The sequence below is a fragment of the Staurois parvus genome, unplaced genomic scaffold, assembly GCF_062004578.1.
Source record: "Staurois parvus isolate SC_StPar_1 unplaced genomic scaffold, SC_StPar_1.0 ptg001252l, whole genome shotgun sequence".
Taxonomy (NCBI): Eukaryota; Metazoa; Chordata; class Amphibia; order Anura; family Ranidae; genus Staurois; species Staurois parvus.
Window position 1 is genome coordinate 827,833 of NW_028319048.1, and position 72,089 is coordinate 899,921.

Below are 72,089 nucleotides of genomic sequence, written 5' to 3' on the forward strand. Positions count from 1 at the left end.
TACACACTGTCATACACTCCGCACTCCTCTCCCTGTACATATACACACCGCCATACACTCTGCACTCCTCTCCCTGTACATATACACACCGTCATACACTCCGCACTCCTCTCCTGTACATATACACACTGTCATACACTCCGCACTCCTCTCCCTGTACATATACACACTGTCATACACTCCGCACTCCTCTCCCTGTACATATACACACCGTCATACACTCTGCATTCCTCTCCTGTACATATGCACACCGTCATACACTCCGCACTCCTCTCCCTGTACATATACACACCGCCATACACTCTGCACTCCTCTCCCTGTACATATACACACTGTCATACACTCTGCACTCCTCTCCCTGTACATATACACACTGTCATACACTCCGCACTCCTCTCCCTGTACATATACACACTGTCATACACTCCGCACTCCTCTCCCTGTACATATACACACTGTCATACACTCCGCACTCCTCTCCCTGTACATATACACACTGTCATACACTCTGCACTCCTCTCCCTGTACATATACACACTGTCATACACTCCGCACTCCTCTCCCTGTACATATACATACTGTCATACACTCCGCACTCCTCTCCCTGTACATATACACACCGCCATACACTCCGCACTCCTCTCCCTGTACATATACACACCGCCATACACTCCCCCATCCTCTCCTGTACATATACACACTGTCATACACTCCACACTCCTCTCCTGTACATATACACACCACGATACACTCCACACTCCTCTCCCTGTACATATACATACTGTCATACACTCCACATTCCTCTCCCTGTACATATACACACCGTCATACACTCTGCATTCCTCTCCTGTACATATACACACCGCCATACACTCTGCACTCCTCTCCCTGTACATATACACACCGCCATACACTCCGCACTCCTCTCCCTGTACATATACACACTGTCATACACTCCACACTCCTCTCCCTGTACATATACACACTGTAATACACTCCGCACTCCTCTCCCTGTACATATACACACTGTAATACACTCCGCACTCCTCTCCCTGTACATATACATACTGTCATACACTCCGCACTCCTCTCCCTGTACATATACACACCGCCATACACTCCGCACTCCTCTCCCTGTACATATACACACCGCCATACACTCCCCCATCCTCTCCTGTACATATACACACTGTCATACACTCCACACTCCTCTCCTGTACATATACACACCACGATACACTCCACACTCCTCTCCCTGTACATATACACACTGTCATACACTCCGCACTCCTCTCCCTGTACATATACACACCACGATACACTCCACACTCCTCTCCCTGTACATATACACACTGTCATACACTCCGCACTCCTCTCCCTGTACATATACACACCGCCATACACTCCGCACTCCTCTCCTGTACATATACACACCGCCATACACTCCGCACTCCTCTCCCTGTACATATACACACCACCATACACTCCACACTCCTCTCCCTGTACATACTACCCACCGCCATACACTCCGCACTCCTCTCCTGTACATATACCCACCACCATACACTCCGCACTCCTCTCCTGTACATATACACACTGTCATACACTCCGCACTCCTCTCCTGTACATATACATACTGTCATACACTCCGCACTCCTCTCCTGTACATATACACACCGCCATACACTCCACACTCCTCTCCTGTACATATACACACTGCCATACACTCCACACTCCTCTCCCTGTACATATACACACCACCATACACTCCGCACTCCTCTCCCTGTACATATACACACCGCCATACACTCCGCACTCCTCTCCCTGTACATATACACACCGCCATACACTCCGCACTCCTCTCCCTATACATATACACACCGCCATACACTCCACACTCCTCTCCCTGTACATATACACACCGCCATACACTCCACACTCCTCTCCCTGTACATATACACACCGTCATACACTCCGCACTCCTCTCCCTGTACATATACACACCGTCATACACTCCACACTCCTCTCCCTGTACATATACACACTGTCATACACTCCGCACTCCTCTCCCTGTACATATACACACCGCCATACACTCCGCACTCCTCTCCTGTACATATACACACCGTCATACACTCCGCACTCCTCTCCTGTACATATACACACCGCCATACACTCCGCACTTCTCTCCCTGTACATATACACACCGTCATACACTCCGCACTCCTCTCCTGTACATATACACACCACCATACACTCCGCACTCCTCTCCTGTACATATACACACTGTCATACACTCCGCACTCCTCTCCTGTACATATACACACCGTCATACACTCCGCACTCCTCTCCTGTACATATACACACCGCCATACACTCCGCACTCCTCTCCTGTACATATACACACCGTCATACACTCCACACTCCTCTCCTGTACATATACACACTGTCATACACTCTGCACTCCTCTCCTGTACATATACACACCGCCATACACTCCGCACTCCTCTCCTGTACATATACACACCGCCATACACTCTGCACTCCTCTCCTGTACATATACACACCACTATACACTCCGCACTCCTCTCCTGTACATATACATACTGTCATACACTCCGCACTCCTCTCCCTGTACATATACACACCGCCATACACTCCGCACTCCTCTCCCTGTACATATACACACTGTCATACACTCCGCACTCCTCTCCCTGTACATATACACACTGTCATACACTCCGCACTCCTCTCCCTGTACATATACACACCACCATACACTCCGCACTCCTCTCCTGTACATATACACACCGCCATACACTCTGCACTCCTCTCCTGTACGTATACACACCGCCATACACTCCGCACTCCTCTCCCTGTACATATACACACCGCCATACACTCTGCACTCCTCTCCTGTACATATACACACCACCATACACTCCACACTCCTCTCCCTGTACATATACACACAGTCATACACTCTGCACTCCTCTCCTGTACATATACACACCACCATACACTCCGCACTCCTCTCCCTGTACATATACACACCGTCATACACTCCGCACTCCTCTCCCTGTACATATACACACCGCCATACACTCCACACTCCTCTCCTGTACATATACACACTGTCATACACTCCGCACTCCTCTCCCTGTACATATACACACTGTCATACACTCCGCACTCCTCTCCCTGTACATATACACACCGCCATACACTCCACACTCCTCTCCTGTACATATACACACTGTCATACACTCCACACTCCTCTCCCTGTACATATACACACCGCCATACACTCCACACTCCTCTCCCTGTACATATACACACCGTCATACACTCCGCACTCCTCTCCTGTACATATACACACCGTCATACACTCCACACTCCTCTCCTGTACATATACACACTGTCATACACTCCGCACTCCTCTCCCTGTACATATACACACCACCATACACTCCGCACTCCTCTCCCTGTACATATACACACTGTCATACACTCCGCACTCCTCTCCTGTACATATACACACCACCATACACTCCACACTCCCCTCCTGTACATATACACACCGCCATACACTCCACACTCCCCTCCTGTACATATACACACCGCCATACACTCCGCACTTCTCTCCCTGTACATATACACACCGTCATACACTCCGCACTCCTCTCCTGTACATATACACACCACCATACACTCCGCACTCCTCTCCTGTACATATACACACCGCCATACACTCCGCAATCCTCTCCTGTACATATACACACCGTCATACACTCCGCACTCCTCTCCTGTACATATACACACCGCCATACACTCCGCACTCCTCTCCTGTACATATACACACCGTCATACACTCCACACTCCTCTCCTGTACATATACACACTGTCATACACTCTGCACTCCTCTCCTGTACATATACACACCGCCATACACTCCGCACTCCTCTCCTGTACATATACACACCGCCATACACTCTGCACTCCTCTCCTGTACATATACACACCACTATACACTCCGCACTCCTCTCCTGTACATATACACACCGCCATACACTCCGCACTCCTCTCCCTGTACATATACACACCACCATACACTCCGCACTCCTCTCCTGTACATATACACACCGCCATACACTCCGCACTCCTCTCCTGTACATATACACACCACCATACACTCCGCACTCCTCTCCTGTACATATACACACTGTCATACACTCCGCACTCCTCTCCCTGTACATATACACACCACCATACACTCCGCACTCCTCTCCCTGTACATATACACGCCTCCATACACTCCGCACTCCTCTCCCTGTACATATACACACCGTCATACACTCCGCACTCCTCTCCTGTACATATACACACCACCATACACTCCGCACTCCTCTCCCTGTACATATACCCACCGCCATACACTCTGCACTCCTCTCCCTGTACATATACACACCGTCATACACTCCGCACTCCTCTCCCTGTACATATACACACCGCCATACACTCCGCACTCCTCTCCCTGTACATATACACACCGCCATACACTCCACACTCCTCTCCTGTACATATACACACTGTCATACACTCCGCACTCCTCTCCTTTACATATACACACTGTCATACACTCCGCAGTCCTCTCCCTGTACATATACACACCACCATACACTCCGCACTCCTCTCCTGTACATATACACACCACCATACACTCCGCACTCCTCTCCCTGTACATATACACACCACCATACACTCCGCACTCCTCTCCTGTACATATACACACTGTCATACACTCCGCACTCCTCTCCCTGTACATATACATACTGTCATACACTCCACACTCCTCTCCCTGTACATATACACACCGCCATACACTCCACACTCCTCTCCCTGTACATATACACACCGCCATACACTCCACACTCCTCTCCTGTACATATACACACCGCCATACACTCCGCACTCCTCTCCCTGTACATATACACACCGCCATACACTCCGCACTCCTCTCCCTGTACATATACACACCGCCATACACTCCGCACTCCTCTCCCTGTACATAGACACACCGCCATACACTCCACACTCCTCTCCTGTACATATACACACTGTCATACACTCCGCACTCCTCTCCTGTACATATACACACCGTCATACACTCCGCACTCCTCTCCCTGTACATATACACACCGCCATACACTCCACACTCCTCTCCTGTACATATACACACCACCATACACTCCGCACTCCTCTCCTGTACATATACACACTGTCATACACTCCGCACTCCTCTCCTGTACATATACACACCGCCATACACTCCGCACTCCTCTCCTGTACATATACACACCGCCATACACTCCGCACTCCTCTCCCTGTACATATACACTCCGCCATACACTCCGCACTCCTCTCCTGTACATATACACACCGCCATACACTCCTCTCCTGTACATATACACACCACCATACACTCCGCACTCCTCTCCCTGTACATATACACTCTGCCATACACTCCGCACTCCTCTCCTGTACATATACACACCACCATACACTCTGCACTCCTCTCCTGTACATATACACACCGCCATACACTCTGCACTCCTCTCCTGTACATATACACACCGCCATACACTCCGCACTGTACATTCCCTATTTAACATTACCTCATTCTGCACTATGTAAGTCATCTCAGGCACTATTTAACCACACCCCTTTTAAGCCATGCCCAATTTTTAGCGCAATTTAAAACACACCCCTCCGCTCTCATGCCTTCCTCTCTCAGTCCTCCTCTCTCGGTCCTCCTCTCTCTCTTTCTCTCTCAAACTCCTCCTCTTTTTCACCCTCTCACTCCCCTCTCTCTTTCACTTCCCCCACATGGCAGCCATCTTTAAACCTGGAAGTGCCCAGTGGCTTCTACGGAAAGAAGATGGGAACATCCATGCAGACTTTGCTGCAGTAAATATTTAAATTCTATGCAGCTGAGCTGCAATATGTAGGTAGGGTGTTGTGTGGGTGTGGCTTGAGTGTAGGCAGGGGCACAGGGGGCCCCATTATCTCTTACTGCCCAGGGGGCCCCAAGAGTTGTCAGTACGCCCCTAGTCAGGGGGCAACTGACTGTGTACCAGGCTCTGGCCCAAGTGGATCTCCAGAGCCAAGGCCTAGAGCAGAACGTAAAGACTTCATAGACTGAAACTGAAAATGTTTTGTGTGATGTAAAATGTAATGATATGTGCAATGCAGACGCTCCTTCTGTTACAGTGGTGACCTGCAGCATCCTTGACAAAAGACTTGTTTTTGCTTGGTCAACTTGGAATGCACATTGCCTCATCAGAGTGTATCAGAATTCTACTGATCCTTGATCTAGAAAAGGTATTTGCCATTTGCAGTCACTCTGGGGATTTAATGTCCAATGCATGAGGCCAAAATCAATTCCTCTAGTGTCCTAATCTGAAGAATAGTCAAACTGTGGAGGAACTACCAAGGTTACAAAGGTCGCACTTGTGATCTGTCTCTGGCGGTCTGCCAGTGTGGGGGGACCCCAAGACAGCAAGACTGGTGGTCTGGGTTGTCACGGATCCAACCCACATGCACACGCCCACAGCGACTAGCTAACTGAGGCGTGCACATCCGGCCGTGACTTGGGGTTAAAAGGGAATGATGGGAACTTAGTCTGAATATATAAGACCGGCCGTGATATACTTTCACAGCTGCCATCTTGAGGAGTACATGCATGCTGGCCGGCTCCACATCTGTCTCCCTCCTGAACCACGCTCCCTACCATTGAGAGGCAGACAATACAGGCACCAGTGACAGTCGTTCCACATGGTGTTTCTACACCACAATACCCAACATGCTTTTATTACTCTTCTACCATGTGAGTGTTCCTACTTTTTATTATATATTAACCACTTGCCTGCCGGGCACTTATACCCCCTTCCTTACCAGGCCAATTTTCAGCTTTCAGCGCTGTCGCACTTTAACAATTGCGCGGTCATGCAAGATTGTACCTATATTACATTTTTATCATTTTTTTCTCACAAATAGAGATTTCTTTGGGTGGTATTTAATCGCCACTGGGCGCTTTACATTTTGCGATATAAACAAAAAAAGTGCAAAAAATTTGAAAAAAAAAATTGTTTCTATTATAAAATTTTTCAAACAGGTAATTTTTCTCCTTCACTGATGAGGCAGCACTGATGGGCACTGATAGTCAGCACTGATAGGCAGCACTAATGAGGTGGCACTGATACACGGCACTGATAGGCAGCACTAATGAGGTGTCACATATAGGCGGCACTGATATACTGCACTGATAGGCGACACTGATGATGGGTACTGATAGACAGCACTGATAGGTGGCACTGATAGGTGGCACTGATGATGGGTACTGATAGACAGCACTGATAGGTGGCACTGACTGGCATCACTGCTGGGCACTGACTGGCACAACTGCTGGGCACTCACTAGTGGCACTGACTGGCAGCACTGCTGGGCTGCACTGATGGGCACTGGTGGGTGGCACTGATGGGTACAGGTGGGTGGCATTGGTGGGTGGGCACAGGTAGGTGGCACTTCTGGGCACAGGTGTGTGACACTGCTGGGTGGCACAGGTGGGTGGCACTGCTGGGCACAGGTGGGCAGAACTGGTGAGTGCCACTGCTGGGCACCGATCATCAGGGCACTCATCATCAGGGATAATCGGTGCCAATCCCCGCTCTAACAACTGCCGGTTCTCAGCAGTACTTTCCTCACGATCTGACAGCGTAAGGAAAGTGCAGCCGAGAACCGGCACTTGCATTTCCCTGTGATCAGCGTGTCATTGGACAAGCCTGATCATGTGGTAAAAGGCCGCTGTGATTGGCCTTTTACCACATCACGTGATCAGCTGTGTCCATAGGACACAGCGATCACGGAGATCGCCGGGAGCGTGCCCCCTGGGGCGCGCAGGAGAACGCATTCTGGGAGGACGTCATATGATGTCCACCCAGAACTGGCCGGCCGCAGTGCAGCCGTCATTCGGCTATCTGCGGTCGGCAAGTAGTTAAAGCGGTCTGCTCCACTTAGTGGCGCTTCTTCTTCTCCTTACTACACAGAGTCTGCTACAGTACTGCATGGAGCTTGCCCTTAGTGCCACACAGACCCCCCCTTATCCAAGTCACCCGGACCATTTCTAAATACTACTAGACTTTTCGGACTTTGCTCCAGGATTTGAGTTGATTATCATCACTTCTAGAGGAGTGTTTCAGCCTACTGGCACTCATCAGTGTTGGGCCGATGACTTCAGGCTATGTTCTCTGGGAAATGTATGCAAATATACCTCTTCACAAGGTGGTGAAATCTCTTTGCCTGGTGACTTGAGTACTACTTTGAAGCGACTTTGAAGCAACTCTGAAGCAACTTTTAGGGATTGCCTGGGTAATCCTCCTGTAATGTCGGATCCAATTCACATCAATATAGAAGAGGATCCGACTTGGAGGCGACTTCCCTTAAAGTCTAAGGGCACATATCAGATAGAAGTCACCTTGAAGTAGTACCTTTTCTAAAGTTGGAACGACTTCAGTAGTGCTACTTAAGACAGCTCTCATTGACTAACATGGGATTTCACGTATCATGCGACTTGGAGTCTCACAAGTTGGATTCCAAGTCGCAGCAGTGTGAACCGAGCCTTAACCACTTGCCTACCTGCCACAGTGTATATACTGCGGCAGGGCGGCACCGCTGTGCTAGAGCACATAAAAAACCAGCGTCTAGCAAAACAGGTAGGGGGTGCGCACGAGGCGCGTGCTCACCCTACATGCACCGCCGATCGCGGCAGCGGGTGTCCATCACCGGATCCCGGCGGGTCATTATCCGATTAGCGGCACTCACTGACAGAGAGCACAGCTGCACTGTTTACACTGCACCTCTGCTCCCTGTCAGCACCTAACACACTGTCACAGAGAGCAGAGGTTAGCTTTCTGGGACAGTGTGTTCCCCTGAAGTACACCCCCCCCCCCCGCCCTCTAGTAAAACACTCCCCTCACACAGTTAACCCTTTCGTTGAATAAAAAAGTTTACCCCTTCCTCCCCAGTGCCATTACTACAGTGTCAGTGTTTTTTTCACTGATCACTGTATTGGTGTCACTGGGGATGTCAGTGACACCAAATCAGTACCCCCCAGTGTCAAAATGTCTGCCGTAGTCCCGCCATAAGTCGCTAATCACTGTCATAAATCGCTGATCACCACCATAAGTCGCTGATTGCCACAATTATTATTATAAAAAAAAAAAAATCCCAGTATCTTTCCCGCCATTTGTAAACGCTATAACTTTCACGTAAACCAATTAATTTACACATATTGGGATTTTGTTTAGCAAAGACACGGAGCAGAATACATTTTGGCCGAAATTTATGACAAAATTTGATTTTTAAATTTTTTTACTGGACATGTTTTATAGCAAAAAGTCCAAAATATTGTTTTTTTTCTCAAAAATGTCAGCCTTTTTTTTTTATAGCACAAAAAATAAAAAACGCACAGGCAATCAAATACCCCCGAAAAGAGCTCAATTTGTGGGAAAAAAAGGACGTAAATTTAATTTGGGTGCAGTGTTGCATGACCGCACAATTGTCAGTTAAAGTAACGCAGCGACGTAACACAAACCACTTCTGTAACCGCTTCCTGACCGCCCTATAGCAGAAATACTACTACAGGGCGGCACAGGTGCGCAAAATCACATTTATATATACATGATTTGTGCTCCTGTGGCTTTCACGCCCCTCCCAGATGGCGTCAGATTGCCAGTCAGTACACCAGTCATCACATTTAACCCCTTTATTGCCAGGAACATGCTCATACACAATAAACCTCCATTGCTAGTATAGTGTCTGAACGGGTCAATATCTTTGATCACATTAGTATAGCGTCCTCAAAAACACAGCGTTAGCGGGATCAGCCCCGGCACCTGCCAACACCTGTGTTTAGCCCCTACGCTTAGCCCCCCTTCTCCCCCAGCAAGTGCAGTGTCAGTAGGTCACTGTCACTTGATACATTGCACACAAAACCGCAGTGTTGGCAGAATCAGGCCAGATCTCTGTTAGCACTTGTCGGTAAATTTTGATGACTCTCATATGCAGCAGAGTGCCAGTACTAGTGCCACGCTACCTTTTGGTGAACTGGCGAGTACCAGCGGCCTAGTACATCCTGGTCTTTCACATACCTCTTAGATTATAGGCTCCCAGGATCAGGGCCCTCCTATCCCTCTTGTATTGAACTGTATTGTTGCTGTATTGTCTCCCGTTATATTGTACAGCGCTGAGCAAACTGTTGGCACCATAAATCCTGTATAATAATAGTAATAATACCAGCACTGCAGTATGACTTGGTGAAGTGGTGAGTCCCATAAGTGCAGTACAAGCTGGTGAGGTGGCGAGCACAAGTATTGTCCCGCAACCACCAAGAATTCGCACACAGACCCGTAGAGCCCCTAATATCCTTCTGGATGTGCTTACAAATCCCGATTGGCAACCCACAAATTCTGCAGCACCCATACTTCCCCCATCCACTGCCCAACCTGGAATTCAGGTGGAAATAAAAAATTTAACTCCTCCCCTTGATTTTTGGAGCTGTTTTTCACAGATGATCTGTATGCATTGATTGTGGATCAAAGCAATTTATATGCACAACAATTTATCGCCGCCAACCAAAATTCAAACCTTGCCAGACCATTCACATGGAAACCCACTACGGTTTCCGAATTTACTTTTTTTGGGCCTAACCCTCAACATGGGCATTCATTCATCGTATGCCGTGTTCTCTGCTGCCATGGCCAGGCATAGATATGAGAGTATAATGTGTTTTATGCATTTCAACGACAATACACTCTGTCATCCTCGGGGTGACCCTGAATTTGACCGGCTCCACAAAATTCAGCCCCTTGCAAATCACCTTAACCAAACATATGCAGATGTCTATACTCCCCAGCAAAACATCTGCGTTGATGAGTCCCGAATTAATTTTTATGGCCGCCTTGCATTCAAACAATTTCTCCCCGGCAAGCGTGCCAGATATGAGGTCAAGATGTAGAAGACCTGTGAGAGGACAACAGGCTACACTTATAAGTTTTGGATTTACGAGGGAAAAGATAGTAACGTGGAGCTCCCCGGATGCCCAGATTACATGGGGAGCAGTGGCAAGATAGTTTGGGACTTGGTGTCATCATTTCTCCATATGGGGTACCACTTATACATGAACATTTTTTATTCAAGTGTGCCACTATTTAGACATTTGTACAATCTTGTAACTGGCGCACGTGGCACCGCGTGACCTAATGTGTGCCCACCATTAGAAGTGGGTGGATGCAGGGTGGTATATTCTAATGGTGGGCATACCACACACTTTTGTTTTGGCAGAGATTTCTTCTCTTTTTTTCATTCGTTCTACAGGCTGCATACAAAAAACCCCAAAAGAATATAGCATATATAACCAACAAGGACCAGAGATGCACTGGTATATCACTGGACTTTGAATAGTTATACCAGGATGATGCCTACAGCTGCAGGCATCATCCTGGTATCATTTTTTTCAGCTGGCGATCAGCTTTCATGTAAAAGCAATCCTAGTGGCTAATTAGCTGCAGGATTGCTTTTACAAGCAGCGGGAGACAATGCCCCCCCCCCTCCTCCGCTGCCTTCCACTGCCTTCTCGGGCAGTCCCGTGCTATCGGGGGAACCTGGGAATGCAGCCGGTGTTTCTGCCAGCTGACCATAGAGTTGATTGGAGACCAGAGTGGTGCCAATCATCTCTATAGTCTAAGAATTTGGAAGCTACAAGCATTTCATCACTTCGGTTTCGCAGGATATAAACAGCGCCATTTGTAAATTGGGAAAGCATCTGATCACACCGATCTTGGTTTGATTAGATAATGTAAGGGCAGAGGAGATATCCAGAGTCTGATAGACCCCAGATTTCTCAAAAAAGAATATATGACAATGTCCATTGAAGTTATAGGAGATATTTGCATTCCCTGTGATAGCATTAAAAGTGCTGAAAAAAAAAATTAAAAGGACAGTGTAAAAATAATTAAAAGATCAAAATAACTTAAAAAAAAAGTACCACCGCCCCACACGTATGCGCGCACCTGTGTTCATGAGTGTTGACCCTGTGCCAGTATAGTAACAGCGGTTGCACCATACATGTGAGGTATTGCCGTGAACGTCAGATCAAGGGTAGTAATTCTAACACTAGACCTCCTCTGTACATCTAAAATGGTAGCTTGTAAAGGCTTTTAAACATTGCCTATGGATATTAAAAATGTATGCAGTTTGTCATCATTGCACGGGGCATGCACAGTTTTAAAGTATGCCATGTTTGGTATCTATTTACTCTGCATACCATCATCTTTTATATTTTACCAAATAATTGGCCAATATATTTTTGTGCATTAAAAGTAAAAACAGTGAATTTTTTTTAAAAAAATTGCGTTTGAAAAATCGCTGAGCGAGTACTATATGCCCTAAAAAATTGTAGCACCCACCATTTTATTCACTAGGGAGTTTGCTTTAAAAATATATAATGTTTGGGGTTTAAATTAATTTCCTAGCAAAAAATACTGTCTTTTTTCATGTGAACAAAAAGTGTCAGAAAAGGCTTAATCTTCAGGTGGTTAGAAGAGTGAGTGATGTGTGGCATAAATTTCTAATGCTGGGCTTAAAACGCCCCCACCCCCCAAAACGACCCCTTTTTACAATGTAGATACCCCAAACTATTTGCTGAGAGGAATGTTGAATCAATAGAAGAATTAATTTTTTTAACACAAGTTTTTGGAAAATGGCAAACAAAATGACAAATTTCTTTACACAAAATTGTCACTTAAATGATTTACTGCTCACACATGCCATGGGTATATGTGGAGTTACTCCCCAAAATACATTCTGCTACTTCTCCCGAGTATGGGGGTATCACATGTGAGAGATGTTTTGGCAGTCTAGCCAAGTACAGGACCCCAAAATCCAATAAGCACCTTCAGGCTTTTAAAGGGCTTTATTTCCTTTTGTTGCCACAAGTTTTTGGAAAATGAAGAAAAAACAATAACATGTTTTCTATTCTTTTTTTATATTTCAAAACCTTGTGAGAAAAAATGAGATCTACAAAATACTCACCATGCCTGTTTTTAAATTCCTTGGGGTGTCTACTTACCAGAAAGGGGTCATTTAGGGGGGGGGGTGCTATCCTGGCATGTTTGGGCCTTCGAAACTGTGATAGGTAATGAGGAAGTGAAATGAGGAAGTTACGCACCTTCAGGCTTTCAAAGTGGTCATTGGATTTCAGGCTCCTGTATGTGGCTAGGCTTCCAAAAAGTCTCACACATGTGGTACCCCCATACTTGGGAAAAGTAGCAGAATGTATTTTGGGGTGTAATTCCACATATACCCATGGCTTGTGCGAGAAATAAATAATTTAAATCACAACTTTGTGTAAAAAAAAAAATTTTTTTGTCATATTCCAGAAACTTGTGGAAAAATAATAAATCTTCCATGGACTCAATATGCCTCTCAGCAGATAGCTTAGGGTGTCTACTTTCCAAAAAGCGGTCATTTGGGGGTGTTTGTACTGTCCTGGTATTTTAGTACCTCAAGAAATGTGATGGGCAGTCAGAAAGTAAAAGCTGCGTAAATTCCATTATCTATACCATAGTTTGTAAAACTTTCACACAAAGCAATCAATATACACTCTTTGGGATGCCATGGAGCAGAATACATTTTGGTCTAAATTCATAACCAACTTTGAGTTTACTATATATTTTTTATAGCTGAAAGTAAAAAAATATTGTTTTTCTTAAAATTTTTTTTGGTCTTTTTTTGTTTATAGTGTGAAAAACAAAAAGCGCACAGGTGATCAAATACCACTGAAAGAAAGCTCTATTTGTGTGAAAAAAAGGACGTAAATTTTGTTTGGGTGCAGCATTGCATGACCGCGCAATTATCAGTTGAATTAGTGCAGCACCAAGTAGCAAAAAGAGGCGTGGTCATTAAGGGGGGTAAATCCTCAGGAGGGCGAGGGGTTAAAGAGGCACTTTTATCCTCTACATCCAGATATAGACTAACATGACCAGTCTAGCAACCAATTGATAGGCCTGAACATTGTCACATGACCAAGGAAGTGGCATCACCACTCTCCACAGACACTGTTTTTTTCTAGTGCCAGCTAAGGAGGAGGAAGAAACCGCAAGGAGAGGGATGGTGAGGTGAGTATAACCAAGTTGGGGTGCCTTTACAGAGACGCTGCTACTTTGGACTGCATGGTGACAGTAGGGTTACCACTTGACATCCGGAAGATTTACCCCCTTCCTGACCGGCATTTTTTTGCTATAGAGCTCTGCATTACTTTAACAGACAACTGTGCAATGCTGCATGTAAATTACATTGATGTCATTTGTTTCCCCACAAATAAAGGATTCTTTTGGTGTATTTGATCACCTCTGGGTTTTATATTGTTTGCACAATAAACAAAAAAAAGACCGAAAATACTCCAAAGAAAAAAAAAAAATATTTTTTTACTTTCTGCTATGAAACAAACAAAAAAAGTTTAAATCAAATTGCTTTGTAAATTTTGGGCAATATGTATTCTGCTACATTTTATTGGTAAAACAAAAATCCCAATAACCATATATTGATTGGTTTGAGCAAACCAATCTGCAAACCAGAGTCTGCAAACTATGGGATATATTCAGGAATTTGTATTTATATATTTATTTATTACTAGTAATGGCGGCGACCAGCTACTTATTGCAATACAATTGGACACTAACTGACACTAACTAGCACTTTGTGGGAACCAGTAACACTAGCTAGCTAAAAATATGCACTGACACTGTACTAATGACACTGGCTGGGAAGGGGTTACACATCTAGGGTGATCAAGGGGTTAACTGTATGCCTAGCTATGTGTAATGTGTCCTGCGTGTGGTGCTTTCACTAGGTAATGTGCTGGATTCTATTCCCTGCTTTGCATGGAAAGAGAATCCAGCACATTGCCGCCCACAGGACACAGCTCTGCCTTGTTTACCTATCAGTGGTCTCCAAACTGCGGCCTGGGGGCCATATGCGGCCCTTGGGACACTATGCCTCCCACTGATACCAGCAATGAGGCACTATTCCTCCCACTGATACCAATGATGGGGTACTATTCCTCCACTGACACCAATGATGGGGCACTATTCCTCCCACTGATACCAATGATGGGCACTATTCCTCTCACTGATACCAATGATGGGGCACTATTCCTCCCACCGACACCAATGATGGGACACTATTCCTCCCACTGACACCAATGATGGGGCACTATTCCTCCCACTGACACTAATGATGGGGCACTATTCCTCCCACTGATACCAATGATGGGGCACTATTCCTCCCACTGATACCAATGATGGGTCACTATTCCTCCCACTGACACCAATGATGGGGCACTATTCCTCCCACTGACACCAATGATGGGGCACTATTCCTCCCACTGATACCAATGATGGGGCACTATTCCTGCCACTGATACCAATGATGGGGCACTATTCCTCCCACTGATACCAATGATGGGTCACTATTCCTCCCACTGACACCAATGATGGGGCACTATTCCTCCCACTGATACCAATGATGGGGCACTATTCCTCCCACTGACACCAATGATGGGGCACTATTCCTCCCACTGACACCAATGATGGGGCACTATTCCTCCCACTGATACCAATGATGGGGCACTATTCCTCCCACTGATACCAATGATGGGACACTATTCCTCCCACTGACACCATTGATGGGGCACTATTCCTCCCACTGATACCAATGATGGGGCACTCTTCCTCTTAATGATACCAATGATGGGGCACTCTTCTTCTTAATGATACCAATGATGGGGCACAATTTCTCCCCCTTATACCAAATGTGGCAATATTTACCACCACTGATGCCAGGAACATTTCCACTCCCTTTTGCCACAGTCCAGCCCCCCTAAAGTCTGAAGGACAATAAATTGGTCCTTTGTTTACAAAGTTCGGAGACCCCTGTCTTAGATGACCCGCTGATCGGCTTCTGCTCTGACCAATCACCGCAGAAGTGGTATGCCAGTAATGCGCATGCGCACCGATAACCAGGAAGTGCAGAAACACATTTATATTTGTGATTCTACACAGCGTGGCTGCCCTGTAGCAGTATATCTGCTATGGGGGGTCGTGAAATGACTTCAATCATCCAATTCCAAACAAAATACTTTTTTTTTCCATTTTCCTTGCCTGTGATTGGGTGCTCTTTGCAAAGGGAATATTTACTACATTCACTCAACTTAGGGAAAATAATTGCAAAGTGAACTGCATATTTGTCTTTAAGGGCTCATGTACACGGGGCATTCGGAAAACTCTCCTGAATGATGGAAACTGACTGCTAAAATGTAGGCATTTATGCGCGTTTGTGTTTAGAAGCATTTTTAAAAGATAAGCTAAGGAGACCTTCCCAAATGCCCAGAATGCACTGAAAAATACAAAAAAATTTACTATTTCAGACATTTTGAGAGAAATAGAGAGAGTAGAAGCAGAGAGAGCAGTATGTGTTGAGATGTCCTGTCTTTTCTGGTTATATTCACTATGGATCCCATCATGAGCATAATGCGGCGCGTTCTATCATTGTTTCCTTCACGCCAAAGCTGGAACTGACTGCGCTGGTGTACCGGGTCCATTTGAGTACCGGGAAAACATTTTGCATGCATTTCTGATGATGAAAAAAAGGCTCTGTACAGCATCTGGATATGGAACAGTTAAAAACGCTTCTAAACGCAAACACTTTTAAACGCGGTTAACCACAATTACAAGCGTTTACACACATTTACAAGCGTTTGGTGTTTGAAACGCCGGTAAAATCTACTCCTGAACGCAATTTTGGTGCATTCAAAAACTGACTGTAAACTCAACTGCCTGTAAAGGACGATGTGCACACGGACACATAGGGAAACATTAGGGAGAGTTCAGGGGCTGCTGGAAAAAATGCAGAAAAGCTCCTGAACATCAGTTTATCAGCTGCAGTGTACATGAGCCCTTAGGATAGAAGAGTCATTCTTGAATCTTGCTGTGCTTTGTGTATTTCTTCCAGACCTGTGTGCTTCCGGTAGTACTGACTGAAGAAGCACCAAACACATGTATGGACGGTGTAGACGTGTGATTTATTGATTCCACAAATGGCATCAAATACATTTCAGGGGCCAAATAACCCCCTTAGGTCCCTCAGCATTTGGCAATTGTGACCGTAGCTAATGGACTCAAAGCTGAGAGCCCGGATCAATCAGAACCAGGGGGGTAAATAGTAAATGTGGGTCTGTGCTGGGAAGCCATATAGCATGTCTGCTTTACATAGGCACCCTGTACTAACTGCCCTCCTGGTTGTAATTTGCTATTCGCTACGGTGACAACTGCTAAGCCCTGATGAAGGGGGGAGGGGTTATTTGACCCCTGAAATGTGTTGGATGTTTGTTGTCTTTTGGCCATTTATAGAATCCATAAATCACATTTCTGGACATTCAGCACATGTGTTTGAGGTTTCTTCTGGCTATAGACTTCTTAAGCTGGGTGCCTCCATCTCTGGGAGGAACCCCCGTTCGGTGGAGTACTGCCGAACCCACACAGTCCAGCTTTTAAGATCTCTATGTAATGTTCGAAACGCGTTGGGGCTTTTTCTGGGAGCATTACATTACTGTAACCCTCTAAGGCAGTGGTTCTCAACCTTCCTAATGCCATGACCCTTTAATACAGTTCCTCATGTTGTGGTGACCCCCAGCCATAAAATTATTTACCCAGTAATTATAATTCATGAGTGTCGTTTTACCTCCAATACTGCTGCTTTCAACACAGTAGTTGCTTTTAACAGAGTAGCTGCTTTCAACACAGCAGCTGCTTTCTACACAGTAGCTGCTCTTTTGTGTTTTCGGATGGTTTTAGGGGACCCCTGTGAAAGGGTCGTTCGACCCCCAAAGGGGTCGCGACCCACAGGTTGAGAACCACTGCTCTAAGGGATTATATATATTGTGGGAGAAGTCTTTCGAGCTATAAGTATAATTTTAAATTGCAATGGATTTTTAATAATATTTTTCTACAATAAAGTGTATATATATAAAAACTTCTCATGAACATATATGCAATACTATATCAGCTGCATTAAAGTCCCAAAGGGGGTGTATTCTTTTGTATTTTGCTTTTAAGATCTCTAACCTGCCAGCTAAAGATCTGGATCCAGCACCCCACTCCCACCTCTTCTTGTAATAAAGACCGGCCACTGCTGATTTCTCTCCTTCTCCAGGGTGACTGGCCTGGTCTTGTGTCCACCCCCTCCTGTAGTTTTTCCTATTTACTTCACAGTCTATGTATAGCACAGCGTGGATGCCACTGCTACTTTTACAAGGTAATATCAGGGATTGCAAATACATTTGGCGCTCAGAAGGTGGATTTATATCCTTTATTGAGGAATAGATTTCAATTAGAGTGGGGAAAATAAATATTTGATCCCTGAAGATTTTGTAAGTTTGCCCACTTAAAAAGAAATGAAGGGTCTATAGTTTTTATCACAGGCGTATTTATATTATAGAGGCAGAATATCAACCACAGATCCAGAAAACACACGATACAAATGTTATAAACGGAGCTGCAGTTCAGTGAGCAAAATAAGTATTTGATCCCCAAGCAAAACATGACTTAGTAGTTGGTGGAGGAAACCTTGTTGGTGAGCACAGAGGTGAGACGTTTCTTGTAGTTGGTTCCCAGGTTTGCACACATCTCAGGTGGGATTTTGGTCCATTCTTCATCACAGATCTTCTCTAAATCATTAAAGTGTTACTAAACCCACAACAGTCCAATCAGTCTGTAGATGCAGGAAAGCATGCTGGTTATACTCACTGTGGAATCTAAGGGGTTCATCCTCTGCATTGTGTAAAAAGGCTGTTTGATCCTGTCTTCTCTGACCCTCCTCTTATTGAAATGACCACCTGATACAGACTGAACCCGTGATCACATGCATGTGTTCAGTTTGGTGTGTATTGCTAGAGAGGTTTTTTCTTGGGTGAGTGCATGTGATCAGCACAGGGCCAATCAGCACTGTCCAGACAGAGGTCAGGGGTTTTCCATCCTCCTAGAACAGAAAGAAAACTCCTCCTACTAGCTTTAACTAGTGCTCTGCTGGACACTGATAGAAGTCACAAGACTGCTATATACTGCTGATGAGAAAAGGTATTTAGCAGTTTATATTTACTAAAATAATTGCATTTCGATATTGTGTGCACTGTGGGAGACCGTATATAGTGAGTGCGGGGAGAGAGGATACAGTGAATGCAGGATCCGGGGAGAGAGGATATAGTGAATGCGGGGTCCGGGGAGAGCGGATATAGTGAATGCGGGGTCCGGGGAGACCAGATATAGTGAATGCAGGGTCCGGGGAGAGCGGATATACTGAATGTGGGGTCCGGGGAGAGAGGATACAGTGAATGCAGGGTCCGGGGAGAGAGGATACAGTGAATGCAGGATCCGGGGAAAGCGGATATAGTGAATGCGGGGTCCGGGGAGAGCAAATATAGTGAATGCGGGGTCCTGGGAGATCGGATATAGTGAATGCAGGGTCCGGGGAGAGCGGATATAGTGAATTCGGGGTCCGGGGAGAGCGGATATAGTGAATGCTGGGTCCGGGGAGAGCGGATATAGTGAATGCAGGGTCTGGGGAGAGCGGATATAGTGAATGCGGGGTCCGGGGAGAGCGGATATAGTGAATGCAGGATCCAGGGAGAGCAGATATAGTGAGTGCAGGGTCCGGGGAGACCAGATATAGTGAATGCAGGGTCCGGGGAGAGCAGATATAGTGAGTGCAGGGTCAGTGGAGAGCGGATATAGTGAATGTGGGGTCCGGGGAGAGCGGATATAGTAAATGCAGGGTCTGGGGAGAGAGGATATAGTGAATGCAGGGTCCGGAGAGAGCGGATATAGTGAATGCGGGGTCCGGGGAGAGCGGATATAGTGAATGCAGGGTCCGGGGAGAGCGGATATACTAAATGCGGGGTCCGGGGAGACCAGATATAGTGAATACAGGGTCCGGGGAGAGCAGATATAGTGAATGCGGGGTCTGGGGAGACCAGATATAGTGAATGCAGGGTCCGGGGAGAGCAGATATAGTGAGTGCGGGGTCTGGGGAGAGCGGATATAGTGAATACAGGGTCCGGGGAGAGCAGATATAGTGAATGCGGGGTGTGGGGAGACCAGATATAGTGAATGCAGGGTCCGGGGAGAGCAGAAATAGTGAGTGCGGGGTCTGGGGAGAGCGGATATAGTGAATGCGGGGTCTGGGGAGAGCGGATATAGTGAATGCGGGGTCCTGGGAGACTGAATATAGTGAATGCAGGGTCCAGGGAGAGCGGATATAGTGAATGCAGGGTCCGGGGAGACCAGATATAGTGAATTCGGCGTCCGGGGAGAGCAGATATAGTGAATGTAGGGTCCTGGGAGAGCGGATATAGTAAATGCAGGGTCCGGGGAGGCCAGATATAGTGAATGCAAGGCCCTGGGAGACCAGATATAGTGAATGCAGGGTGCGGGGAGAGTGGATATAGTGAATGCAGGGTCCAGGGAGGCCAGATATAGTGAATGCAGGGTCCTGGGAGACCAGATATAGTGAATGCGGGGTCCTGGGAGAGCGGATATAGTGAATGCAGGGTCCGAGTAGAGCGGATATAGTGAATGCGGGGTCCTGGGAGAGCGGATATAGTGAATGCAGGGTCCGAGTAGAGCGGATATAGGGAATGCGGGGTCCGGGGAGAGCGGATATAGTGAATGCGGGGTCTGAGGAGAGCGGATATAGTGAATGCAGGGTCCGGGGAGAGCAGATATAGTGAATGCGGGGTCCGGGGGGAGCGGATATAGTGAATGCAGGGTCCGGGGAGGCCAGATATAGTGAATGCAGGGTCCGGGGAGAGTGGATATAGTGAATGCAGGGTCCGGGTAGAGCGGATATAGTGAATGCGGGGTCCGGGGAGAGCGGATATAGTGAATGCAGGGTCCGGGTAGAGCGGATGTAGTGAATGTGGGGTCCGGGGAGGCCAGATATAGTGAATGCAGGGTCCTGGGAGAGCGGATATATTGAATGCCGGGGCCGGGGAGAGCGGATATAGTGAATGCAGGGTCCAGGGTTTAGTAACACTTTACGTTTTCTTAGCTGTTGCTTGGCAACTCAAAGTTTCAGCTCCTTCCATAAATGTTCTATAGGATTAAGGGCTGGAGACTGACTAGGCCACTCCATGACCTGAATGTGCTTCTTTTTGATCCACTCCTTTGTTGCCTTGGTGGTATGGTTTGAGACATTGTCATGCTGGAAGGCCCATCCATGACCCAACTTCAGTGTTCTGGCTGAGGGAAGAAGGTTCTCATCCAAGATTTTACGATACATGGCCCTGTCCATTGGCCCTCATTGCAGCAAAATCAACCTCTACCTTTAGCAGAGAAACAGCCCCAAAGCAGAATGTTTCCACCTCCGCGCTTGACTGTAGGGATGGTGTTCTTAGGGTCATAGTCAACATTTTTCTTCCTCCAAACACGGAGAGTTGAGTTAATGCCAAAGAGATCAATTTTGGTCTCATCTGACCACAACACTTTCTCCCAATCCTTCTCTGAATCATTTAGATGTTCATTGGCAAACTTGGCACATGTACAGGCCTGTCCTTTCTTGAGGAGGGGGACCTTGCAGGCGCTGCAGGATTTCAATCCATGGTTGCGTATTGTGTTACCAATGGTTTGTATGGTGACTGTGGTCCCAACTGCCTTGAGATCATTCACAAGCTCCTTCCGTGTAGTTCTGGGATGATCCCTAAATCATTTAGATGTTTATTGGCAAATTTATATGGGCCTGTACATGTGCCTTCTTGAGGAGGGGGGCCTTGCAGGCACTGCAGGATTCAATCCATGGTGGCGTATAGTGTTACCAATAAATTGTTTGGTGACTGTGGTCCCAACCGCCTTGAGATCATTCACAAGCTCCTCCCATGATGTTCTGAGATGATCCCTCACTGTTCTCATGATCATCCTTACCCCGCAAGGTGAAATCTGGCATGGAGCTCCAGACCGAGGGTGATTGATGGTTCTTTTGAGTTACTGCCATTTGCGAATAATCGTTCTAACAGTTGTCTCCTTCTCACCAAGCTTCTTACTGATAGTCCATTCCAGACTTGTGCAGGTCTACAATCTTGTATCTGATGTCCTTTGACAGCTCTTTGGTCTTGCCCATGGTGTTTTTGAGGTTTGAATGATAGAAAGATTCTGTGGACAGGTGTCTTTTACACACATAATGAGTTGGCATTAGAAACACCTTCTTGCATTGACTAATCTGTGTACCACATGAGCAAATAGCCAGCCTGTGAGAGCCAGAACTATTGTTAGCTGGTAGGGGATCAAATGCTTATTTTACATTTCTTTGTAAGTGGGCAAACTTACAAAATCTGCAGGGGATCAAATCATTATTTCCCCGACTGTATATTTTTTTGTGCTTTAAAGTAGTAGAGAAACTGACATCTGGACAGGCTATAACTAAACAAATGCAAATCACGTACATAATATGTATTGCAGATCTATCCTATTTCATTGTGTGTTATCTCCTATATTACTATATCTTGTGATACCTGCTGATCATTTCTGTATCTGTGATTTTGTTTCAGTGAAGAAGATCCAGGTAAGAATCTCTGCAATGCCAAAACTGGTAACGATTTATAATGAAAAACTATCACTGTAAGGTTTATAATATTGTTTTACCTTCTACTAATAATCATATTTAAAGTGTTACTAAACCCCCAACAGTACAATCAGTCTGTAGATGCAGTAAAGCGTGCTTGTTATACTCACTGTGGGACCTAAGGGGTGAATCCTCTGCATTGTGTAAAAAGGCTGTTTGATACTGTCTTCTCTGATCCTCCCCTCCTTCTACTGTCCCCAGTCCATCAATCCATTTGCTGATAGAGCCTTGGGGGCAAGGTGCACATACTCAGTTTGGTGTGTATTGCAAGATAGTTTTTTTTTTTCTAGGGAGAATGCATGCAATCAGCACAGAGCCAATCGGCACTGTCCAGACAGTGGGTCAGGGGTCCTTCAGCCTCATAGGAAAATCAAGGGAAAAGGAAGACTCACCCTACAAGCAGGGCCATCTTAATAGCATCAAGGGCCCCCAGGCAAAGCAATGCAATGGGGCCCCTACCAGCCTACCCCAATTTACGCACCAACTCTCAAGAATTAAAGTATAAACAGTTGATAGAATAAACATATATTTATTAGTACTTTCAATAAAATTGATTTTAAACAATAAGAAATCATGCCATAAATCAAAGACTAATCAACACAAAGAGCACAGTATGGGGGGAAGGGGGAGGCAGAAGGGCACAGTATGGGGGGAAGGGGGAGGCAGAAGGGCACAGTATGGGGGGAAGGGGGAGGCAGAAGGGCACAGTATGGGAGGGGGAGGCAGAAGGGCACAGTATGGGAGGGGGAGGCAGAAGGGCACAGTATGGGAGGGGGAGGCAGAAGGGCACAGTGTGAGAGGGGGAGGCAGAAGGGCACAGTATGGGAGGGGGAGGCAGAAAGGCACAGTATGGGAGGGGGAGGCAGAAGGGTACAGTATGAGAGGGGGAGGCAGAAGGGCACAGTATGGGAGGGGGAGGCAGAAGGGCACAGTATGGGAGGGGGAGGCAGAAGGGCACAGTATGGGAGGGGGAGGAAGAAGGGTACAGTATGAGAGGGGGAGGCAGAAGGGCACAGTATGGGAGGGGGAGGCAGAAGGGCACAGTATGGGAGGGGGAGGCAGAAGGGCACAGTATGGGAGGGGGAGGCAGAAGGGTACAGTATGAGAGGGGGAGGCAGAAGGGCACAGTATGGGAGGGGGAGGCAGAAGGGCACAGTATGGGAGGGGGAGGCAGAAGGTCACAGTGTGAGAGGGGGAGGCAGAAGGGCACAGTATGAGGGAGGGAGGCAGAAGGTCACAGTGTGAGAGGGGGAGGCAGAAGGGCACAGTATGGGAGGGGGAGGCAGAAGGGCACAGTATGGGAGGGGGAGGCAGAAGGTCACAGTGTGAGAGGGGGAGGCAGAAGGGCACAGTATGAGGGAGGGAGGCAGAAGGGCACAATACTGGGATCAGGAGGGCACATTACAAGTTCTGGAGTTCCATCCTGGGACGGCTTAGTAAAAACTGTAACTATCTCAGCTAAAGCAAGTATGTTGTAATGCAAGATTATCATGGGGTCCCCATACCCCTGGGGCCCCTGGACAGTGCCCAGGAGTGCTTATTCATTAAGACAGCCCTGGTACAGGGAGCCCACTATCTCTTTGAACCCATGTCTTCGCTATGCAACACAGAAGTGAACTAAGAAGCAGCACTTTGAATCCAATAAATGGAAATGCATTCTGGAGACCTATAAATGGGAAGCAAAGTTCCTAAAAACAGAAATATTATTCCATTATAGTCCAACTCCAGCTCTACCTCCCTCTTGCAGCCCCTCCCCCAGACTATATAAACTTGCAGCATACATACCTTAATTACAGTTGTTTTTTTCTTTCTCTCCTGGCAAATCGTCTTCACCACGTCTAGATGCCTAAATGCATTGAGGGTGAAATCCCCCACCCCCTTGTGATGTCATGACAGTATTTAGGAACTGTTATCAGGGTGCACCTCACAGATAGCCGGGAGCCAGCGTCCTGAGCCAAGCGGATTTGTATATTCTTATTTTGGGTAGTGACGGAAGCAGGCATCTTGACTGACGTTGAATCTACTTCGGGGGACATTTTTTTAAACTTTTATTTTTAATAAAGGACTTGTCAAAGACTCTCCTGTCTTTTTTTTATACTACACTTTTTTTTTGGAATCGGTAGCGGTACTGTGTACCTCATACCCATTCACATGGGGGGGGGGGGGAATCTGGGGGCCTTCTTGTTAAAGGGCACTTCCAGATTCCGAAAAGCCCCCCACCCCCAGACCCCAACAACCACAGCCCAGGGTTGTGGGGAAGGAGCCCTTGTCCCCAGGTGGCCCCCCATCCCAATGTCCCCCCAACTCATGTCGAGGGCATGTGGCCTGGTATGGTTCAGGAGGGGGGTGCTCGCTCATCCCCCCTTTCCTGCTCAGATAAGGGTCTGGTATGGATCTTGGGGGGTACCTCCATGCCAAAATGTTTTTCTTGTTCAAATATTTTATTGATTTTTCAAGTTCTGTAACATACATAAGACTTTCAAAATATGTTTAGAGAAGGATAACAGGAAGCCAAAAGACCAATTAACGATGTCATACATATACAGACAGCAAGGAACCGTGATTGAACAAAAAGGGATAATGCAAGGCAAGCGGGGGTGGAACACAAGACAAGAAATGGCAACAGTGAGAAGAGAGAGAGTAAGAGTAGAGGGGCAAGAAAGGGGGATAGGAAGGGGGGAGAGGAGACGTGTGAAGGGTAGGGATCTCGGGACTGGACCAGGGTCAAGAATGATATACAGGACTACCGAAAAAATGTTGTTGGGGGGTATTGGGAATGAGAAATGATTCGTCAAAATTCAGAGGAAGGAAGCCTTCCACCCAGGGAGCCCAAACTGACAAAAATTTGGGAACAGAGTCTAAAATGGTCGCTTCCACTTTGGCATGTATCATTGCTTGCGTTACCTTGTTCTGAACTGCCAGAACACACAGGGATGGAGACTTCCAGGATTTGGCCAAGATTTGTTTAGCTGCTGTGGTGATTTATAAAAGAAGTTTGAATTGGGATTTGGAAATCAAGGGGTGCTGAAGACTGAGCAAGGCAATGGCCAGGCTAGGTGATATTGTTTGTGCAAAAAGTGTGGACAGCATATGGAAGACTTTATTCCAAAAAATTTGGGCAACTGGGCAAGACGACCAAATATGGAAGTATGTTCCCTCCATCGCACAGCCCCGAAAGCAGTCAGGAGAGCAACTCAGGGTATATTCAGCAATCCTAGGGACTAGGTACCAATGGGTCAAGACCTTGTAGTTAGTCTCAACAGCCACCACGTTCTAAGAGGAGGATTTGGTTGCCAACCAGATTCGATCCCAGTCCAAAGGGCTCAGCTGATATCCAAGATCCTTCTCCCACTTAGCGACATAGTTAGGACTTGGGGTGGACTCAGGAGTTAACAACAGATTGTAAAGAGCGGAGATGAGATCTCGCCTATGCAGGTCCCTGTTGCAGGAACATTCAAAAAAGGACATGGAATAGACAGAACGTGATTTAGTGGAAAAAGGAGCATAAAAGTGCCTCAGTTGGATATATCTGAAGATTTCGGAGGCTGGTAGTGAGTGTGACTTGCGAAGGAAGGGGAAGGACTCGATCTCAGTACTGGTCAAAAAGTGGTGAGCGCAGAGTAGATTTGCTGAGGACTAGTGCATGAAGGAACGTGAAAAGGACCAAGCTGGAGGTAAGGCCGGGTCTGAAGGTGTGAGAGTAGCGGATTATGCGGTGATTGGAGGGGATAGTGGGATTTGATTCTGTCCCAAAGGGAAATATAGTGGGATGTAACTGGATTATGAAGTGTCCAATGGTCTGAGGGCTGGAGCCCTAGAAGATTGGCGACTGAGAGGGAATTGCAATCAACTGACTTGAGAACGACCCATTGGGGAATCTCGTGCATTGCATGATACTTTGGTAATTGCATGAGGTGTGCAACTTGGTAGTATTTTGCAAAGTCTGGAAGACCCAGGCCACCCATAAGTTTGGTTTTGTGCATGGTAAACGAGGTATTCGAGGGCAGATGGAACCCCAGACATATGTTCAAGCTCGCCGTTGTAAAATGCGAAGAAAATGTGCAGGAACTGGAGTGGGAAGGACTCGAAACAAGTACAGTATCTTTGGTAGGATGGATATTTTAACCACAGTGATTCTACCTATCCAGGCCAGCAGCAAAGAAGACCATTTATTCATAAGGCTAGTAAGCTGTGCTAACATTGGCCTAATTGGCAGAATATAACATTGGTGTCTAATTGGCAGAATATAAATCCGAAGAGCTGGCCATCAGTTTGATGCCTAAATAGGGAATAGACTGGTGAGACAGTAGAACCTGTGAGACAGTAGAACCTGTTGTAAATGCACCATCTCCTGTGGGGGTAGGGAGATGTTCAGTACCGTCGACTTTTGGGGGGTTAACGTCAAGGCTGGAGATGTGACCGAAATCTTGGAGAAGCCGGAGTAGAGTAGGGGCAGACGTCAATGGGGAGGTTAGGAAGAGGGACGTCGAGACGCTACGCCGCCGGTGCCACGTGGAGGCCCGGCGGCCACTATTCAAAGTATCAGGGTTAGTTGTCTTGCTGACACATCTGTATGATACCTGCCTGCTTTGAATTGGATATCATTATTGTGAATAAAGCTGCCTTTTATTACCTACTTCACTATGGGTGTCCTTCCCTAAAACTCCCTTGAGGAGCTTTTGCTTGCAGAACCTTGGTCTTGGAATTCTACATCTAATCGTGTTAAGGAAGATCGGTTGCTGCATCTGCGGAGGAGGGATTCACCATTCCTGTAACCGGATCAGCTTTACTTCCCTCTGGATTGAAGATCCTTGAGTTTTATATACACACTGCGTTTATGTGTCTTACTTCTGGTGAGTGCGTTTTCCAGCCATTTCCACACGGATCACCTATTCTGAATCCACATCAGACACTGGATACGTTTATATGTCATAGACTTTTAGTGGACTACCTTTTTGTCATTTTGTCATTATTTTCAGCGCTGCACTATTTTTATGTTATTGCTTTTAAGTGTATTGGTTGCTTAGAGTGCCTAGCCGCTTTCAGGATTAGCGCTCACTGCTGTTTCTTTTTATTCAGGAAGAGAAGTACGTTGTCCGCAAAAAGACAGAGCTTGTGGTGGGATCCACCTATCTCAAGTCCACGTATATCAGGATCAGCTCTGATCAAAAGAGCTAAGGGCTTGATGGCTTGGGCGAAGAGTAATGGCGAGAGTGAACATCCTTGGCGGGTGCCTTGTAAGATTGGAAAAGAGGCCGAATTATGGCCCAGATAGCAAACACTAGCCGAAGGATTGCAGTACAGGGATGAGATCCAAGACAGGAAGAGGGTTCCAAAGCCCCATCGTTGAAGGATAAAACTGAGGTAACACCATGAGACCATGTCAAAAGCCTTTCTAATGTCTAAAGACAGGTAACAGGTAGGGATGTTGCGAGTACGAGCTAAATGCGAGAGAAGGACCGCGCGTCTAACATTGTCACCGGCTTGTCGCGTAGGTACAAATTCCACCTGATCATTATGGACAAGGGAGCCTATTATTGGGTTAAGGCAAGTAGAGAGAATTTTCGTGAGAAGCTTAATGTCAATGTTGAGAAGAGAGATAGGCTTATAATTGGACCAGGCAGAGTCATCAGAGTTGGGTTTTGGGAGCATGGTTATGGTTGCTGTCACAGTTTCAGGCTTAAAAGATTGGCCAGCTAGGATGACATTAAAGGCGTTTGCCAGTACAGGGGAAAGTAGGTGGGTGAATTTCTTATAATAAGCGGCAGAGAAGTCGTTCAGGCCAGGGCGCTTACACAGCTTCAGGGCTTTGATTGCATTCAGGGTTTTAGCTGACGTGATTGGCTTCTCAAGGGCTTCCTGGTGGAGATTGGTTAAAGTCAGAAATGTAAGGTGAGCGAGGAGATTTTCTGCACGAGACTGGTAGAAGGGTTCCTCCCAAAAATATAGCAGAGCTACTTGTTTATAAAAAACTTGCAATATTCGTGTAGGGTAGCTGCTATAGCTACCTTGAGATATTTTCAGGCGGATTTGGTTTAGTGGCTTGGTCTAGTCTGCGAAGCGAAAGGGCCAAAAATGTGTCTCGTTTGTTCGCTTTGGTGTAATATTTGTGTTGGGATCTACGGATGGATAGTTCTGCTTGGTCTGTCAAAAAAAGGTCAAGTTCCAGGCGGGACTGTTCTAGAACCTTGCGGTTGCTAGGGGATGGAGTAGCCTGAAATGCTTAATGGGACTGATTATAGGCCGCCTTGAGGCGGAGATGCATCTGGGGTTTTTCTCTGTTAAGGAAGGATGATTTACTAATGCAGACCCCTCTAAGGATTGGTTTGTGTGCCTCCCATAATAGAAGAGGAGAGATATCTGGGGTGGAATTCGTTGACAGGTACTCTTTAAAGGCAATCTCTAGATCTAAACTATATGCCGGATGAAACAGTAGATTATCGGTGTAGAAGTTGTTGGAAAGAGATTTTAGAAGCAGGCGGGAGGGGTGGTTGAGGGTATTTGTCCAGGACAGAATATAGAGTACAGTTGGAGTCTCCGCAGATAATCAAAGTGCCATGCTTATGGCAGTCTATAAGAGTTAGTAAGTGTGAGAGGAACGGAAGTGGGCCCTGGTTGGGGGCATAGTGAGAAATTATGGTAACTTTGGTATCGAGCAGAAGTCCCAACAGGATGAGGTAACAACCCTCAGGGTCTCCAATCTCGGTAAGTAATGTAAAAGTGACTGTGCGATGGAAGGCGATAAGGACTCCTCTACATGTGGATTTAGTGGAAGCAGTAAAGACTTGGGGGTAATGGGGGCCAAAAAATGTAGGAGTGGATGTGGGAGTAAAGTGTGTCTCTTGTAGGCAGACAACATGTGACTTTTGAGACGCAAAAGAACAGTAGGCCTTGTTACACTTTTGGGGGACGTTAGGCTCTGTACATTCAGGGTAAGGATGTTCAGGGGTCCGATGGTGGAATTATGTGATCCGCAAAAAGAAGGTAAATCCACAGGTGAGCACACATGGAACGGTCCCAAGCAGGACGGAAGCAAGAGAAGAAAGAAATAAAAGCAGGGGAGTCACACGGGAGAACGAGGGGGATGAAAGAAGTAGGAAGCAGTGTCTGGTAGGGAAGGAAGAGGGCAACAGAGGTCAATAGTCTGGCCCCCAGGACATATGAAGAGTGAATAGTCCAGGGGGTCAGAAATAGTCCGAGCAGTAAAAAAACCCGGTAGTGCATGGACTATGTTGGGGAGCCTAAGACGGACATGTCTGGTCCAGAGATCCCACGCATGCGCACCCCCACGCCAAGATGTTTTTAAAAATCCATACCAAATCCAAAGGGCTCGATATGAATGGGAGGGCGGACCCCATACCGTTTTTGTTTTTTAAATTTTAATTGTCGGTCAATGCTGACAATTCTTTTGCCATTCAGCTGTCAGCGGGGAACCCAGGGGCGTATTTGCCGTGAGGCAAACTAGGCAGTTGCCTAGGGCGGCACTTTTCAAGGGGGCGGCACGGTGGCAGAGCCACCCCCCCTTTCCCACGGTAGGGACACTTCCGTGGGAAAGACACAGGGGCAGGGCTGTCATGGCTGAGGGACCGGTGTAGATCTGTCCCCGGCTGCAGAGAAGAGCGGAGTGGTGGGCGGATCCCTGGTGTGCACTCAGAGCGCATGAGGGGCGGGGCCCGCTGTCAGTGTGCCGGGCCCGGGATGTGCAGGAAGGCCAGAAGGAGGAAGCAGAAGAGGACGAGGTCAGGGGGGGTGGAGATATTTTACAGCCGCCGTCGGAGAACCTTGGGGAGAAGGGACACCATCTGGAGGAACCGCTGCTGGACAGGTAAGTGCTTGTAGGACTGGTGCTTACTCGGTCGTCTCTCACTGTCCCCTGATACACTGCCCCCCTCCTGTTCTACTTCCCTCCCCCGTCCCATTACCCCCCATTCATCTCACTGCTCCCTGCCCCCACATGTCACCCTGCCCCACACCTGTTCCACTTCCCCCTCCTGTCCCCCACATTGTCCCACTACCACCCATCTGTCCCCACTACCACCCATCTGTCCCCCACCTGTCCCTCTGCGCTTCTCCTGTCCCACTGCGCTCCTCCTGTCCCACTGCCCCTCACCTGTCCCACTGCGCTCCTCCTGTCCCACTGCCCCTCACCTGTCCCTCTGCGCTTCTCCTGTCCCTCTGCGCTCCTCCTGTCCCACTGCGCTCCTCCTGTCCCACTGCCCCTCACCTGTCCCACTGCGCTCCTCCTGTCCCACTGCCCCTCACCTGTCCCACTGCGCTCCTCCTGTCCATCTGCCCCTCACCTGTCCCTCTGCGCTCCTCCTGTCCCACTGCGCTCCTCCTGTCCATCTGCCCCTCACCTGTCCCACTGTGCTCCTCCTGTCCCACTGCCCCTCACCTGTCCCACTGCACTCCTCCTCTCCATCTGCCCCTCACCTGTCCCTCTGCGCTCCTCCTGTCCCTCTGCGCTCCTCCTCTCCCACTGACCCTCACCTGTCCACTGCGCTATTCTTGTCCCGCTGCCCCGATCCTGTCCCATGCCCCCCCGTCACGCTGCCCCCCATCTGTTCCTCTGCGCTCCTCCTGTCCATCTGCCCCTCACCTGTCCCTCTGCGCTCCTCCTGTCCCACTGCCCCTCACCTGTCCCACTGCGCTCCTTCTGTCCCACTGCCCCTCACCTGTCCCTCTGCGCTCCTCCTGTCCCACTGCCCCTCACCTGTCCCACTGCGCTCCTTCTGTCCCACTGCCCCTCACCTGTCCCACTACCCCTCACCTGTCCCACTACGCTACTCCTGTCCCATGCCCCCCCCCGTCACGCTGACCCCCATCTGTCCCTCTACGCTCCTCCTGTCCCACTGCCCCTCACCTGTCCCTCTGCGCTCCTCCTGTCCATCTGCCCCTCACCTGTCCATCTGTGCTCCTCCTGTCCCACTGTGCTCCTCCTGTCCCTCTGTGCTCCTACTGTCCCACTGCCCCTCACCTGTCCCACTGCGCTACTCCTGTCCCACTGCGCTCCTCCTGTCCCACTGCGCTCCTCCTGTCCCACTGCCCCTCACCTGTCCCACTGCGCTCCTCCTGTCCATCTGCCCCTCACCTGTCCCTCTGCATTCCTCCTGTCCCACTTCCCCTCACCTATCCTTCTGTGCTTCTCCTGTCCCACTGCGCTTCTCCTGTCCCGCTGCCCCAAACCTGTCCCTTTACGCTCCTCCTGTCCAGCTGCCCTAATCCTGTCCCATGCCCCCTGTCATGCTGCCCCCTACCTGTCCCTCTGAGCTCCTCCTGTCCCACTGCCCCTCACCTGTCCCTCTGCAGTGCCGCCCCCCCTTTCCCTGTGGAAGGGACACTACCGTGGGAAAGGGACAGGAGCTGCTGTGTCTTACCTGACTCCATGTCCCACGTCGATCCGATCCACAAGGCGCTGCTGGAGGAGGGCTGCAGAGGGTGTCTGTCCAGTGTCTTCATCTTCCTGGATCTTGATCGCAATGTGGGCGGGATGACAATGATTTAGTCTTGGACTTAAATCGTCCACTGCTTATCTGTTCCTGTCCAAATTTATGACGCTAGCTTTGAAATGTGCGCACATTGGAAGGGACTCACGCTGACACACAAGTTCAGTCTATGAACACTTCTAGTTTATTATAATGAGAAAGTGAACTTATATATGCAGAATGATGCGAGAGTCATGTGACAACAGCATAAGCATTATATTAGTCTTTGATTGGTCATTTCCACACTAAAACAATCTCCGTCATGGTATAGGTGTGATCTTCTTCCAGGCCTTATCTTATAGAAAGAAAAACATTCCTTTGTCTTCCAAATCACACGGTGGGAGGGGGTCTGTGTGTGTGAGCAGACATTTCTTAAGCAAGGATTTCTTATAGTACCACAAAGCCCAGCAGGCAGAAAATATTCACACAACATATGTATTAAAGAATAAAAGTAAATATTTATAAAACTTATAGAAATAGCGTATATATATATATTCAATAGGAAATGAAATAGGCATTTTACCAAATCCATCACAGTCCCCCCTTAAAATGACTATTTTCCTCTGTCCCTATAAGACCTCGCTCATCTGTCCTTATGTACCTTGGAACTCTTTTATGCTGCACGTTAGACAGGTGATGACTATTTCATCACCTCCCTTGCCACAGACTTTGTACATAAGGAAGTCAGATGCTATCCCTACAAAATTGTGAGATTACTATTGGTGGAGAGGGACCGTAATGGGGTATAAGGTTTTTCTTCATCTATCATGTGGAGATCCTCTTGCTCCTGGTTCAGGAAGATAGGTGTTCTGTTGTCTACAGCTTTGCTCATCAATTTCCTCACACATGGTATAACACAGCATACAACCAGGGCCAGGAGAATCAGAATTATTAATACAGTTACCCCTATTTGGGCAAGTATCTTTTGCCACCCACTCATCCAACTGAAATATTGATCTCACAAGTCTGTGATCCCTGAATTCTTTTTCAACTCAACTGACAGATCTTCCAATTTCTTTATAGACAGAGTAACCTTACCATTCGGGCCAGTATTGTCAGGAATATATGTACAACATGTTCCGGTTCCTTCTATCATTTTACAGACACCTCCTTTTTCTGCTAAAATCATGTCCAGAGCCATCCTATTCTGGAATGTCATGTAGGATGTAGGGGCTAGCTGGTCAACGATTCCTTGAAGGGCATCCCTGGTGTAATTCACAAACCTCTGTTGGTTGTAGTATATGTAATTTATCTAATCTACATTTTTATTAACAGTTATCATGGGAATCAGGGATTCAAAACCCACTTTACTTGGTCTCTGGCTTTAAATTTATTAGGCACCCCCCTTGGGACTCCAATAGCATCTATATACACATGTGGGTCAAAACTACCAGAAGGAGTTTTTTGTTTCCTCCTACGGCCAGGCGTTGGGTCAGGGGTATTCTCTGCTAGGATGTGGAGAGGCATAATGGCCTTTACAAGGGCATACTCACCAGTCCAAATCCCTTCCAATCTGATTCTAATCTTTTGGTCCCCAGTAATCATCCATGACACATATGTATAACTGGTCATTACTATCGGAACATGCTCGTTGTGTCAAGATCATATAGATTATGGTCATAGCACCACATGGGATCTATACTACAGAAATCAAAGGTGTAAATAGCTACATGAGTGTTGGATGAGTTGTACCAAAATATAGTGGTGTCACCTATTTCGGTGATATCCACCTGTTGAGCCTCTGTCAGACTTATAAGAAAAAGGATATACAACATAGTTGTCATGGTGTAGATGATGCCTTTCCCTCAGGGTTCGGGACTTTCTTGCAGTGGGGGCGTGTATCCAAGTGTTCTTCCTGGCCACCTTGTCAGAAGGGGCTGTGGTCAGCAGAACTTGGAAGGGACCATCATATCTTGGCTCAAGGGAATGTTTCCTCATAAATGTCTTTACTAATACCCAATCTCTGGGTAATAGGCTGTGAGTTCCTGTATCTGACTCAGAATCTGGAATGGAGAAAACACTTGGACATGGATACTGTCATGGAAATTTTGTATTGTTGGTCGAACTTTAAATGTGTCATGTATTTGTGTTATTCATATGTCTCTCGTGTGGCTTAATTAAAGCTCTGAAGGCTGCAATTGGGCCATGCACATGTACAATGTATGTATTACAGTACTCGGCTTGGTAATGGATGAGATGGCAGATCTGCGCTTATAGACCGGCGTGTATACCACCACGGCATTCCATGCGAATGCTGCTGTCAGTAGACCGTGGGCCTGTATCCACATATCAGCAGCATGGTACCACGTGGGCTTCATAACGCAATGCGCAAGCGGTGTGAACTCCACGTGTAGGCTTATGCATATCTTACAACCCATTACTAATCTGAACTGTATCTGGGATGGATGTGTTTTAATAAAGATCGTATCGGGCCCATCCAGGTACAGACTGATATTTTTAGGGAGTGCTTGTGCAGAGAATTTTACATACCAATAGAAGCTAGTAGGACAGGAAATATGACCTCAGATGGCTCATAGGGGGGAAGGGGAGGAAGTCTGCTGACCTCAGAAGGTTCATGGGGGAGGACCAGTGATAGATAATAGCAAAGGCTATGCTCCAATTGGAATGTACATCCTCTGTATAAGCAATCCCCATTGTATTGTTCGGTGGGAGGGATTGACTTTATTCATGTGGGGGGCGTGTGTGTATTCTTAATAAAACAGAGAGCTGAGCCTAAAATCGGCCCTTATGTGGATTGCAACCAGCCTTAGAGTGTCGTGTGATCATTCCAGGGTAACGGAGCTCCATCACCCACAAATTCAACAGAACCAAAGTATTTGGATGGGCAGGAATCGTGTAGTTTGGCTGCAGTCGTGGTAAGCGAGATTCGCACAGCTTTATGGGGGATTTCTGCGCATCCAACTGCGAGTACTCACGGTAAGGAGAAATTCGTTAAAGCGAATTTCCAAGACAGTTTGGCGAGCCTGGTGGATACTAACGCGTATTCTTGCGTAGCTAACCTAGAACGAGGGGGGAATGGCCATCATGAACTAGCAAAAAGTATGCCGGCACATTTCAGGTCTCTCTGCCATTAAGAGGATCGCTTTTTGCGTGTTCGTGTGGCTGATTTCGCTCTCTGTTAGCTAACAAGAAATACCGCTTAACAAGGACCTCGTTTTTTGTCCTAAACTCTTGATTTGTGGGTGAAAAGACGAGGGTTTGTCTCTGCTGAGAGCAGCAGGGGGGGTGGGTTTTGGTTGGCTGGATTTGGTCAAGTTTAAAAATCTTCCAACCAAAAATTAAACGGGTATATGTTTTAGTGGGTAAAAGTTGTTGCATAGTGTTAGGTAAGTATTTGTGGGCTGTAGGTACTGTGGTGATTGCTTTACCCCCCTCCACGTGAGGTAATTATTACAGTGCTGAAAGGCTTAGGTTAATTGTTAACTGTTGTAAGATCTCTGTGTGTATGTGATCTGTACAATGTTTTGTGGTATTACTGCTCCCAGCAAGCATGCAGCAGGGGGTCCTTTCTGTTACATGTGCATGTTAGTGTGATATGTTGGTGTTTTATGTCCGTTCTGTGATTGTGCCCAAATTGTGTTGTATGTGTGCTTCATATTGTTGTGTAATTGTCCAGTGTATGTTCTGTCTAAAAGTCTGTTTTATGTAAGAGGCAATTTTGAGGCTAGAGGCTGCCGTGTGCTTCCCTGTGGGGGGCCATTCTAGCGTTACCATGTGCTTCCCTGTGGGGGGTCATTCTAGTATCTGCCATGTGCTCCTCTGTGGGGGGTCATTTTCTTGACTAAACCACATGGACTCCTTTTGTTTGGTGGCCATTTCGTTGGCTACCAAATGTGCAGTAATCTCTATGCAATGTGCATGAAGTTTCCTATATGCATTTGACCCATATTGTGTTTTTAATCCAAATTTTTTACAGTTTCATTTGTTTGCTTTTAGCTTTAAATTTGCGTATTGCCAGCCAATTTAAAGTGTATTAAGCGAGTTTTCCCTTCACGTGTTCCACATTTAATGAGCGCGGTGAAGTCTGGGTTTTTGCACATAGATTTCTTGTATAGTGATTATGTTTTTCTTGTGTTTTTCCTGTTAAAAGTAGTTCCTTATTGTAAAACGGGTTTGTTTTAAGCTGCTGTGTCGCGTGTTTCACGTCCAGCAGACTTTTTGTGTAAACGGTTCTAGGTGGTTGCAGTAAAGATTGCGTGTATAACGTGGATCGTTTAGCGGTGCTGATAGGAGTGATTTTTGCGTCAGCAACAAGGTTACTTTTGGCGCAGTTTTTCGGTTTACCTCGGTGTAATTGTTTTACTGTGAAACGTCCCGTGTTTTTCATAAGGATCCACTTTGTCCTTTTTAACAGTTTTTCAGGTTGAAAAGAGTTTTTTTTTTTCTGTGTGTATTAGGAAAGTTTTTTTCTTTACACAAATTTCCTAAAGGTCAGTTAGCAGGTTTCTGCCCAACCAGTGACCCCTAAGTAACATCCAAGAACCCCTCTTTTTGTTTTGACTTGTGTTAGCTACTGTGTGCAGGGAGAGAAAAGCCACTTTCATCATTGTGCGGTGTGGCCTGCCAAACACAGTGGGTGATGAGAACCACATAAATTACGCTGTGGGAGTGGGCGGTCCAGGGAAGTCCTGGTCACCACAAACACTTCGGGTGGTCAGGATCACACAAATTGCGCTGTGGGAGTGGGAGGTGTGCTCTCAGTCTGACCGCCACTTGATGCGCTTCGGGTGATCGATAAGTATCACATAAATTACGCTGTGCTGGGAAAGTGGTGGAATCAGGCCTCTCGGTAGGATCCCACCGAGTGCTCCAGGGGGTAAACAGGTACCCGGACGCGGGATATATACCAGTGACTAGTCACGATGGGCAGTAGTCAGTCCATGAAGAGAGAGGGGGAACCAGCCCTCTTCAGGGTAAGGACAGCTGCACAACTGATGAAGGTGAGTTTGGGGGGGAAGTCTACAGAACCCCTCAAAAGGTGGAATAAATGGTCGAAGGGTACCAGATGGGAAATTCCCCGGGAAGGTACATTTGACGCATGGAGGTGGGAAAAATTCATCTCTGAATTTGGACCACGGATGCAGGCGTCAGAACTAGAGATCGCACAGCTATGGCTTCACAGGTCAATCCGATTAGGGAAGCAAGGCATACATAAACTGGTGTCTGTCCGGAAGAACCAGGTGATGTATACCTGGCCTCCAGAGGGAATAAAACAGGAGGATCCGGTGTCAGAGGTGGAGGAAGCTCTTTCAGGGCTGACTCTACTAAGGCAGGCAGGATCAGGGTCTGCTGGGGTTCCCCAACAACCAACAGTGGCTGAGATAAGTATAACTGCACCTGTCTCTTCTGTTAGTGACGTCACTCTTGATGTACCTTCTGTCTCTATGCCTCAGCCTCTGCCTCTACCTCTCCTTTCTTCCTGCTTCACCCCAGCTCCTTCTGTTTCCAACTATGAAGCCTTCTCAACAACCGATTTGCAGACTATCTGTGAATCAAGGGGAGTAGACACCCGGTTAAAAAACAGGGCGGATTGCATCAAAGCGCTACGAACCACTGATCAGACCCCTGCCCCCCAGCTATACCCTGATCTGAGGGACCTCAAACCTGAAGGTGCAGTAAGCGAGGTGGTTAATCTAAGCCCACCGATGATGCTGGGTCAGCCCTTGCACTCTTCCCGGACCGAGGCCTATCCAGTCAGGGTGCAGCAATTTGAAGGTCCTCCCAATGCACGGGGGGAACGGACTTTAGGGGAACGGGTAGTTTGGCATGTCCCCTTCACCCCGGCAGAGATCCGCACTATTCTGGCTGAGCTCCCGGACTATCGAGTCAATCCGAGAGGATTTGCTCGAATGTTTGGACAAAACCAGTTCAGCTATGGTATGAGCGGGTCAGATTGTGCACAGATCTTACGGGCAAAGGTGGGCATGGAAGTGGCCAGTACAGTGATTGCAGGGTGCTCTATAACCACGCATGAGGAGATGACTTCAGGGGGCAAAGAGTTCTGTACACAGCTAAAGGCAAAGCTTCCAGAAATGTATGGTGCTACCTCTACTACGGACATGATGAAGCTCACCCAGGGTCCTAATGAGGAAAGCGCCTGCTTCTGGCGCCGTCTCAAGCAGACGGCACTGGATGCGGATCTGGAAGTTGGACCTGATGCTCCAACTGAAGGGGTAAAGGTGACCGCGACGCACATTCTGTTGCGGGCCAAATTTTTGGAAGGCATCGATACTAAAATTCGGGAAAGGCTGGTTCTGGCCCGACCCGAATATAATGAGATGTCTATCCCTGCTATCCTTTCCACTCTTGCGGCAATAGAGAGGGAAATGGATAGAAGAAAACAAGACAAGGCCAAAGTTCTTATGTCCCAGACCCCACACGAAAAACCAAGGGATCTGGGTCACAGGAAGAATAGGCCCCCACCCAGGTGCTTCCAGTGCCACCAAACGGGGCACATGAGGAGGAGCTGTCCCCAATTACCTAAAGGTCGGTGGCAGTTCATTCCTGATGAGTCCTCCGCCCCTATGACCACCATGGTAAGTAACTCCTATGAATTCTCATAGGAAGTTGACAAATCGGTGTCGGCCCAGATCCATCTTTTTCTAGAGGAATTAAAATATCCCCTCCCTTGCCTCACCGACACCAGTGCAGCAAGAACGGTCCTGCGAAAACAGGACATCCAAGGCAAGGTACCCCTCTCAGGGGAAAACCCTCCTAACCCCTACTAACCTCACTATCAAACGATGCACTATTCTTAACCCAGCTTCTCTTCTTCCTGTGTCGGAAGATGAGAAGGGGGGGAGGACAGCAATGACAGTGCTGAATTTTGCAACACGACTAACAATACTAACACCTCTTCTGCTAACATGTCTTCTTTGTCCACTACTAATCTCTCTTCCAAAGGACACGACTGCATCTCTTTGGTGGAACTGGAGTCAGCGGCGACACACCCCATATCACCCCGAGAGTAGCGGTAAGGTTGAACGTCTTCCGATACCCAAAAACCTTGGCCTGAGTGTCTCCCCATTGCCCCCTATTCCATCCGGAATGCCCCTCGGCAACCACATGGGCTGTCACCCTACGAGGTGTTGTTTGGGGGACCTCCCAAAACAGGGTTGTACTTTCCTCAACAGTTGTTGTCTTTGCATTCACAGCTTACAGGTTATGTGCAATCTCTGCAACGGGAGCTGCAGAAGATACACCATCGGGTTCGCGAATCGCTCCCCGATCCAAATACAATAACAGGTGTTCTTTCTATTGAGCCAGGTGATTGGGTCGTCCTAAAGAAACATCAAAGAACCGGACTCGAGCCACGGTTCACCGGACCATACCAAGTCCAGCTGACGACACCTACCTCACTCAAGCTCGAGGGACGAGACAACTGGGTGCACGCAAGCCACTGCAAGAAGCTTCTCAGCTACACCAGAGAATGAGGGGTGTCATTTTCCTTTTTCTTTTTGTTTGTATGTCATACATGTGTGTGAACGGAGGAAAAGACGGCAGATACCCCAACCTTTTATTTAAAATGCACCTGCGTTTAGCCAGAACCGCCAACAAAACCAACTGTTGGGTATGCTCTAAGCCCCCACCCAGTCATCACATGTCCGCAATGGCCGCTGTTCATGCCCTATATGACATCCGCGTCGGCATGAAAAAGCAAGGGACCCCTGGTCAGCCCCCACGTAGACATTTGTCGGTAGAACTTAATGACACATTTTTAGCAGGTAACATCAGTTTCAGCACCAATATTAGCTCTAGCTCCTGTAGGGCCCTCACCAGTCCATTATGGGTAACTGGGCAGCTAGGCAGCCCTCAGGTGTGCTTTAACATCAGCTTTGGCACAGGTAACAAGTTTGTTGGGACTACCACCTGCGAGGGAGGTATAACTGTCAATCTGACTAACCAGACTTCCTTTCTGAGTAACCACACTGACCGACCAGACCACGTGTGTTGGAAGGACGGATGTGATGTGCAGACTGAGGGAGCAATCCCCCAGTCTGTGCAACTGTTGCTCAGTACCAGAGGCCGAACGAGGAACTCCTCCTGTTCTGCTCTGACAGGTCCATACTATTTTCTGTGTGGTTCGGCAGCCTATAGAACATTTCCCCAGAACGCGAAAGGTTCGTGTGCCCTCATAAAGCTAGTCCCCGCATCCTATGTAGTGATGGACCATGAAGAGTTGATGGTCCACAAGAAGGTAAGGATGGCAGGGAGAGTTCGCAGGGAGCTGTTCTCTGAGGGCGACCAGGCATGGGCTTGGTTCCCCTCATGGACAGGATGGGGAATAGAACTTATGAAGCGCCTGAACAATTTTTCTGTCATCGTGGATAGTATGTTTAACGAGACCGTAGAGGCTGTCAGAGAAATTGCCCAAGAACAACGGCAGATGGGAATTTTAGTGCTTCAGGAGAAGATGGCCCTTGATTACCTTTTAGCCGCCAAAGGGGGGTTCTGTGAGTTCATCGGAGAGGATTGTTGTACTTGGATAGAAGACACCGATGACAAGGTCCAGGCCCATATGGACAAAGTTAGTGAACTACAGGGAAAAGCTAGAGCTATAGCTAGTGAGGGTTGGAATCCGTTCAAGGGTTTGGGAGGATTGGGAGATTTCCTGTTCTCCATCGGATCTTGGTTGAAGGAAGTGGGAGTGTATATCCTGATGCTTCTCTTTTTCATCTGCCTTTTATATGCCGCGGTGAGATGTTCCTGTTGCCTCATCGACCGTGTAAACCAAGCTCGGGCAGACGACCACATCTCCATGCCCGCTCCTGGGATCCCACTCCAACCACTGATCGGAGGAAGACCTCACCAACCATCCACCTTCTCTACAGATTACGTCCTGGCTTCCCTCTAATTTATCTCTCTGAAGACCACATTCTCCAAGACCTTCAAGCAAGCTTCAAGCCTCATCATGGTTTGTGTCTGCGATTTGGAAAACTGTCTGGGTCGAGACCAGCCTTGTGTGGCCCCGTCTGCAGGGGCAATTTGAGAATCTGTTGCTGGATCTCCCCAGACCACCGTGGGATCACAAGCTTTATTCATACCACAAGTCTGTTTGTGGTTTTTGCAAGAGCCTTCCTGTAGTGAAGGTTCCAACGCTCTTGAGGATCATCGCTTCAATCAAGCCTGTTTGCGTCGAGTCTGCGTCGGGTCTTGTTGTTTCAGGTACCCCGTGGAGCTTTATTCTCAGGGACAACTACAGAAACTCTTTGAAGTTTGAGACTACACCCATCAAGCTGAAGAAGATCAAGAAGGGACACGAGGAGAATATGATAAAACAGGAGGGAATGTCATGGAAATTTTGTATTGTTGGTCGAACTTTAAATGTGTCATGTATTTGTGTTATTCATATGTCTCTCGTGTGGCTTAATTAAAGCTCTGAAGGCTGCAATTGGGCCATGCACATGTACAATGTATGTATTACAGTACTCGGCTTGGTAATGGATGAGATGGCAGATCTGCGCTTATAGACCGGCGTGTATACCACCACGGCATTCCATGCGAATGCTGCTGTCAGTAGACCGTGGGCCTGTATCCACATATCAGCAGCATGGTACCACGTGGGCTTCATAACGCAATGCGCAAGCGGTGTGAACTCCACGTGTAGGCTTATGCATATCTTACAACCCATTACTAATCTGAACTGTATCTGGGATGGATGTGTTTTAATAAAGATCGTATCGGGCCCATCCAGGTACAGACTGATATTTTTAGGGAGTGCTTGTGCAGAGAATTTTACATACCAATAGAAGCTAGTAGGACAGGAAATATGACCTCAGATGGCTCATAGGGGGGAAGGGGAGGAAGTCTGCTGACCTCAGAAGGTTCATGGGGGAGGACCAGTGATAGATAATAGCAAAGGCTATGCTCCAATTGGAATGTACATCCTCTGTATAAGCAATCCCCATTGTATTGTTCGGTGGGAGGGATTGACTTTATTCATGTGGGGGGCGTGTGTGTATTCTTAATAAAACAGAGAGCTGAGCCTAAAATCGGCCCTTATGTGGATTGCAACCAGCCTTAGAGTGTCGTGTGATCATTCCAGGGTAACGGAGCTCCATCACCCACAAATTCAACAGAACCAAAGTATTTGGATGGGCAGGAATCGTGTAGTTTGGCTGCAGTCGTGGTAAGCGAGATTCGCACAGCTTTATGGGGGATTTCTGCGCATCCAACTGCGAGTACTCACGGTAAGGAGAAATTCGTTAAAGCGAATTTCCAAGACAATACGGGTTAATTCACGTAATAATACAGTCACATAATCAGTTAACACATCAAATTGTAATTGCAACTGTTGTGGAAAATAACAACCAAATCTGGGGGCTGAGCTAAACAAAATCTCATAAGGGGATAGGGAGTGTTCTCTCTTGGTGTGTATCTGACACTAAATAGGGCAATAAACAGACTGTCTGGCCAACTCATGCCAGTCTCTTGGGCCATTTTTAGCATTCTTTCTACTTTCCCACTACTTTGGGGGTGATAGGGGGTATGGAACGCCAGAGTGACTCCTAATGCCGCCCATATTTCTTTGGTTACTGAAGCTGTGAAGGCAGGGCCCTGGTCACTCTTTATCACCTCTGGAAGCCCATATCTGCATACAACCTCAGTGAGGAGTTTCTTAGCAGTTGTTTTAGCAGTCCTGTTAGTTACAGCAAAGTCCTCTGGTCAACTGGAAAACATGTCCAACACCACTAGGGTGTACTCAAACCGCCCACTCTTTGGCATCTGGATATGATTAATTTGTATCCTATGAAAAGGGTATAGGGGTTTGGCCAAGTGTTTCTGTGGTGTCTTCTCTGTGCGTCCCGGATTGCATTTTGCACAGATGGCACATGTTCTGCAAAAATTGTTCGTCAATGTGGTGATTCCAGGCGCTACATAGTACTTGTTGATAAAAGAGTTCATGAGGCTCTTTGACAGATGGGCTGCTCCGTGTGCCCACTGGACTACAGCTGGAAACATATTCTTGGGTAAACAAAGCCTCTTGTTGCACTCAAACAGACCGTCTTTGAGAATAGCTCCTCTCCGTCTCCAGCTCTCTTTTTCTTCTGGACTTGCTGCTTCTTGGAGTTCCTTGAGGTAGCTTCTGTCCACAGGTAAGGTCTGTAAGGTGAATATTGGTTCCCACTCTCCGGTCACCTCTCCTTCCATTTCTGGTGGTCCCATGGCCGCTCGTTTTGCCGCCAAATCTGCCAGATTATTGCCTTTGGCTTCTGAGGAGTTTTAATTTCCCATGAGCTTTTACCTTCAGAATAGCCACTTGAATGGGTAGAAGGAGTGCTTCCAGCAGTCGTCCAATGGCTGCTCCATGTCTTATGGACGTACCTGCCGCAGTCATAAATCCTCTTGCCTTCCATGTGGGTCCAAAGTCATGGGCCATCCCAAAGGCGTATCTGGAGTCTGTGTAGATATTGGCCCTTTTTCCTTCCGCCATCTGGCATGCTGTTGTGAGTGCTTGAAGTTCAGCTCCCTGTGCAGATATTGCTGGCGATAGGGCTCTTGCCTGTAGGACTGTGTCTACAGTAGTGACCGCAAATCCTGTATAATATTTGCCTCCTTCATCTGCATATCTGGAACCATCAACAAAGAAAGTGAAGTCTGGATCCTGCAGAGGTGTTTCACTCACTGTGGGGGAGATGGAAGATTTCCATTTTCATCACTTCAAGACAATTATGAGGCTCAGTGGCTCCATCATCCTCTCCACTTTCTGCATTACCTTCATTACCCCCCTCAGCAATTGGGAGGAGAGTGGCCGGATTCAGGGTTTGGCAACGTAGGAGAGTGACGTTATCAGGAAGGTGGAGGGAACACTGTAGTCTAAGATGCCTCGTTGTGGACAAATGTTTAGGTTGGACTTGGTTTAGAATGGCAGCAATGTCATGCGGCGCCAGAAGAACAAGTTCATGTCCCAGTACGATATCAGAGGTCTTATCCAGCAGAGCTGGAGCAGCGAAAACTGCACGCAGACATGAGGGTGCTCCTCTAGCCACTGGGTCTAAACGGCATGAGTAGTAGCCTACGGATCGTAGGCAGTCTCCGTGGGACTGGGCCAATACTCCTGTGCCATTTCCTTGGCGTTCAGACATGAACAGTTTGAAAGGTTTCTCGTAGTCTGGTAGAACCAGGGCTGGGGCTGAAGAAAATAAGCGTTTTAGAGCCAAAAAAGTTGGAGTCGGCTTCTTCGGACAGATGGAAGGGCTCAGACTTGAGAGCATCATAGAGTGGTTGCATAAACCAAGAAACATCAGGAATCCATGACCTACAGTAGGATATGAGGCCAAGAAAGGCATGGAGTGGCTTCTGGCCTAAAGGGAGTGGCAAGTTCTGGATGGCCTTAACTCTTTCCTCCGTAAGATGCCTTGTTCCATATGAGAGGCAGTGGCCCAAGAATACGACTGTTGTAGAGCACCATTGCAACTTCGGTTTAGAGGCCTTACAGTCTTGGTGTGCCAAGTAACATAGTAAACTCTCTGAGGCTTCTTCAGCCGTGGGCATGTCATCAGCACAGAGGAAAAATCATCCACATATTGAAGAAGGACCACTGCCGAATGTTCCTTTTGCCACGTGCCCAGTATGGTGGTCATGGCTTTGGCAAACTGGCTCAGGGAATTTTGCGCCCCCTTGTGGCATAACTGCCCAGGTGTATGCTGCCCCTCATGGATAAAAAACGAAGAAATATCTGCAGGGAAGATACACGGTGAAATACTTTGCTGTTGGAGATACCCCTGTGAGTAAAGTGTGGGGATTTGGAACGATAGGTGTCTCTAAGACAGTGGCTTCATTCACTGCTCGGAGGTCCTGTATCATCCTGTACTTCTCTGGTTCTCCTTTGGGTGTCTTCTTTTCTTATCGGGAACAAAAGTGTATTACATGGAGAGGTACAAGGTACGAGTGCACCATTTGCCACAAGGGACTTGACCTGCTTCAAAAAGGCCTTGGATTGCGCTGGTTTCAGTGGGTACTGTGGTTTCCTGGGTAGGGGAGCTCCAGGCTTCAGTTCCACCATAATTGGGGGTACCTTTTAAACGTCCAATATCTTCGGGTCCTGTGGACCATAGACAACTTGGGATTCTGCTCAGCACGTCCGGTGCTACGTAGAATGTACCATTGACTTGTAAGACCCGACACACTGGGTAGAGGCGGCTCACTCGAGGCGTTGGCCTTCCAGTTGTCTAATTTGGTGTACCAATATGGCCGCCTCCAGGAAGTGTACTGGGCTGGGCAGAAAGGGACAAAGCAGGTGCAGCAAGATGGCTGCCATCAGGAAGTGTACTGGGCTGGGCAGGAAGGGACAAAGCAGGAGCAGCAAGATGGCTGCCATCAGGAAGTGTACTGGGCTGGGCAGGAAGGGACAAAGCAGGAGCAGCAAGATGGCTGCCATCAGGAAGTGCACTGGGCTGGACTGGGGTGGTGGGCATAAAGTAGGTGTTAGACAAAGGGCAGGGCTGTCCCTCCCCTCCTCCACCCCACATTCCAACATAGGGCGGTGGTTTTAGCACACTTCCATTTTCACTTTTATGATACATTATACAATCGCCATTTTATTGAATTTCTTCCAACCATCCTTCTTTATGCAACGCTTTTGCAGTTTTTTTTACCAAGCTTCTGTCACGTTCAGCAAACCTTTATCACATAAAATTCCTCTCTGTTCCTACAATGATTTATGCCAGTCCTGACCTTCAGTTTACAAACTTTCGCTACTTTAGATAACTTTTTAACTGCTTCACTTCCTTCACACCTCTTTACAATATGACATGCCAGTAATCCTTTTCAATATTTAACACATAAACAGTTTTTTTTTTTTTTTTCCCTGTAGCAATACCTGTTCTGTCCACTACTCTTTGTGGATAACTTTGGCTACATTATACCAAACTTCTTGCTGTCTTCAGCACATGTTTGTCAACTAAGACATCTTTCTTCTCTTCTTTTTTTTTTTTTCTTCGCCATTCTTTATCTTTGATTCCACATACTTTCTAACTTAACTAATCCCTTAACATACTGCTCCCCCTCCCTCTGTGCAACCAGGTCACGTGCTAACATTCCTTTCTAGGGGTCTTATCAGCGTCTGACCCATCTCCTCCTGTCTCTGGTCCTTCCTAACAAATCTAAGACACTTCACAGGCTGCTGCCCAGACTTTCCTTAACCCTTAACAAACCCCAACCTTCTGTTATGAACGGCAAACATTAACTTACAGACACACATTTAGGACATAACATAGCAGTCTATCTTGGTGGGCTATGAGTACAGATCACTGAGTAAATCTTCGTAACCCACACAAACAGTTACGGCAACCCGCTGTCACACTACCGTGACGCGTAACCCGACACCTCCTCTCTTGTGGTCAACACACAAGGTTACCACACACCCAGAGAAATTATGTGTCAAAACCCTCAGTAGGTCCACTCTTCTTCCACCTCAAGACTGATACATAAAAACACACAACAGAGACCCAGGTAACAGATAAGCACATGCAGGTATATTTAAATAAACTCCGGGCAAGCAAGGTTACCTGCCTTTAGTGACCTTTAGCAGCCGTACTAGGCACAGGAATGAATCAACAACAAAGACAGGATAAGCAATGGTAAGATAGCAAAATATATCTTACCATGCTCCGAGAGGTGATCAATCTCCGGCCTGTCCAGTTTGACTGACACCGAACGCCTTTTCATGGCGGCTGGCTGCAGGTTCATTACTCGGAGTCCCGGGTTTCGGCATCAGCTGTTTTAGTCTTGGACTTAAATCGTCCACTGCTTATCTGTTCCTGTCCAAATTTATGACGCTAGCTTTGAAATGTGCGCACATTGGAAGGGACTCACGCTGACACACAAGTTCAGTCTATGAACACTTCTAGTTTATTATAATGAGAAAGTGAACTTATATATGCAGAATGATGCGAGAGTCATGTGACAACAGCATAAGCATTATATTAGTCTTTGATTGGCCATTTCCACACGAAAACAATCTCCGTCATGGTATAGGTGTGATCTTCTTCAGTCTTATCTTAAAAAGAGAAAAACATTCTTTTGTCTTCCAAATCACACGATGGGAGGGGGTCTGTGTGTGTGAGCAGACATTTCTTAAGCAAGGATTTCTTATAGTACCACAAAGCCCAGCAGGCAGAAAATATTCACACAACATATGTATTAAAGAATAAAAGTAAATATTTATAAAACTTATAGAAATAGCGTATATATATATATATATTCAATAGGAAATGAAATAGGCATTTTACCAAATCCATCACAACAAGCCGTTCCTCTAATCTGGCCACACCCCTGGGATCACTGGGCAGCCTATGGCAGCCTGTCCCTCCCTCTGCAAGCTTTGCCTCCTTGCCGGTGATTGGCCACCAGATCTGTAGCTCAGAAAAGGCACACAGGCAGCCAATCAAAGACGAGGAAGCTGAGCTAGGAGAGGAGGAGCTGAGCGGCAGCGCAAAGATTTGAGATTGAGCGAGGGAGCAGCTGGAGCCGGTGAAGAGGAGGAGAGCGGCTGGAGAAGGAAGACAGCTGATGGGTAAGTGTCTGTGTCTGAAGGAGGGAGCCCGGGCTGGAACATGGGTCAGCACAGCGATGTAAGTATAATTGGTGTCAGTGGGAGGAATAGTGCCCCATCATTGGTGTCAGTGGGAGGAATAGTGCCCCATCATTGGTATCAGTGGGGGGAATAGTGCCCCATCATTGGTGTCAGTGGGAGGAATAGTGCCCCATCATTGGTGTCAGTGGGAGGAATAGTGCCCCATCATTGGTGTCAGTGGGGGGAATAGTGCCCCATCATTGGTATCAGTGGAAGGAGGAATAGTGCCCCATCATTGGTGTCAGTGGGAGGAATAGTGCCCCATCATTGGTGTCAGTGGAAGGAGGAATAGTGCCCCATCATTGGTGTCAGTGGAAGGAGGAATAGTGTCCCATCATTGGTATCAGTGGGAGGAATAGTGCCCCATCATTGGTATCAGTGGGGAGGAATAGTGCCCCATCATTGGTATCAGTGGGAGGAATAGTGCCCCATCATTGGTATCAGTGGGAGGAATAGTGCCCCATCATTGGTATTAGTGGGAGGAATAGTGCCACATCATTGGTGTCAGTGGGAGGAATAGTGCCCCATCATTGGTATTAGTGGGAGGAATAGTGCCACATCATTGGTGTCAGTGGGAGGAATAGTGCTCCATCATTGGTGTCAGTGGGAGGAATAGTGTCCCATCATTGGTGTCAGTGGGAGGAATAGTGTCCCATCATTGGTATCAGGGGGAGGAATAGTGCCCCATCATTGGTGTCAGTGGGAGGAATAGTGCCCCATCATTGGTGTCAGTGGGAGGAATAGTGCCCCATCATTGGTGTCAGTGGGAGGAATAGTGCCCCATCATTGGTGTCAGTGGGAGGAATAGTGCCCCATCATTGGTGTCAGTGGGAGGAATAGTGCCCCATCATTGGTATCAGTGGGAGGAATAGTGCCCCATCATTGGTGTCAGTGGGAGGAATAGTGCCCCATCATTGGTGTCAGTGGGAGGAATAGTTCCCCATCATTGGTGTCAGTGGGAGGAATAGTGTCCCATCATTGGTGTCAGTGGGAGGAATAGTGCCCCATCATTGGTGTCAGTGGGAGGAATAGTGCCCCATCATTGGTGTCAGTGGGAGGAATAGCGCCCCATCGTTGTCAGTGGGAGGAATAGCGCCCCATCCTTGTCAGTGGGTGGAACTCTAATAGGAAGAGGTGGAGCCTAAAGAGAAAGGGGCAGAGTTTGCAGATAAAAGGGTGGGCACATTTAGATGCGGGGTGGGGCCCGATTTTAGTCTTGCCTAGGGCAGCACAAAACCAAAATACACCACTGGGGGAACCCCACTGACAACTGAAACATTAATGAATGTTTCACTACCAAAATCCCACGTGACTTCATAATAGAACTCATGTGGTGTTTTGGTAACTGAGCGGGATCTTACCACATACTCAGATGCAGGAAGATACCGCTCAGTAAATTGTTTGAAGTTCGCGGTCGAACATTCTGTAGGTTCAGATGTGTGACACGGGGGGTGTTCAGCCCATCACTAGTGCTGCATAGCAAAAAATAGCCTGGTCATGATAGGGGGATAAAATCTTGTGGAGTTGAAGTGGTTAAACATGTTCTCCATCTCAAGTTAAAAGTTGTTCCCGTGATGTAAACATTTCTGCCTTTGCTGCTGATTTATTATTATGTGTCTTATATGTCTTATGACTTACATCTGTTTTAGCTTCTTTTGGAGGAAAAATAGAGAAGATCAGAAAGATCATAATAAGTAAGTTGTCTTTGTTGTTGGTTGTGATAATTTCTTCACAATTTTCTTGTCCCTTATTGTGACTTTATTCTTTTAATTCATTTAGGTACCCGCTCATGCATTTGGGTAAGAATATTTACGATATCTACAGTTGTGTCCAAAATTATTCAACCCCCACTGAAATTGAGTGTTTTGGCCAGTTTGACATTGCTTTTGATCATTCAGTCATCTTGCTTACATTTACATTAAAGAGGCACTTGTAGGTCAGACAAATATAACATAACAGTTATAATGAAATAACCACAAATGTCTTTTCTGTGCTCACAGCATTATCAGTTTTATTCAACCCCCAAGTGACATTCAATCTTAGTACTTAGTACAGCATCCTTTTACAGTTATAACAGCTTTTAAACGTGAAGCATAGCTTGACACAAGTGTCTTGCAGCGATCTACGGGTATCTTCGCCCATTCTTCATGGGCAAAGGCCTCCAGTTCAGTCACATTCTTAGGCTTGCGCACTGCAACTGCTTTCTTTAAGTCCCACCAGAGGTTCTCAATCGGATTTAAGTCTGGTGACTGCGATGGCCACTCCAAAATGTTCCAGCCTTTCCTCTGCAACCATGCTCTAGTGGACTTGGAGGTATGCTTGGGATCATTGTCCTGTTGAAAGGTCCAACGTCTCCCAAGCCTCAGGTGTGTGACGGACTGCATCACGTTTCCATCCAATATCTCCTGGTACTGAAGAGAATTCATGGTACCTTGCACACGCTGAAGCTTCCCTGTACCTGCAGAAGCAAAACAGCCCCAAAGCATGATTGACCCTCCACCATGCTTCACAGTAGGCAAGGTGTTCTTTTCATCATAGGCCTTGTTCTTCCTCCTCCAAACATAGCGTTGATCCATGGGCCCAAACAGTTCTAATTTTGTTTCATCAGTCCACAGAACACTATCCCACAACTTTTGTGGTTTGTCCACATGGCTTTTGGCATACTGCAGTCGACTCTTCTTATTCTTTGGAGACAGCAAGGGGGTACGCCTGGGAGTTCTGGCACGGAGGCCTTCATTACGCAGTGTGCGTCTTATTGTCTGGGCTGAAACTTCTGTACCCACATCTGACAAATCTTTTCTCAGTTCCTCAGCAGTCACACGGGGACTTCTCTCCACTCTACGCTTCAGGTAGCGCACAGCAGTCGAAGTCAGCATCTTCTTTCTGCCACGACCAGGTAGCGTTTCAACAGTGCCCTTTGCCTTGAATTTGCGAATGATGCTTCCTAAGGTGTCTCTTGGTATGTTTAACATCTTTGCAATCTTCTTATAGCCATTGCCCTTCCTGTGAAGAGAAATCACCTCTTCTCTTGTCTTCCTGGACCATTCTCTTGCCTTCACCATGTTTGTAACCACACCAGTAAATGTCTAGAAGGAGCTGAGTATCACAGTCATTTTAAAGCTGCCTAATTGGTGCTTATTATGCTTGATTGCTGCTCGGTGACATCCACAGGTGTTTTCAATACCTGATGGAAAGCACCTGTATGAACCTCTGTTCTTCAGAGTGGTAGTCTTTAAGGGGTTGAATAATTGTGGCAATGAAGAAACCACATAAGAACCATTTACTACTGTATTACATAAACAATTGATGTCATTTTAGTTGCATTTGGGTAGTTACAACGTCCTTGTAGGATTTGATTCTGAATACAATTCCAAATGTACACTATAGTCCCTAAACCCCTTTACAGCATTGGGGGTTGAATAATTTTGGACACAACTGTATGTATAGAAGCATGGAATATGATATGATAAAATAGAACCCCTTTATAAATGCAACAGGATATTCTCCACTCAAATCAACAGGAAAAGGTTTTAAGACATTACAATTATTTGTGAGTAGAACACATTCACCAGTAGGGTGAGATGATGAACGACCTGCTAGAAGTAGAGAAGTATATGATGAAGCTGATTCCTTCTCACAGTTACATCCCCGGGGTCCTGCCTTGGGCAGCACAAAACATAAATACACCACTGGTGTTATAGGGGCTCAGGACAGTACAGCTCATTTACATTTGCAGTTTGGGGGAGGGGGGGCTATAAAATCCCATAGTTCATTGTGGCCCACGACTGGTTACCAAATCATTTAGGTGGCCCTCGCTCTTCAAATGGTTGAGCACCTCTTGGCTAAGGATATTGCAGGCTTCATAGTCATGGATTTAGTGTAATGTACAATCATTTCTCTTGTTGCTGTTATCTAATGATTATTGTTTTGTATCTTTCATTATATAGGGGTATCTTCCAGGATATCACACAGTTGGGATCTTTTCAAGGTCATCAGAGAGTGACTATGAATGGCTTATCAACCGACTAAAATGGGAGATCTTCCATGTCAATATGATAACCGTCCTTCCTCACTACATCTCCAACAATGGATGGCAGCAGTTCAGGGAGGCCGTCTCTCGGTGCACGTTTGGTATTTTGTATCACACCAAGAAAAGAGGACGGATCAACGTTGTGGACGTCACCGACTCTTTATATGATGAGGAGCTGAGATATCTGTGTGATCACCTAGGTAAGAGGTCATCATATATGTGGCTGATTCATAACACAGACGGCTACATGGGCTGATGTTCCATCATGTATGATTCGGGTAGTAGGGTTCATCACTGCCCATCCCCCACCATGGTCAGCTACTTTATTCACATAATTCTGCTTCCTTAGGAAATATCTAGTGAGCTTTGTTAAGTCTTGCTTTGTTCTGCACTGTGTGTCTGTGTGGAGGTGGATATCATAGGAAGGGATTTGCTTCTTAATGTCAGAGATGCCGCCCCCCCCCCCCCCCGATGACCAGTGATCTGATAGCTGGTGTAGGAGGGGTGGAGGGAGCACAGATTGGATTGCAGGGAGATCCTTACAGTGCAGGTCCTCAGGTACAGCTTCCTCTCCAGCAAGGAGAACCATGAGCAGTATAGTAGCACCATCACCAAATCTCACTCTGAATCTGCTGAGACTAGCAATCAGAGGCAACAGTGCCTTAGATGATCTCTCACTGCATCTACAGAAAGAGAATGCCTAGGCACAGGAATTTCACTGCAACTTCTCTGGAGGAATTCCAAACCTAAGGTACATTTTCAGGGTACTGCTTAGACACAATAACCATTCCAAGATGGTTCCTATAAACCAGGAAATATAAACATCTTTATGCCCAAGTCCACATTTAAGGGAACCTCTGGTTTGTCCATTGAAGCAAAGCAACAACCTCCGTTATTTGCCCACCTATCTGCTGCTCATTCCCTCAGCTCCCCATTTCTCTGTTCACCCGTCATGGGAAAGAAACATACCTGAGGCATGTGACCCTCTCCCCTTTACAATTACCACCATTACTACAACTGATATTACTACCAACACTAATGATGATTATTATTATTTATTTAGTTTAATCGAGGACCTATATAGAGTCACAGTTTGCTTCTTTCTGCTGCTACTACCACAACTACTGCTATTCCCATTACAGCTACTACCCCAACTACTACTAAACCTACGGCACCTACTACTACCCCAACTACTACTGAACCTACGGCACCTACTACTACCCCAACTACTACTATTCCTATTACACCTCCTATCACCTCAACTACTACTATTCCTATTACACCTCCTACTACCTCAACTACTACTATTCCCACTACACCTCCTACTACCCCAACTACTGCTATTCCTATTACACCTCCTACCACCTCAACTACTACTATTCCTATTACACCTCCTACTACCCCAACTACTACTATTCCTACTACACCTCCTTCTACTCCAACTACTACTATTCCTATTACACCTCCTACTACCCCAACTACTACTAAACCTATGGCACCTACTACTACCCCAACTACTACTATTCCTATTACACCTCCTACTACCCCAACTACTGCTATTCCCATTACAGCTACTACACCTCCTACTACCCCAACTACTACTATTCCTATTACACCTCCTACTATCCCAACTACTACTATTCCTATTACACCTCCTACCACCTCAACTACTACTATTCCTATTACACCTCCTACTACCCCAACTACTACTATTCCTATTACACCTCCTACTATCTCAACTACTACTATTCCTATTACACCTCCTACTACCCCAACTACTACTAAACCTATGGCACCTACTACTACCCCAACTACTACTATTCCTATTACACCTCCTACTACCCCAACTACTGCTATTCCCATTACAGCTACTACACCTCCTACTACCCCAACTACTACTATTCCTATTACACCTCCTACTACCCCAACTACTACTATTCCTACTACACCTCCTTCTACTCCAACTACTACTATTCCTATTACACCTCCTTCTACTCCAACTACTACTATTCCTACTGCTGATACTACCCCAACTACTGCTATTCCCATTACAGCTACTACCCCAACTACTACTATTCCTACTACACCTCCTGCTACCTCACTTACTACTATTCCTACTACACCTCCTGCTACCTCACTTACTACTATTCCTACTACACCTCCTACTACCCCAATTACTACTATTCCTGCTATGCCTCCTACTACCCCAACTACTACTATTCCTACTACGCCTCCTACTACCCCAACTACTACTATTCCTACTACCCCTCCTACTACCCCAACTACTACTATTCCTACTACACCCCCTACTACCCCAACTATTACTATTCCTACTACACCCCCTACTACCCCAACTATTACAATTCCTACTACACCTCCTACTACCCCAACTACTACTATTCCTACTACACCTCCTACTACCCCAACTACTACTATTCCTACTACACCTCCTACTACCCCAACTACTACTATTCCTACTACACCACCTCCTACCCCAACTACTACTATTCCTACTACACCTCCTACTACCCCAACTATTACTATTCCTACTACCCCAACTACTACTATTCCCACTTCTGATACTATCTAAACTACTACTATTCCTACTACCCCTCCTACTACCCCAACTACTACTATTCCTACTACACATCCTGCTATCTCTGCTGCCGCACTCATCCCATGTAAATATTCTTCCATGGATGTATGCATTGGATGTAACGTGATGTCTTTATACACAGGGAAGGAGAATGTGATTGTGGTTGTTGATGATCTGGAGGACGCCAGTAGTAAGGAGAAGGACCGGATCCTGGAGGAACAGCCCAGTACTGGAAGTTTGGTCAAGGATCTCTTTCTCTTTAGTGCAAATGAGAAATAAACTATGAGAAGCAGTGAAAGTACACGGGAGTCATAACACGTACATACATGTAAAGGCAATGACACTTCTATTAAAGGAATCCTTGGTGATCCCGCCATCAACATCCTTGTTCAGTCACTTCCTATTATGGAGTGACAATTATCTTCTAATTGTGGCCCCGATGTTGTCACCCGCTCACATGTGGCCCCGGAGCAGCCTACAAGGGGCTGAGCTGACACACATTCTGTTGGCTTGGTCCGCTGTAGTCATTATCAGGATTCTGATCCAAGGCAATATACAGTTAGGTCCATATATATTTATAATATATATATATAATTTCAGTCCTTTTATGATCACCACGTGAAATTATTCCATATCTCCAAAGTCTCCACATGAATATTCAAGATAATTCTTCAGTTGTGCCGTGCTCCCCTATTAGGTGTGCACTCACTAAAAATAATTGCCTTCCATTCTCATGGTTGGCATTTGCGCGTTGGTATATATAATGCTCCAAAGACCAGATAATCCTTCAAGACACAACATGAGTTCTTCCAAAGATGGCCCAAATTCTCCAGTGTATTAATAAACTCAGAAATGGTGAATTCACGTTCCACTGTATTGGACTGTTTATTATATTATGATTGAATATAAATATTTTTTAATTACAGAATATGATTTATACATACAGTATATAGCTGTCCATGCAAATGAAACAGGCCATTGTAAGGCTTCAAAAACGAAACAAATCCATCAGAGAGATCGCAGCAACATTAGGAGTGGCCAAATCCACAGTTTTGTACATTCTGAGGAAAGAAGAACGCACTGGTGAGCTCAGCAATATAAAAAGGCATGGACGTCCATGGAGGACAACTGTGGTGGATGATCGCAGGATCCTCTCTATGGTAAAGGAAAACCCATTCACAACATCCAGACAAGTGAAGGACACTCTCCAGGAGGTGGGTTTATCATTGTCAAAGTCTACAATCAAGAGAAGACTTCACGAGAGCAAATACAAAGGGTTCACCACAAGGTGCAAACCATTCATAAGCCTGAAGAATAGAAAAACCAGATTAGACTTTGCCAAAAAACGTCTAAAAAAGCCGGACAAGTTCTGGAAAAGCATTCTTTGGACGGATGGAACTAAGATGAATCTGTACCAGAATGACGGGAAGAAAAAAGTGTGGAGAAGGCTTGGAACAGCTCATGATCCAAAGCACACAACGTCATCTGTAAAACATGGTGGAGGCAGTGTGATGGCATGGGCATGCATGGCTTCCAGTGGCACTGGGTCATTGGTAGTTATTGATGATGTGACAAGACAGAAGCAGCCAGATGAATTCTGCCGTGTTTAAAGATATACCGTCAGCCCAGATTCAGCCAAATACAGCAAACGTGATTGGACAGCGCTTCACAGTACAGTTGAGCAATGATCCAAAACACACTGCAAGTGCAACTCAGGAACTTTAGAAGGACAAGAAGTGGAATATTCCGCAATGGCCGAGTCAATCACCGGACCTCAACCCAATTGAGAATGCATTTCACTTGCTGAAGGCAAAACTAAAGGCAGAAATAGCCACAAACAAAGAACAACTGAATACAGCTGCAATTAGAGCCTGGCAAAGCATCAGAAAGGAGGAAACCCAGTCTTTGGTCATGTCCATGGGTTCCAGACTTCAGGCAAAGCATCAGAAAGGAGGAAACCTAGTCTTTGGTCATGTCCATGGGTTCCAGACTTCAGGCAAAGCATCAGAAAGGAGGAAACCTAGTCTTTGGTCATGTCCATGGGTTCCAGACTTCAGGCAAAGCATCAGAAAGGAGGAAACCTAGTCTTTGGTCATGTCCATGGGTTCCAGACTTCAGGCAAAGCATCAGAAAGGAGGAAACCTAGTCTTTGGTCATGTCCATGGGTTCCAGACTTCAGGCAAAGCATCAGAAAGGAGGAAACCTAGTCTTTGGTCATGTCCATGGGTTCCAGACTTCAGGCAAAGCATCTCAACAAAATATAAAAAATTAACATTTTATTTATGATTATATTCAAGTGTCCAATTACTTTTGTTCCCTTGAAAAAGGGGGATGGCTGCTCTTAAGAGCTGTAATTCCTAACCCTTCCTCCAGTTTGGATGTACATACCCTCAAATTACACCGGAGAGTGCGCACTTTCAGCCCATATCCATTAAAGAACTAGAGCTTGAATATGTTTTGATAAATACCTGAAAAAATCTAAAATTGTGTCTGTGTCCAAATATATATGGACCTAACTGTATATATTTCAGGTACATACAGTATATAGTGCCATCACTTTCCATATATATTGTACATTCCCATCAGTCCCTAACCCTCAAGGGGCGTACAATCTAAGGTCCCTAACTCACATTCATACATACACATACTAGGGAAAATATAGACAGGATCCAATTAACCTACCAGCATGTCTTTGGAGTGTGGGAGGAAACCGGAGTACCTGGAGGAAACCCACACAGGCACAGGGAGAACATGCAAACTCCAAGCAGGTGGTGCTGTGGTTGGGATTTGAGCCAACGACCCGAGTACTGTCAGGTGGAAGTGCTAACCACTTAGCCACTGTGCTGTCCTACCTAGTCGCTGTGCTGCCCATGTGCTGGCCGTGTATGCAGACAGGAGATCTATTTCTGGTCAGCCAGTCCTGTGATGGAATCACCCCCTCCTGTGTTACATCTCAACGCCACTGATCTTCTGCAGCCACTTCATGTCTGCATGCACCTCAGTGATGGCTGCACGGTACTTCTCAGAGCGAGATTCCTGAGGATAACATCAGTGGACATCACGCTTGTGTCATGTATGTTGAAACAGCCATTTGTAGTCTGTACTGTGAGCCAATGTGACGGTGACAACTCAGGAGCACAAATGTGAGACAGGGACGGAGAGTTGTCACCTTATAACAGGAAGTGTTTGAACAAAGACCTTCATGGCGGGATCACCGGGGATTATTTTAATGAAATCTGCAAAATTAAAAATATTGAAAATGACTTTTGAAATCGCAGTAACATGGTAGAACTTGTATCGGTTTTTTATATTTGGGCGTAACTAAGCTTTAATGATTTTTAACAAATTTATGGGACTGATATCTTCAATCTTTTTTGTCTTCTATGTATCAACCTTGTAAATCTTGTGTTGTTTTGATGTAATATTTGACATCTTAGAATTTATCTCTCATTTATCATCCAGATGAATGTTTATGTTGATGTATTTTTTGAAGAGTTACGTAAAATGATTTGTACATCCGATCAATCCAACTCCACTCCAGGTCACGCCCACATCCCCAGCTCTCCTTTTTTCTCATGTATTTGTTTGTTTTTTTAACACTTTTTAAAAATAATGTCCTTGCTTGTATTGTTATACTCACTGTGGAACCTGGAAGTCCAGTTAGAACCCTCTGCTGGCTACGTGACGAATACGTGTGTTGTTTTTACTATGCCTTTCCAGCATCGTCCTGATCACGTCACGGCCCTCCGGGGTGCATTATGGGACATCCCCCGTCTGCCACTTTAAGAATCCCGCGCTCATCACAGGCAACTTCAGAGGCTGTGGCCAGCAGAGGGTTCTAACTGGACTGACAAAGTTGCTGGAGAGTGGATAGCATCGTCCTCATCACATACATGCTACTGACCAAGTAGCTCTCTGAGGCCCTAGATAATAAAATGATTGTAATTAGTCCTTTACAAATGAGGACAGTCTCAGCCTCTGCCCCTTTAGCTTGACAAAGGAGCGCGCTTCCACCCTCAGAGGTTAGTGCATGTGCTGAAACACGTCGCTATGCATGCTGGTCCTTGACGTCATCACGCCAACGTTGCGCCTCAACTTGCGTTCCAGATGTCATCTTTAGGAGACTCCACATGCCGATTCCTGAGCGCAGATGCGGCTGTCATAGCCAGGACACAGCCGTTCCTCTACCTTTATGAGACCGCACCCTATGAGCCTGTTTTTTCACAAAGAAATGTGAGTTCTACATTTGACTCCTATTAAATATTGGTTTATACTGCACTTAGAGGCGCTTCTTTTTATTTTCTTCATTATTCATCCTACTGATACCAATGATGGGGCACTATTTCTTCACCTGACACCAACAATGGGGCACTATTCCTCCCACTGACACCAATGACAGGGTACTTCTCCTCCCTCTGACACCAATGATGGGGCGCTATTCCTCCAACAAAAAACCAATGATGGGGCACTATTCCTCCCACTGACACCAATGATGGGGCACTATTCCTCCCACTGATACCAATGATGGGGCACTATTCCTCCCACTGATACCAATGATGGGGCACTATTCCTCCCACTGACACCAATGATGGGGCACTATTCCTCCCACTGATACCAATGATGGGGCACTATTCCTCCCACTGACACCAATGATGGGGCACTATTCCTCCCACTGACACCAATGATGGGACACTATTCTTCCCACTGATACCAATGATGGGGCACTATTCCTCCCACTGACACCAATGATAGGGCACTATTCCTCCCACTGACACCGATGATGGGGCACTATTCCTCCCACTGATACCGATGATGGCGCACTATTCCTCCCACAGATACCGATGATGGGGCACTATTCCTTCCACTGATACCGATGATGGGGCACTATTCCTCCCACTGATACCAATGATGGGGCACTATTCCTCCCACTGATACCAATGATGGGGCACTATTCCTCCCACTGGCGCCAATGATGGGGCACTATTCCTCCCACTGATACCAATGATGGGGCACTATTCCTCCCACTGATACCAATGATGGGGCACTATTCCTCCCACTGACACCAATGATGGGGCACTATTCCTCCCACTGATACCAATGATGGGGCACTATTCCTCCAACTGATACCAATGATGGGGCACTATTCCTCCCACTGACACCAATGATGGGGCACTATTCCTCCCACTGACACCAATGATGGGGCACCATTCCTCCCACTGATACCAATGATGGGGCACTATTCCTCCAACTGATACCAATGATGGGGCACTATTCCTCCCACTGACACCAATGATGGGGCACTATTCCTTCAACTAATACCGATGATGGGGCACTATTCCTCCCACTGATACCAATGATGGGGCACTATTCCTCCCACTGACACCAATGATGGGGCACTATTCCTCCCACTGACACCAATGATGGGGCACTATTCCTTCAACTAATACCGATGATGGGGCACTATTCCTCCCACTGATACCAATGATGGGGCACTATTCCTCCCACTGACACCAATGATGGGGCACTATTCCTCCCACTGATACCAATGATGGGGCACTATTCCTCCAACTGATACCAATGATGGGGCACTATTCCTGCCACTGACACCAATGATGGGGCACTATTCCTTCCACTGACACCAATGATGGGGCACTATTCCTCCCACTGACACCAATGATGGGGCACTATTCCTCCCACTGATACCAATGATGGGGCACTATTCCTCCAACTGATACCAATGATGGTGCACTATTCCTCCCACTGACACCAATGATGGGGCACTATTCCTCCCACTGACACCAATGATGGGGCACTATTCCTCCTTCCACTGACTACAAGCACTATGTCATTTTTTTTTTTTTACTCCCACTTTCGCTGGGACATTTCCTACACTCACTGGCCACTCTGGCCCCCCTAAAGTCTAAAGAACAGTAAGCTGTAAGTTTGGAGACCCCCCGCTCTTTACAACGATTGCTCTCCCACAAAGATGATTCCAGTACTTACCCAATGTGCCTAAACATATAGACAAAGTAAAGGTGGGTGTCACCTCAAAAATAACGTAACCAAAGAGAGAAGTGTGGAAAGAAATACCAACATAAAACTACCAAATTATCATGACACAAAATCAAAATACTTGAAAGCATATACTGTATCATAGCACCGTGTCTGCATCCCTGCCCTGCCTAGACAGAAGGACATTGTGCAGGATTGTGACCCGGAATAAGAAAACAACTGCAAAAGTGACTGCAGAACTCAATCCCAGTCTTCACCAGACTCAGTCTTCACCAGACTCTGTCTTCTCAGGACTCTGTCTTCTCCGGACTCAGTCTTTACTGGACTGAGATTGAGCTCTGCAGTCACTTTTGCAGACATAACTCAAGCTCTGACATGACTGTATTACAAGCAGCACCGGCAGTGAATGAGGAAAGTGAGTCTTCCAGCCTGTTAGCTGGGTGTCTCCTCACACATTATGTCCCGTCACGGCCCATACTGTCACATAGGACGTTGTTCATCCCTTCTGATAGCAAGACAAGAAATTAAAGAAATAAAGATACAGCGTTTAACCGCCTCCCACCCACCATATCAGGAAATGACAGGCAGGCGGGGGTTCTGTCATACTGGGAGGACGTCATATGACATCCTCCCACTTTAGCTGCGTATGTGCACCCCTGTGCACATGCGCGGTGAGGAGGTCAGTGGTGTTCTGTGCCCCTGGGACACAGCGGATCACTGATCACAGTAAAGGGTCAATGACGTTGGCTCTATCATGTGATCACCTGTGTCCAATCACAGCTGGTTGCATGTAAATAGGAAGTGCCAGTTATCTGCAGTCCTCTCCTCACGCTGACAGCTCATCAGAGGCGGAGAGCCGGTAAGCAGCATTCTTTAGAGGGGTCATCTACACTGATCATCAGGGCACTGTTCCATTGCCAATCAGTGCCGCCTATCAGTTGCAGTCAGTGCCACCTATCAGTGTCAATCAGTGCCGCCTATCAGTTGCTGTCAGTGCCACCTATCAGTGTCAATCAGTTCCGCCTATCAGTGCCCGTCAGTGCCGCCTAACAGTTCCAATCAGTGCCAATCAGTGCCGCCTATCAGTGCCCGTCAGTGCCGCCTAACAGTTCCAATCAGTGCCAATCAGTGCCACCTATCAGTTCCAATCAGTGCCCATCAGTGCTGCCTAGCAGTTCCAATCAGTGCTAGTCAGTGCCGCCTATCAATGTCATGTATGAATGCTGCCTTTCAGTGCCCACCAGTGATGCATTGATGCCTATCAGTGCCTCCTCATCAGTGCCCATCACTGCAGCCTCATTAGTGCACATCAGTGAAGGAGAAAAATTACTTATTTACAAAATTTTATTAGAGAAACTAAGAAAAACATTTTTTTCAAGATTTTCCGTCTTTTTTAGTCTGTTTAGCAAAAAATAAAAAAATACCCCGAGGTGATTAAATACCACCAAAAGAAAGATCTATCTGTCTCAAAAAAAAGATGCAAATTTCATACGGGTACAATGTTGCATGACCGCACAATTGTCATTCAGAGTGTGACGGTGCTGAAAGCTGAAAGTTGGCCTGGGCAGGACGGGGGTGAAAATGTCTGATAGGCGAGGGGTTAAAAAAAAAATAACATGAAAAATAACTGAAAGCACCCCTCCCCCCTCTGCTCCCCACAAATGTGAGCACACATAGGCCCACACACATAGATAAACGGTGATGGCACCACACATGTGCGGTATCTCCATGAACGTCACAGCCGGGGAAATCCTTTTAGTAGCAGACCTCCTGTGTACCTCTAAGCTGGTAACCTGTACAGACTTTTACACCCCGGTCACACCGCTGCGATTTAAAATTGTGTGATTTGTGTGCAATTTCAGGTGCAATTTCTGAAGACTGTATGCGACTTGTGAAGATTTTCAACGATTTCTTGCAATCTGCAAAGCGATCTCCATTATATTCTATGTACTGTATTTGAAATCGCTACAAAACTGCAGACAAAGTCATGCAAGAACTACTTTAGCAGTCGTGCTGCAGCAAATCGCACGTGTTAACACACTGACATTCACATTCATTAGATGCAATTTTAGGTGTGATTTCAATTCGCAAACCGCACCTGAAATCATATCGGTATGACCGGGCACTTCAAGCGTCACCTAGGGAGATTTTTAGGCACCGTAGTTTGGTGCCGTCCCACGGGTGGACACAATGACAAAGCATGACATGTTTGGTATCTATTTACTCAGTATAGCATCATCTTTTATATTTTGCCAAACAACTTTGTATTATTTAGTGTTTTAGTGCATTATCACTCAATAAAGTGTATTTTTTCCAAAAGCTTTGAATTTGAAAAAACTCTGTGTATATGACATAAAAATATGAAACGCCCACCATTGTATTCCCTAGGGCCTCTGCTTAACAATATCTCATGATTTGGGGTTCTAAGTAGTTTTCTAGCAAAAAACAGCCTTATGACACCCTGCTCACTGTTCTGCCAGCCATAGGAGTTCAGTCCTCTGCGGCCAAGAAAATATTTTCAGCTGTACAATTCAGAAAGGAAGTGAGAAGAGGAAGAATGTCGCTCTGCAACTCCACACCCGGCACAATGGAGGACGAAGAATACCACAACAGGGAGTCGGCATGCTGGTGTAAAGGTCATATACTAAGAGGAAAGAGGCCTTCAGAGGAGACTTCCATTTAGCAAAAATGATTTCAAAATTCATCATCGGACTTTACAATACATCACCGTACAACACGGTACCAGAATAATCCAAACTTACATAAATAACATAGAAATTACAAAAAAAGGGCGTTCTGTATGTCCGTCTTTTATCTGTCTGTTTATGGATGATAAACAGACACCCATGTATTTCTATAGGCTAGCGGATGTAAACGGATGATCATCTGTTTATATCCATTAACCACTTGAGCACCTGAGGATTTACCCCCCTTAATGACCAGGCCTCTTTTTGCTACTCGGCGCTGCACTAATTCAACTGATAATTGCGCGGTCATGCAATGCTGCACCCAAACCAAATTTACGTCCTTTTTTTAACACAAAAAGAGCTTTCTTTCGGTGTAATTTGATCACCTGTGCGCTTTTTATTTTTCACGCTATAAACAAAAAAAGACCAAAAATTTTGAAGAAAAACAATATTTTTTACTTTCAGCTATAAAAAATATATAGTAAACTCAAAGTTGGTTATAAATTTAGGCCAAAATGTATTCTGCTCCATGTTTTTGGTAAAAAAAATCCCAATAAGTGTATATTGATTGCTTTGTGTGGCAGTTATAGCGTCTACAAACTATGGTATAAATACTGCAATTTACGCCATTTTTCTGCTATACAGCGCTGCGCTAGTTTAACGGACAATTGCGCGGTCATGCAATACGGTACATAAATGAAATTTACGTGCTTTTTTTCCCCATAAATTGAGCTTTCTTTCGGTGGTATTTGATCGCCTGTGCGGTTTTTATTTTTTGCGCTACAAAAAAAAAGGCTGACAATTTTGAGGAAGAAAAAAACAATATTTTGGACTTTTTGCTATAAAACATGTCCAGTAAAAAAAAAATGCAAAAATCAAACTTAGTCATAAATATCTGCCAAAATGTATTCTGCGACATGTCTTTGCTAAAAAAATCCCAATACGTGTAAATTAATTGGTTTACGTGAAAGTTATAGCGTTTACAAATGGCGGGAAAGATACTGGAATTTTTCATTTTTATTTATACTAATAATGGCGCCGATCAGCGACTTTTGGCGGCAATCAGCGACATATGGCGGCGACCAGCGACTTATGGCAGGACTGCGGGACAGCGGCGGACATTTTGACACTGGGGGGGGAACTGACTTGAGGTCACTGACATCCCCAGTGACACCAATACAGTGATCAGTGAAAAAAAAACACTGAAACTGTACTAATGTCACTGGGGAGGAAGGGGTTAACATTTTTAGAATTTGCAGTGTAAGGGGAGTGTTTTACTAGGGGGCGGGGGTGTGTACTGGACGGGGTGGAGGGAGGGGGGAGCTGATCGAGGGAGAGAAACTCTGCAGCTTCTCACAAGCTGTCAGAGAACTGACACAGAACAGGGCTGTGTGTAAACAATGCAGCCCTGCTCTGTGTTAGCGATCACCGGCAATCGCGGGAAAACGGCCGGTAAAAACCGGCTGTGACCCGTCGGCTGACACCCGCTGCTGACACCCGCGGGACAGGTAGGGCAGGCACGCGCCTCGCGTGCGCCCCCTACCTGTTTTGAAGGCAGCCATTTTAAAACGTGCTTTTGCCTACGAGCGCCGCCCTGCCACCGTTTATATGCGGTGGCTGGGCGGCAAGTGGTTAATGTCTGCATCCATTAACATCCTATTTTTCTTCTGTTAAAAAAAAAAAGGAACAGACGAAGGCCGGATGTAAACAGACAAAAAGAGATGTAAACAGATGAAAAATGGATGGAGATGGATGGAAACGAACAAAAATGGATGTAAACAAATGAAAAATGGATAAAAAATGGACTAAAAATGGATGTAAACTGATGAAAAACAGATATAAACTGATCTGTATTTCTTGGAAAAAACATGACTGAACTGATGAAAAAGGGATGTATACTGATTAAAAACTAATGTAAACGGATGAAAAATGGATGTAAACTGATGAAAAACGAATGTAAACTAATGTAAACTGTTGAAAAATGATGTAAACTGATGAAAAACTAATGTAAACTGATGAAAAACTGATGTGAACTGATGAAAAATTAAGTTACCTTGATGAAAAGCGGATGTAAACTGATGAAAAACAGATGTAAACTGATGAAAAATTATGTGAACTGATGAAAAATTATGTAAACTGATGAAAAACTAATGTGAACTGATGAAAAATGATGTGAACTGATAAAAATGGATGTAAACTGATGAAAAATGGATTTAAACTGATGAAAAGTTATGTAAACTGATGAAAAATGATGTGAACTGCCGAAAACGGATGAAAAACGGATGTAAACTGATGAAAAATGATGTGAACTGATGAAAAACGGGTGTAAACTGATGAAAAATTATGAAAGCTGATGAAAAACGGATATAAACTGATGTGAACTGATGAAAACGGATGTAAACTGATGAAAAATTATGAAAAATGATGTGAACTGATGAAAAACGGATGTAAACTGATGTGAACTGATGAAAAATTAAGTTACCTTGATGAAAAGCGGATGTAAACTGATGAAAAACAGATGTAAACTGATGAAAAGTTATGTGAACTGATGAAAAATTATGTAAACTGATGAAAAACTAATGTGAACTGATAAAAATGGATGTAAAATGATGAAAAATTGATTTAAACTGATGAAAAGTTATGTAAACTGATGAAAAATGATGTGAACTGACGAAAACGGATGAAAAACGGATGTAAACTGATGAAAAATGATGTGAACTGATGAAAAACGGATATAAACTGATGTGAACTGATGAAAAATTATGAAAAATGATGTGAACTGATGAAAAACGGATCTAAACTGATGTGAACTGATGAAAACTGATGAAAAACGGGTGTAAACTGATAAAAAACTATGTAAACTGATGAAAAATTATGTAAACTGATCTGTTTTTTCTTGGACTGAACTGATGAAAAAACGGAATGTCCATGTGAAAGGGGCCCTACTGTGTGGTCCTCAGACCGCGCTGCACTGCACTGCACTGCACTCTTCTATCACAGGATTATGATGCTCAGAAAACAGTTGACTCTCATTGTTTCACTTTCGCAGCAGAAGAAGCCAACGCGCTTTGCTGCCCCCTCAGGACTGGGGAAGTCCCGATACACTGGACATGTAGGTAGGTGCAGTCTGCTTCCTCTACTGTAGGTGGCGCTCATCCGAAGCAGTACTGCAGCTGGAAAGGAAGTCAAGAGAAACCCAATTTCTCTATGATCTCCTGGGCCTCTGGGGCAATGTTCCTGTTGGCTAGGCTGCATCCAGGTGACCCCTGACGGCCATCTTGGGTCAACAGAGCCTTTTTAAGTCCCTGCCCCCAGGTTTTGGTGCCCATTTGACAGGGAAAGGGATTAGTGGCAGGGAGAAGTTCCAGATGAGTAGGGACAGGTTAAGGATAGGCCACCCTTTTCAGAAGCCTCCCCATTGGGACTGGATCGGCCAGGCTGCATTCCACCCCCTGTGGCTCTCGGTGTATTTGAAGATGCTGTACACTCACCGGCCACTTTATAGGTCCACCTGTTCAATTGCTTGGTAACACAAATTGCTAATCAGCCAATCACATGGCAGCAACTCAATGCATTTAGGCACCTAGACGTGGTGAACATGATTTGCTGAAGTTCAAACTGAGCATCAGAATGGGGAAGAAAGGGGATTTTTGTGACTTTGAACATGGCATGGTTGTTGGTGTCAGATGGGCTGGTCTGAGTATTTCAAAAACTGCTGATCTACTGGGATTTTCACACACAACCATCTTTAGGGTTTACAGAGAATGGTCTGAAAAAGAGAAAATATCCAGTGAGTGGCAGTTGTGTGGAGGAAAATGCATTGTTGAGGTCAGAGGAGAATGGGCAGACTGGTTGGAGATGATAAAAAGGCAATAACTTCAATAACCCCTCATTACACCCAAGGTATGCAGAACCACATACTTTTCAACAATGTAATAATTAGAGATGAGCGAATCGAACCAGGCGAACCGGAATTCGAGTCGAATTTCAGGAAATATTCGATTCGCGTCGAAACCGAAATTTTGCCTACTTCGGGTGCGCGAATCGAAGATTTCCCGATCAGCCGGCAAAAGTGTCCCTGCAGTGAGCTCAGCTATTTCTGACAGAAGGAACACATGTTTAGCGGTTCAAACATTGTATCTATTAGTTTCCATTTAGGATACAGATGTTTCAACCGCTGTACATGTGAAGAAGCTGTGAGAGAACTGTCAGAAATAGAGGAACTCTGCACATACACTTTTTGCCGGCTTGGAATTATTCTTCTTTTCATCCTACTTCTTCTTCTTCATCCTCATCCTCATCCTCTTCTTCTGAGGATGAGGATGAGGATGAAGAAGAAGAAGTAGGATGAAAAGAAGAATATGGTAATGAGGGATTCAGTGAGCGCTAACCGACACAGCAGCTGATACACTAAAAAGGAAAACCATCAACCTTCAAATAAACAATATAAGATAAATAGTGCAGCGCTTGATGTTATATGACTGTACCAGTATTGGAGATGGTACAATATCCCTTACTTAAATATCAGCAGATGTGGACCATATGCATTATATGTGACCAAACACACTATATGTGATCCTCCAATAAGTTGGAAACAGGAGGAGGAGAAGGAATGACATGAACTCCAACAATTTTCACTTCACAATACAAAACGCACAATATAAATGCACAATATAGTCCAATCATCAAAGAAACACAGATGAGTGTATCCCGATGAGATCTTTGTAATGCATGTAGTCCGGCAATGTGCAGAAGAAATGAATGAATTGCGCACTCACCGGAAGCACAATTTAAATGTGCGTTTGTGTCTCATACACCAAAGATCACTCCGACTGTGGATGAAAGGAAACTCCAAAAGATGGTTCTATGATGAAAGATGACCCATCTGGGGATTCCTACTGGCATACAGGTTCCAAACAGGATCAGCTGGATATATCTCTGAGCTTTGGAGTAATCGCCTGGTGGTCCTGAGGAATTAAATGCTCGATGTGGAGCAAAAAAGGAATGTCCATAGTGTAGTATTTATGTTAAATTATGAAAAAAAATTTTTTATTGTATGTTAAAAAACACCACACTTAACATAAAATGAGAATAAAATCAATCCTTGTGCACTAAGGATATCATGAATGACACACTGACCAGCTGGTATAGAAGAGTGGCCGCCGGACCTCCTTTGATCCGGCGGTTTAGCGTCACGGCTAACAAGGGCTACTCCTTGACGCGCGTTTCGTATCACACGTACATCATCAGAAGGAATAAGAGCCATAGCTGCCGGACGCCACAAAAGCCATATATATAGAGTGTATTGTGTGCCTGTAATAAAATTAATTAGGTGCCATTTTGCCAAAGTCCCGCATAGTGCGCATGTGCGGGCGTCTGGGCGCCATTTTATAGTGGTCTAAATGATATGTGCATCCACCGCATATCTAACTGCGGTGGAACATATTCCACGCACATGAATAAACTAATGGGGAGGGGCTCACCCCTCTCTCCCATATGTCGCAGTACCAGGCTTCCCCAGGTACCCCCAAGGAGAAGTAGAAAAGGCGCCAATCGATGCGGATCGGCGCCATATTCCCGGGGGCTGACTGTATGAATGCGCATGCGCGAATGAGCACGACAGATCGACACCATTTTACCATGGGTCGATGCAGCAGTGCGCATGCGCGAACGAAACCGCCATATCCCCGTAGTCTCACAAAATGGAACTAGAAGAAGCGCCGATCAGTATGGATCGGCGCCATATTCCCAGGGGCTGGCTGTATAAATGCGCATGTGCGAATGAGCACAAAAGACCGACACCATTTTACCGTGGGTCGGTACAGCAGTGCGCATGCGCGGACGGAACCGCCATATTCCCGTGGTCTCACAGACTGAATACACACTCACTGTATCTGCACAAATGCAGGGACAGTAAATGAACAGTTAGGGATATGCTTAAAAACTATACAATGTCTCATTTACCTAGAAGAGGCTATGATATAAAAATTAGATACATCATACTTAATTGGTGTCACATGTGGTATCTTATGTGCCCATTCATAACATATATTTAACTTTTGAGTAATCTATGGTGATCAAAAAATCACTGTAGTGAAACTAAAAATTATATACAATGCTTAAAACCATTATACATAAACAGTATTACTGTATACAAACATGTATAAATTTATACACATATTAGCCATTGGGAATCATATAGGCTAAAACATGGGGGCTATAATGAATATACATAACCATACAGTGTATGTCCTCATTAAACCCACTTCAATACAGTAAGTTACCTAAAATTAAAACAAATCTTTAAAAGTTGCAGTGACCAATATCAGAAAAAATATATATGAATAAAATTTCTAATTTTTAATTTTTAAATGGGCCATATTAGGAACCTTATGAATCATAATCAACACATAAACAGATTGTTATGGTAACTAAGGTAGTATTATTCATATTCATGTAATGTAGTGGTTCTCCTGAAAATCCACAATATGCCGGCTGTCATTAATAGTCTATTTCTGACAGTTCTGGGACATTCACTCCATACAGCTGTTTCAACCGCTGTATGGAGGGAATGTCATGGAACTGTCAGAAATAGACTATTAATGACAGTTCTGGGACTGTCCTTCCATGCAGCTGTTGAAACATTGTATCTATTTTTTTCCATAAATGACATTCTGCATATACACTTAGAGGAGCGCTGCAGATACACTTTTTGCCGGCTTGGAATTAATCTTATTTTCATCCTACTTCTTCTTCTTCATCCTCATCCTCATAAGAAGAAAAAGAAGAAGTAGGATGAAAATAAGAATAATTCCAAGCCGGCAAAAAGTGTATCTGCAGCGCTCCTCTAAGTGTATCTGCAGAATGTCATTTATGGAAAAAAATAGATACAATGTTTCAACCGCTGCATGGAAGGACAGTCCCAGAACTGTCATTAATAGTCTATTTCTGACAGTTCCATGACATTCCCTCCATACAGTGGTTGAAACAGCTGTAGACTATTAATGACAGTTCTGGGACTGTCCTTCCATACAGCGGTTGAAACATTGTATGTATTTGTTTCCATAAATGGATCCATTTATGGAAACAAATACATACAATGTTTCAACCGCTGTATGGAAGGACAGTCCCAGAACTGTCATTAATAGTCTATTTCTGACAGTTCCATGACATTCCCTCCATACAGCGGTTGAAACAGCTGTATGGAGTGAATGTCCCAGAACTGTCAGAAATAGACTATTTATGACAGTTCTGGGACAATCACTCCATACAGCTGTTTCAACCGCTGTATGACATTCCCTCCATACAGCGGTTGAAACAGCTGTAGACTATTAATGACAGTTCTGGGACTGTCCTTCCATACAGCGGTTGAAACATTGTATGTATTTGTTTCCATAAATGGATCCATTTATGGAAACAAATACATACAATGTTTCAACCGCTGTATGGAAGGACAGTCCCAGAACTGTCATTAATAGTCTATTTCTGACAGTTCCATGACATTCCCTCCATACAGCGGTTGAAACAGCTGTATGGAGTGAATGTCCCAGAACTGTCAGAAATAGACAGAAACTGTCACAGAACTGTCCTTCTTCTCATCCTTCTCCTTCTTCTCATCCTTCTTCTCATCCTTCTTCTCATCCTTCTCCTTCTTCTCATCCTTCTCCTTCTTCTCATCCTTCTCCTTCTTCTCATCCTTCTTCTCATCCTTCTCCTTCTTCTCATCCTTCTCCATCTCCTTCTTCTCATCCTTCTCCTTCTCCTTCTTCTCATCCTTCTCCTTCTCCATCTTCTCATCCTTCTCCTTTTCCTTCTTCTCATCCTTCTTCTTCTGCTTCTCCTTCTCCTTCTCCTTCTCCTTCTTCTCATCCTTCTCCTTCTTCTCATCCTTCTCCTTCTTCTCATCCTTCTCCTTCTCCTTCTTCTCATCCTTATCCTTCTCCTTCTTCTCATCCTTCTCCTTCTCCTTCTTCTCATCCTTCTCCTTCTTCTCATCCTTCTCCTTCTTCTCATCCTTCTCCTTCTCCTTCTTCTCATCCTTCTACTTCTTCTCATCCTTCTCCTTCTCATCCTTCTCCTTCTTCTCACCCTTCTCCTTCTTCTCATCCTTCTCCTTCTTCTCATACTTCTCCTTCTTCTCATCCTTCTCCTTCTTCTCATCCTTCTCCTTCTCCTCATCCTTCTCCTTCTCCTTCTTCTCATCCTTCTCCTTCTCCTTCTTCTCATCCTTCTCCTTCTCCTTCTTCTCATCCTTCTCCTTCTCCATCTTCTCATCCTTCTCCTTTTCCTTCTTCTCATCCTTCTTCTTCTGCTTCTCCTTCTCCTTCTTCTCATCCTTCTCCTTCTTCTCATCCTTCTCCTTCTTCTCATCCTTCTCCTTCTCCTTCTTCTCATCCTTCTCCTTCTCCTTCTTCTCATCCTTCTCCTTCTCCTTCTCCTTCTTCTCATCCTTCTCCTTCTTCTCATCCTTCTCCTTCTTCTCATCCTTCTCCTTCTTCTCATCCTTCTCCTTCTTCTCATCCTTCTACTTCTTCTCATCCTTCTCCTTCTCCTTCTTCTCACCCTTCTCCTTCTTCTCATCCTTCTCCTTCTCCTCATCCTTCTCCTTCTCCTTCTTCTCATCCTTCTCCTTCTCCTTCTTCTCATCCTTCTCCTTCTTCTCATCCTTCTCCTTCTCCTTCTTCTCATCCTTCTCCTTCTCCATCTTCTCATCCTTCTCCTTCTTCTCATCCTTCTCCTTCTCCTTCTTCTCATCCTTCTCCTTCTCCTTCTTCTCATCCTTCTCCTTCTTCTCATCCTTCTCCTTCTCCTCATCCTTCTCCTTCTCCTTCTTCTCATCCTTCTCCTTCTTCTCTTCCTTCTCCTTCTCCTTCTTCTCATCCTTCTCCTTCTCCTC

At 45.9% G+C, this 72,089-nt stretch overlaps 2 protein-coding genes across 2 annotated transcripts; both read left to right on the plus strand.

Moving 5' to 3' along the window:
• The first annotated feature begins 27,079 nt into the window (after nucleotides 1-27,079).
• On the plus strand, nucleotides 27,080-42,308 carry LOC149437840 (uncharacterized). The gene is made up of 2 exons (XM_089660508.1): nucleotides 27,080-27,638; nucleotides 27,865-42,308. The coding sequence occupies exon 2, from the start codon at nucleotides 37,154-37,156 to the stop codon at nucleotides 38,852-38,854; it is 1,701 nt and encodes a 566-aa protein (XP_089516634.1). The 5' UTR covers nucleotides 27,080-27,638; nucleotides 27,865-37,153; the 3' UTR covers nucleotides 38,855-42,308.
• Nucleotides 42,309-47,848: 5,540 nt separating this feature from the next.
• LOC149437841 (uncharacterized) lies at nucleotides 47,849-54,954 on the plus strand. Its single transcript, XM_089660543.1, has 3 exons — nucleotides 47,849-47,866; nucleotides 51,816-52,098; nucleotides 54,637-54,954. The coding sequence occupies exons 1-3, from the start codon at nucleotides 47,849-47,851 to the stop codon at nucleotides 54,771-54,773; spliced, it is 438 nt and encodes a 145-aa protein (XP_089516669.1). The 3' UTR covers nucleotides 54,774-54,954.
• The last annotated feature ends 17,135 nt before the right edge of the window (nucleotides 54,955-72,089 follow it).

Excerpts from the sequence above, each read along its gene's own strand:
- LOC149437840 (XM_089660508.1), top strand. The coding sequence starts at position 37,154 with ATGGGCAGTAGTCAGTCCATGAAGAGAGAGGGGGAACCAGCCCTCTTC.
- LOC149437841 (XM_089660543.1), top strand. Across the intron at positions 52,099-54,636 it reads ATATCTGTGTGATCACCTAG|GGAAGGAGAATGTGATTGTG; the intron begins GTAAGAGGTCAT and ends CTTTATACACAG.